This window comes from Primulina eburnea, chromosome 6 (assembly GCF_022965805.1).
Source record: "Primulina eburnea isolate SZY01 chromosome 6, ASM2296580v1, whole genome shotgun sequence".
Classification (NCBI taxonomy): Eukaryota; Viridiplantae; Streptophyta; class Magnoliopsida; order Lamiales; family Gesneriaceae; genus Primulina; species Primulina eburnea.
This window is the reverse complement of record NC_133106.1, coordinates 11,049,717-11,121,805: the sequence shown is the minus strand read 5'-3', so window position 1 is coordinate 11,121,805 and position 72,089 is coordinate 11,049,717.

The following is a 72,089-nucleotide window of genomic DNA, read 5'->3' as shown; positions in this document are numbered from 1 at the left end:
ATTAATTAGTCCCAAACATGATTAAGAACTTGATTAGCGTCCGGGTCCCCACAGATGTAATTATTGCAGACAGTCGGGACACTTCGCCAGAGTTTGTCCCCAGAAAGGTGGCCAGAGATTTCAGAGTGCAGGGTCATCAGCTTCAGTAGCTCAGCCCGAGAGACAAGCTTCGTCTGTCCATTCCTTCCAGCCCACGCCTACACAGTCCCAACCTAGAGCCAGAGGGAGTCAAACAGTGAGCCAACCTCCCCGACAACAGGCTCAGGTGTTTGCCTTGACCGAGGAGCAGGCACAGGATGCGCCAGACGACGTGATTGCAGGTAACTGTTTTCTTTGCGGTTATCCTGCATATGTGTTGATAGATACAGGTGCATCACATACATTCATATCAGAATGTTTTGTATTGTTGCATTCCTTGCCTGTCGAGTCAATGTCTACTGTAGTGTCTATTTCTTCTCCGTTGGGAAGTGGTTTGATATCTGTGACTTCAGTTAGACATTGCATACTACAATTTGAGGGGCATGAGATCGATTTAGACTGTGTTGTACTTGGTTTATCTGATTTTGATTGTATTGTTGGGATTGACATGTTGACTAAGTACAGAGCCACCGTAGACTGTTTTCACAAGATAGTCAGATTCAGACCCGAAATGACAGAAGAGTGGAAATTCTATGGTAAGGGTTCCAGATCTCGGATTCCCTTAGTATCTGCTCTGAATATGAGTAGATTGTTACAGAAAAGAGCAGAAGGATTCTTTGTTTATTATGTAGATATACAGAAATCGAGCCCGACATTGGCAGATTTTCCAGTAGTACGGGAGTTTGCAGATGTATTCCCAGACGAGATTCCAGGGTTACCTCCAGCTCGAGAGGTAGATTTTAGCATTGATCTGATTCCAGGTACCGTGCCTATTTCGAGAGCTCCGTATAGGATGGCGCCGATAGAGCTGAAAGAACTGAAAGCACAACTAGAAGATCTTCTAGCCAAGGAATATATCAGACCTAGTGTATCTCCTTGGGACGCACCAGTGCTGTTTGTGCGAAAGAAAGATGGATCGATGAGATTATGTATCGATTACCGGCAACTGAACAAGGCAACGATAAAGAACAAGTATCCTTTGCCTCGTATCGACGACTTATTTGATCAGTTGAAGGGATCTTCCATCTATTCCAAGATTGATTTGCGATCGGGATATCACCAACTCAGAGTTCGAGATATTGATATACCGAAGACAGCATTCCGGACCAGGTATGGACACTATGAGTTTGTTGTCATGTCTTTTGGATTAACGAATGCTCCAGCGGTGTTATGAGTTTGATGAATCGCATCTTTCAGAGGTACTTGGATGAGTTTGTGATTGTTTTTATTGATGATATTTTGGTGTACTCTAAGAATCTGAATGAGCATGCCAATCATTTGAGAATTGTGTTGCAAACACTGAGAAATGAAAGATTATATGCTAAGCTGTCAAAATGTGAGTTTTGGCTGAGACAGGTTGTCTTCTTGGGTCATATCATAACTGAAGACGGTATTTCTGTGGATCCGAGTAAAGTTGAAGCTGTTATCAGTTGGCCGAGACCGACTTTTGTGCCCGAGATATGCAGTTTCATGGGTCTAGCAGGGTATTATAGAAGATTCATCAAAGATTTCTCCAGCATTGCGAAACCGATTACCCAGTTGACACAGAAGAATACGCCATTTGTGTGGTCTGAAGATTGTGAGTCTAGCTTCTTAGAATTGAAGAAGAGACTGACCAGTGCACCTGTCTTGATTATTTCTTCAGGTACAGGTGATTTCGTTGTATATTGTGATGCATCTCACATTGGGTTGGGGTGTGTTCTTATGCAGCGAGGTCATGTGATTGCTTATGCCTCTAGACAGCTGAAACCACACGAGACTCGATACCCAATTCATGATCTTGAATTGGCGGCTATCGTATTTGCATTAAAGATTTGGCGTCATTATCTTTATGGCGAGAAATTTGAGATCTACTCGGATCATAAAAGCCTAAAGTACTTATTCTCTCAGTCAGAATTGAACATGAGACAGCGCAGATGGCTTGATTTGTTGAAAGACTTTGATTGCGAAATCAAATACTATCCAGGAAAGTCAAATGCAGCATCAGACGCCTTGAGTCGAAAGGTTTGTGCTTTGTCCTTGTCGACGATAGAGGTTTCGAATTTAGTTGAAGATTGCTGTTTCTCTGGATTAGCATTTGATACAGGTAGTAGACCATTTCTACTTTCTTCAATTCAAGTTGAGCCTGATTTGATTATGAGGATCAAAGAAGCACAGAAAATTGATCCAAATGTGCAGAAATCGATTGATAAGGTCAGATCAGGGCATATATCCGAATATCAGGTACATGATTTTATTCTGTATGTGAATAACCATCTTGTAGTGCCAGATGTTTCAGATTTGAAACAACAGATATTGTCAGAAGCGCACTGTAGTCGGTTCAGCATTCATCCTGGAGGCCGAAAAATGTACAATGATCTCAAGACACAATTTTGGTGGAAACAAATGAAGACAGATATCACAGAATTTGTGTCTAAGTGCTTAAACTGCCAACAGGTGAAGGCTGAGAGAAAGAAGCCCCGAGGTTTACTTCAGAGTCTTTCTATTCCAGAATGGAAATGGGATCACATTTCCATGGATTTCGTGACGAAGTTACCTCGATCATCTCGGGGCTGTGACGCGATTTGGATCATTATTGACAGATTAACCAAATCAGCGTGTTTTATTCCATATAGAATGACCTACCGACATGATCAGATGGCAGATTTATATGTCAGAGAAGTAGTCAGATTGCATGGTGTGCCAAAGTCTATCGTATCAGATCGTGATTCACGATTCACTTCACACTTTTGGTACAGCTTGCAGCAGGCTTTGGGTACGACATTACACTTGAGTACTGCATATCATCCCCAGACAGACGGACAGTCAGAGCGGACTATCCAGACTTTAGAGGACATGTTGAGAGCTGTAGTGCTAAATTTTGGCACTAGTTGGCAAGATTCACTGCCATTATGTGAATTCTCGTACAACAACAGCTACCAGACGAGTATCGAGATGGCACCGTTTGAAGCTTTGTATGGCAAGAAGTGCAGATCTCCATTGTACTGGGATGATGTATCTGAGGTACCAGAACTTGGGCTTGATATGATACGTGAGATGATTGAGAAGGTGAAGATCATTCAGAACCGAATGAAGACGGCACAGGATAGGCAAGCTGTAATGCCCGAGAATTATAGAAGTGATAAACTAAGATTATCAATCTTCATTAATGTGAGACTCGGAAGATATGAGAATGCGTGACATGCAATGAGGGAAGAAAAGATATGAGAAATTGGGTTTTTGCAAGACCGCACCCGCGCCCAGAACAAGAGTGCACCCGCGGTCATGCAATTGTGGATTTTTGCAAGAAAGGTCGAAGCATCACCGCACCCGCGGTTCCAGACAAGACCGCACCCGCGGTGGAGTGGCAGAAAGTTGGTGTTTTTGGAATACGCAAGACCGCACCCGCGGTCTGAGCTTTCGCGATATGCCAGGATAGGCATTGCACGACCGCACCCGCAGTGCATGTCATGACCGCACCCGCGGTCATGCGTGTCGCATGAAAAATGATGCCACATTTTATGATTTGCATGCAGTATATATATAGAAGAATTACACGTAAAATCCCTCAGGAATTCAGACAGAAGTCTAGATTTTGGAAAGAAAATCCTTACGCCTTTTAGATTTGCGATTGTGGAAGATCTGTCTATCAGAATTCGAATCCGAACGTAGTATCGTGCTTTCCGTGCTACGAGCTACAAAAGGACGTAAGTTTTGTTACGTTTTGAGATGTTTTGAGAATATGATGTTGCTAGAATTGCATGTGATTCAGATATGGTGTTTCTGCTACTGTAAACATTATAGAATTGAAGTCAGATTAAAGAACAGACTGTTTATGTAATTGTTATGATCTTTGAAAGATATTGACTGAGATTCTATATCAGAATTGTGTTAGTATTCAGATTATGAATTGTATTGACACAGATTAGGAGTTCCAGTATTATTTGTGATGTTCAGATTGACGGGGTTATTCAGATTGTATGGTTATTCCGTCGAAACATCTGTTGAGTTAGATTGATCAGATTCAGTATTGATTGAGATTGATCAGAATCCGTAATTATTCAGATTATATTGTAATGTCGATGACATGAATTAGATTGTGTCTTATTCAGATATTGATCAGATTGTATACTGATTTGAGTATTGATCAGAACAGATTGTGTATTGAGTTATTCACTGATACAGCGTATTCGATATTGTCATTTCAGATTGGATATGGACAGAGTTGAATACAGATCATCGTATTCGTCAGACCGGGACGACAAAGGTATATCTCATGTGATATTCGGGAAGACACAACTCAAATAAAATCCTATTTGAGTTTCCCAATAAAATCACATACTATAATTATTGTTATTTATTTTACGATATGATTATGATGTGTTTATAGATGTTCTATTCACATTCTTTGAAATGAGTATGCTTTTATTTATAGATCGATATTCATTGCATATAAGATAGGAAAGTCTTGACAGATCAGTCAGACTTCTAGACGTTCGGTGGTATCACAGCGTAGGAGAAGATCATTCTCCTATTGTAGATGTGGATATAGATCAGACCGAAGTCTAGGAATAAGACGTACCGTCACCCCGATTGGAGAGTAGGTGATAGATCGTCTTATTCACAACGGGATCCCTAGAGTTATAGTTGAGTCGAGTCTAGACATAATTTGACTAGAACTGCATGCGTTGATAGATGTGGTTTCATAGACTATGAAACCCATGTTTATTGCTTTCAGTTATGATAGCATGTTTATATGATTTGATTTAAATTGCATATTTATCTGAACTGAATTGCATGCTTATTTTAAATTGATTTCATAGATTATGAAATCTATTACTTTTGAATATAATCATGATAGCATGTTTTATGATTTAGATTGTTTATATACATGCTTACCATGTTTTATACTGGGATTTATTCTCACCGGAGTATCCGGCTGTTGTCTTGTTTTGTATGTGTGCATGACAACAGGTGGGACAAGATCGGGGTCAGAGGATGATGAGAGAAGACGAGTTTAGCGTGGTGATTCCGGACTTATTGTATAGTTGGTTTAATACCTGAAATTAGTATTTTAACCTTAGATTTAGGTTGTACAGTGTTGTACCTTTATACTGACATGTAGTTTTATACAGACATGTATATTATTAGATGCCATTACCTTCCGCACTTTATTTTAAAAAGAAATTTTTTTTTAGACCCTGTTTTATCTTAATTGATAATTAAAATCCCAAAGATGATTAAAAAGAAAGATCAGCGTCCGGGTCCCCACAACAGGTGGTATCAGAGCGATAGATCCTTTAGGAGGAGATAATTAGAGCAATAGATCTTTTAGATTGAGATAGTCAGAACTGATAGATCTTTTAGAATGAGATAGTAGAGAATGAGCGGGGTAGATTGAATTGTCTTCCTTGCATGTGATTGCTAGCATGAGATTTATGTCAATGCTGACTTGCATGATGTGTGCTAGCATGATTTATTGCTTTTCCTATTACATGTTGTTTGTTATCTGAGTTGATTGCAGCATGTAATTACTAAGCCTGAATCAGAACTGAGTCTCGATCAGAGGTATATGATCAGAGGAGGGCTGAGACAGATTGTATAGACTGTGTACTAACCGGTTTGATATTCAGATATACCGCCTCGGAGAATTCCAGAAAAGGGCAGTACTTCAGCTGAACAGGTAGATGTATCCGAAACTCGGATGAAGTAAAGTTGGCAGAACTTCAGTTATTACAGCCGCCGATTCTGAGTAGGCACCGAGACATCTGAAGATTGTCAGAACTGGGTTGATGACATAGAAATACTATTTGATCTATTGGATTGTACAGATGAACAAAGAGTTAAATTGGTATTTCATCAGCTACGAGAGGCTGCCAGAAATTGGTGGATTACAATTAAAGGAGTATTAGCACAACGTGGTACTGTGATCACTTGGGAAGTCTTCAAGACTGAATTCTATCAAAGATTTTTCTCAGTTTCATACCGAGAGGACAAAAGAACAGAATTTGAGAATTTGAGTCAAGGGCAGTTGAATATTGATGAATATATTGCTAGATTCTCTACTCTAATGCGTTTTGCTCCTCATTTAGCTGGAAATGATGAAGCTGTAGTGAATCATTTCATCAGAGGGTTGAATTCGGAGGTAGTTGCATTTATGAATCTGCAGCGACCTTACCATTTTGCGGATATCTTGAGTAGAGCGAAGAGAGCTGAGGCAAGTCTGATTAGACAATTGACACAGCTGTGTGTGAAGCAACCCCAGACACAAGCAATCCCCTCTTCGATATGAGCGCGGCAGTACGAGTGGGAAGCAAGATCTGCTGAAAACTCGTAAGAAGCCATTCAAGAAGTTGGGAAGTGGTTCCTCTAGTTCAAGTGGTTCTAGTCCAAGCCATACTGCTGTCTATTGTAGGACTTGCGGAGGGAGACATTCTTCGAGCAATGCCAAGGAGTGCTTGGTAGATGCAATATCTATAAACAGCTGGGGCACTTTGCTAGAGTCTGTCCCCAGAAAGGTTCCCGAAGATTTTAGGGAACAGAATCGAGAAACAGACCCAGAATACATTACAGTATCTTCAGAGATGTTCTGATGATTCTATGTTGGTTATATCTATAAGATTTTGATATAATTGCAACATTTGATTGATCGAATCGAATATCTGAAGAGTGTATTGAATATTCTGAGAACCGTGATGATTGTATACAGAAATTATTCAGATAAGAATCCTGTTTGAAACAGATTGTATTCAGAGTATGCGATATCTGAAGTTAGTATACCGATTGATTTTGATACAGTTGAGATTGTGATCAAGGGTTGATAAGATACCGATATCAGAAAGATCAGAAATTTCAGAAATGTCAGAATTGTCAGAGATATATTTTGTCTGATTTGGTAGATTATTTTATGCGATTGTTGCTGTGGGGACCCGGACGCTAATCAAGTTCTTAATCATCGTTGGGACTAATTAATTGTGACACCCTGACCCGTAACGATTAAAAATACAGCGGAATTTAAAATTTTATTTCAAATATGGAAGGAGTTTCAAAATACATTTCATAAAAATGTTTACAAAATAAATACATGATCATTCAAATGATATACAAAATACAAAATAATCATTCTTATGATCATGTCCCAAAATGATACAAAATAATCTTCCTTCCAACGGTGTATGCATATGACCCCCATCCACGATCACTGTCCTGGTCGGTCACTCTTATCTACATCACATGAAAATAACTGAAATGAGTATAAAAAAACTCAGCAAGTGGAACTCTACATAGCAATGATACATAGTATACTCTGTAAAACATGACTTTGAAATCATAAATACCATCAACTCTGAAACATGAATACTGTAGCAATAACTGTAGCAATAGCATATCAATAAGATAGCAATAAGATGGTATTCTCTTTTCTTTGGTTGGATTGATATCAATAGTATCTCTGCTCTGGTGCTAATATCCCTATCGATATAAACCGATAACTCTGAGGGATAAAAGCCTATGGTCGTTGATCAACTAATTGCATGCAATGCTCTGACTATGATTAATCAATCCAATAAAACATTTGAACTCTGAATAGCATTTAAAGCCGTCGTTTCACAATCTCTTATTTTCTCTTGTATTCCCTTTGAACAATAATTGAGACATCAATTGTCACCAATGAACATAGCAATATAATTAATACATAACAATGAATCAATTGAAGGGAATATCACTTTGAAACCTTTAAAACACAATACATATAACATCATGTGAGCAAAGGAATGAAATTCCACTTACAACCAATAGAACACCTCCAAACTATACTCTTGGTACACCACCTACAACAATAATCCATAAACAACACCAAAATCAACTCTATATCCAAAAATACAAGTTAAATAATCCATTAAACCAACAAAACATCGAACCTAAGTCAACTCTTAACTCACAACCTTAATAGAATCGCACCAAAAACTTACCTAAGCTTCCTAGCACCAAGGAGAACGTCGATCTCAAGTCGAAAATCCAAACAAATCCAAGAATCAAAGGTAGGAAGCAAAAGAAATGGATGAAAACCCTTGCTAGAAGAGAGAAATCTCGAAATGAAGGGGAAAAGATAAGATAAGGTATGGCCAACAACTCCAAAAAGTAACTTAAAAACTCGCCCATACCTATACTACGGGTGCGACAACACAAGGGCCGCGGGTGCGCTGAGCTCTCGGCACAACAAAATAAATCCATGCACGATGACCGCGGGTGCGGTGCTACAATTACCGCGGGTGCGGTCTCACCGCGGGTGCGGTGATGCCACGGTCTTCCAAAACCAAAATGATGAATAGTACACCGCGGGGGCACTCCTATAAGAGCGCGGGTGCACTCTTGCTACGGCAATGATCAAAAATCAACGCAACTAAAATCGATCCGAAACTCTGAAACGAACAACCAACAACTTCTAACACCTCAATAACAATAATAACCAATAATACTATAGCCCAAAACACAATTCTAAACATCTAATCACATCACCCAAATAACATACGAAACTTAAATCGTACCGTACACCGGGCTCGGCTATTACATTAATCAATTATAAAACAGGTTCTAAATTTTTTTTATATTTATTTTAAAAATGCGTAACGTAGTGAAATCAACTAATATACAACTCAGTATAAAATAAAGTACAAGTCCTGTATCGTCTACAAATCAGTAAAACTAAGGTTCAACATCTAAATATCAAGTGTCAAAACCCTATATACATCCAAGTCCGAAGTCTCCACTCTATCACGATCTCTCCTCATCTTCTGGACCCTGATCATGTCCCACCTGTTGTCATGTACACATACAGACAAGACAACAGCCAGATAACTCCGGTGAGAATAAATCCCAGTATAAATCAACGAAACATGGAATCATATAAACAAATATAAAGCATGTAATCAGGTAACAGATATATGTATCAAATCTGAACATAAACAATCATAGACTGTCGACAATGATCGTAACTCTATCATTCAGACTAGACTCAATCCTAGTCTAGGGATCCCGGTTTCCAAATGTGGTATTCCTATATCGAATTCCGTAATAGAAGGAACTCTGTTCCTATTACTCGATATAACCAAATATGGTGTTCCTATATCGAATTCCGTAATAGAAGAATTCCAACCCTATTACTCGATATAACCAAACATCCGGTGTCCTGACCTATCCGTCACGGACTGTAGCTCTATCGCTAATAACCCATCTTGAGACATCGTGCAATGTGCCCGTGGCGATCCCGCCACTGTCAGGCACTTCCGTCCCAAGATGTCTACACTATCCTGTGACATCGTGCAATGTGCCCGTGGCGATCCCACCACTATCAGGCACTTCTGTCACAAGATTTCCCGTCTGATACCTGCTATCTATAAATCAAGAGAACAAGTATTTCAATCAAATCAATGCAATATCAATGCAATAAAGTAAAGTATGTGATTTAGGTAAACTTAAGTCTAGACTGACTCAAGTCGATCTCCCAGTACCACATTGACTTATACCTTTCGTTTATAGTCTCGGTCTAAAGCAATCGAAATTCTGAACTCAAGACTGTCTCTATAAATCTGAAACGATATATCAAGAATCATAATATCAATATTTTATTCTCAATTCAACTCTGGATCTGATTAATCTGAATTAACTCAAATTAGCGGCATAACGGCACAATCTCAGTATTCCCGTCAATACCATATCACCAGATATTAATTACAAATCATAACCCATATCCATTACAATTTGTAATCAATCCATAACTCAAATCTATTCAATTCACAATCAATATAATCAGAAAATCATAATAATTCCAGAATCAGTCCCTTCTTCATTCTGACTTCGATTCTACGGTGTCTAGTATATCAAGAACACTATATATGATATATATTCAATTCCATCAACATCATAATTTCAAATGATAATAAAACTCAATGAAACTTACGTCCAATTGTAGCTCCTGACGAAGGGATCTCAAAACTATGCTCGGATTAAAAATCGGATGGCCGGATCTTGCACAACCAATTTTCTAAGATACAAGGATGTTTGAGGGATTTTATGAAGATGGAGTCTCGAATATCTTGCTGAAATGCTGAACAAAATGGGAGGAATTTCCTTTATAAACATGGTGAAGACAAGTGTCCCACTCAAATCCCATAATTGCACTTTAGTCCCTCAAATTTTCACTATTTTCAAATCGGCCCCTATTCAATCTTTTCCATTCAATTTCAATCCTAAATAAGTTCAAACATCTTGGAATATAATTCAACACTCCATAATTCTCTAATTCAATAATCTCGGTTTAAAATAATATCATTTCTATAATCTCGGACCTTACAATTCTCCCCCTCTAAGATACGATTTCGTCCTCGAAATCACAGGTAATCAAGTCAGATCTCAACACGAAACGTATACAAGAGGTAAATCAGAAAACTTATCTCAATGAATCAATTCTGAAATTTCAATCTCATATCAGATTTTGTTTTTCAGATATTCTCATTGACCTACTGACAATCTTACTGTGTTTTCAACAACAGGATAATCTTCATTCTGAATTCTCTTACTTCTACTGATTCTGATTCCAATCTGGAATAAGAATTCACTAAGTACAATGTCATAATACTTCTCCAATACTTCTGACAGAATCAATCTCGTATTACTGGCTATACAACGTCCGTATAAACCAATCTACAGCTCATCACATATCAGGACCATCAGCTATTATCAAATCTGTTTATCTCAATCAATGACATATACTGTCTTCAGCTTCAAATACCAATCGTCATCATCCGACGTTGGTTTCTTAAATCTGTCCATTCTGAACTGTCTTAATAATTATTGTCATACAAGAATTCATACAGTGACAATAATTCATAACAACTAGTGCTAACATCCAGCACTAAAGCTGTATAGTGCTAATATCCAGCACAAAGTTGTACCAAAATCTTCCAATATCTGGCTAGTACATTCTGACTGTCTGTCAATCTGTAAATAATCTAAGAGAAAGCTCATGATATACTCTATTACAAGTACCAAATCCATCAAAAGTCACAATCTGATATATATTTTTCAACATCCTGGTCAATCTGACAATTTCTTGACATCGATCTTTGTCATTTGGTTATGTTTGTACGTTATCTGGTACAAACTAATAGATATAGATCGAACAATCTGTCAATCATAATCATATCATATCATATCTGGAAAGTATCGAAGTAATCTCATTATGAAATTCATCGAATTATACTCCCCATTTCTCGTCAGAACTATACAATTTCTGTAATAAATCTTCTGATTTCTATCTTTCTGTCTTTTCTATTAGCAATTCAGACCTATCAATACAATTTCTGTCAACATTTCCATACAAATTATGTCATAGTTTATCAAATCTGTCTATATAAACTCTATCTATTCGAATACCATACATTCTCAATCATCAAATTGAAAACTGAATCCACTACGGTACATTTCTGACCCTATCTGTGATTTCAGATTCGAACTATTTGATACAAACAAATCAGTTAATAACATAAATGAAAGAAAATATACCTACCTGGTATTCGGCTCTGACTATCTATATCAAGCTTTGCTGTACAATTCTGACACATCTGACATCACAAGATAATCAGTCTCATACAAAATACACAATCACTTATCTGTTACATTCTGATCACATTCTGAACTGCTGTAACTCTCGAATTTAATTCTGATTCGGTTAGAACTGTATATACTCTCACTGGTTCACAATAATCTGCAGCGTATACGGATTCAAAACACAGTAATATTACATCAGAGACGAAATATCAATATCCTATTTAGATCTAGTGAGTTCAGTGAACTCATAAAACAATGATTTCTGGTAAATATATTCATGTCATTCTGATCAACTGTTATATCCCATCTGCAAATAAAATATGCTCCCCAAAAAATATAAGATGTCTCAAATACTGATTTAGAACAATAACAATACTCAGCAGATATAAAGCAACAGTCGAATAAAATAATCTGTCAAATCAGACAAAATACATTTCTGGCATCTCTGAAATTTCTGATATTTCTGATATCAGTATCATATCAGTCACTGATCACAATCTCAACTGTATCAGAATCAATCGGTATACTAACTGCAGGTATCACATATTCTGAATACAATCTGTTTCAAGCAGGATTCATATCTGAATAATTTCTGTATACAATAATCCTTATTCTCAGAATAATCAATACAGTCTCCCAATAGTCGATTCGATCAATCAAATGCTGCAATTATATCAAAATCTCATAGATATAACAAGCATAGAATTATCAGAAAATCTCTGAAGATACTGACACGTGCCAAAGAGAAACACTAAATCAGATGTAACTCCTGGTCAGTACTCTTCTACTGATCTTTCAATTTATTCTTTATCATTTTGTACATACAATATTATTCTGTACTGAATTCTAAAACAACAATCAGTATCTGATCTGAATTCAATTCTGAAATCTATCTTTCTGATATAAAGCAAATCTAAAATCTTATTTAGGCAAACATCTGCCAACTCGTATATCACTGGCAAATCTGCCAATGTTAAGCTCGATTTCAGTACATCTACTGAGTACATAAGGATACCATCTGTTCCTTTCTGTAACAATCGAGTCATATACGACAATATCAAAGGAATTCTAAATCTAGAATCCTTATTGCAAAATCTCTACTCATTAGCTATCTCTAATCTGAATCTTACCATGTCTGGAACAGATTCTACAATATTTCTGTCTTTCTTTACTTGATCATTATATCACCAATATCAGTAATGCAGTCAAATCAGACAATACAAGTACACCATACTCTGTCTCGATTCTCATTCTCATCTTACTGTAGTATACAATATATCACAGAAATCTCTGAGATCAATCTTTCTTTCCCCAGAAGGTACAAAGATTAATACTACAGCAATACAGACCCAACAGATAATGCATATCTCCATGCAACTCATTCCAGGATAATCTTAAGAAATGCATTAGTATATATCAATACATATGCAACATAATCATAAAAGATCAGTACCTGTCACTATGTCATCAAGTGTGCCCTGGGTCTGTTCCTCAATCACATATCCAAATGGTCCAGCCCTCTAAGATCTTCGGGGACCTCTCTGTGGACAAACCTTAGCAAAATGCCCTGGTTGTTTACAGATATTGCAACGACCAAGCACTCCTTGGCAATGTCCTGTGGGATGTCTTCCCCCGCAAGTTCTGCAGTACACTCCAGTGTAACTCGAACTAGAATCACTAGAACTAGAGGAACCACTTCCTAACTTCTTGAATGGCTTCTAGTGAGCTTTCAGCAAATCTTGCTTTCCACTCATGCTGCCACGATCAACTCGGAGAGGGGATTGCTGTGTCTGGGGTGGTATTGCACACACCCTTGTTAGTTGTCTAATCAAACTCGCCTCCGCTCTCTTCGCTCTACTCAAGACATCAGCAAAATGGTAAGGTCGTTGTATATTCATCAATGCAACTATCTCTGAGTTCAATCCTTTGATGAATTGATCCGCTACAGCTTCATCATTTCCAGCAAAATGAGGAGCAAAACGCAGTAGAGTAGAGAATTTAGCCACATATCCTTCAATTTTCAGTTGACCTTGGCTCAAATTCTCAAATTCTGCTCTTTTGTCCTCCCGGTAGGGAACAGAAAAAAAATCTTTGATAGAATTCAATTTTGAAAACTTCCCACGTGATCACAGTACCACGTTGTGCTATTACTTCTTTGATTGTAATCCACCAACTTCTGGCAGCCTCTCGTAACTGGTGAAATACCAATTTAACTCTCTGTTCATCTGTACAATCGAGTAAATCAAACAAAATTTATATATCATCAAACCCGTTCTGACAATCTTCAGATGTCTCGGTACCACTCAGAATCGGCGGCTGTAATAACTGAAATTCTCTCATCTTAGCTTCTATCTGAGTTTCTGATGCATCTGTCTGTTCAGTCGAAGTACTACCCCTTTCTGGAATTCTCCGAGGCGGTATATCTGAATATCAAACAAATCAATACCCAATCTATATAATCTGTCTCAGCCCTCCTCTGATCATATACCTCTGATTCAGACTCGGTTCTAATTCAGTCTTGGTAATTACATGATGTAATCAACTCAGATAACAAACAACATGTAATAGGGAAAGCAATAAATCATGCTAGCACACACAATGTAAGTCAACATTGAAATAATTCTCATGCTAGCAATCACATGCAAGGAAAGAAAATTCAATCAACCCCGCTCATTCTCTTCTATCTCAGTCTAAAGGATCTATCAGCTCTGACTATCTCAGCCCAAAGGATCTATCGCTCTGATACCACCTGTTGTGGGGACCCGGACGTTAATCAAGTTCTTAATCATCGTTGGGACTAATTAATCAATTATAAAACAGGGTCTAAAATTTTTTTATATTTATTTTAAAAATGCGAAACGTAGTGAAATCAACTAATATACAACTCAGTATAAAATAAAGTACAAGTCCTGTATCGTCTACAAATCAGTAAAACTAAGATTCAACATCTAAATATCAAGTGTCAAAACCCTATATACATCCAAGTCCGAAGTCTCCACTCTATCACGATCTCTCCTCATCTTCTTGACCCTGATCCTGTCCCACCTGTTGTCATGTACACATACAGACAAGACAACAGCCGGATAACTCCGGTGAGAATAAATCCCAGTATAAATCAACAAAACATGCAATCATATAAACAAATATAAAGCATGTAATCACGTAACAGATATATGTATCAAAATCTTAACATAAACAATCATAGACTGTCGACAATGATCGTAACTCTATCATTCAGACTAGACTCAATCCTAGTCTAGGGATCCCGGTTTCCAAATGTGGTATTCCTATATCGAATTCCGTAATAGAAGGAACTCTGTTCCTATTACTCGATATAACCAAATATGGTGTTCCTATATCGAATTCCGTAATAGAAGAATTCCAATCCTATTACTCGATATAACCAAACATCCGGTGTCCTGACCTATCCGTCACGGACTGTAGCTCTATCGCTAATAACCCATCTTGAGACATCGTGCAATGTGCCCGTGGCGATCCCGCCACTGTCAGGCACTTCCGTCCCAAGATGTCTACACTATCCTGTGACATCGTGCAATGTGCCCGTGGCGATCCCACCACTATCAGGCACTTCTGTCACAAGATTTCCCGTCTGATACCTGCTATCTATAAATCAAGAGAACAAGTATATCAATCAAATCAATGCAATATCAATGCAATAAATTAAAGTATGTGATTTAGGGAAACTCAAGTCTAGACTGACTCAAGTCGATCTCCCAGTACCACATTGACTTATACCTTTCGTTTATAGTCTCGGTCTAAAGCAATCGAAGTTCTGAACTCAAGACTGTCTCTGTAAATCTGAAACGATATATCAAGAATCATAATATCAATATTTTATTCTCAATTCAACTCTGGATCTGATTAATCTGAATTAACTCAAATTAGCGGCATAACGGCACAATCTCAGTATTCCCGTCAATACCATATCACCAGATATTAATTACAAATCATAACCCATATCCATTACAATTTGTAATCAATCCATAACTCAAATCTATTCAATTCCCAATCAATATAATCAGAAAATCATAATAATTCCAGAATCAGTCCCTTCTTCATTCTGACTTCGATTCTACGGTGTCTAGTATATCAAGAACACTATATATGAAATATATTCAATTCCATCAACATCATAATTTCAAATGATAATAAAACTCAATGAAACTTACGTCCAATTGTAGCTCCTGACGAGGGGATCTCAAAACTATGCTCGGATTAAAAATCGGATGGCCGGATCTTGCACAACCAATTTTCTAAGATACAAGGAAGTTTGAGGGATTTTATGAAGATGGAGTCTCGAATATCTTGCTGAAATGCTGAACAAAATGGGAGGAATTTCCTTTATAAACATGGTGAAGACAAGTGTCCCACTCAAATCTCATAATTGCACTTAGTCCCTCAAATTTTCACTATTTGCAAATCGGCCCCTATTCAATCTTTTCCATTCAATTTCAATCCTAAATAAGTTCAAACATCTTGGAATATAATTCAACACTCCATAATTCTCTAATTCAATAATCTCTGTTTAAAATAATATCATTTCTTTAATCTCGGACCTTACAGTTGCTTTATATCTGCTGAATATTATTAGTGTTCTAGATCAGTATTTGAGATATCTTATATTGTTTTGGGGAGCCTATTCTATTTGCAGATGAGATATAACAGTTGATCAGAATGACATGAAGATATTTATCAGAAATCCTTGTTTTATGAGTTCATTGAACTCACTAGATCTATATAGGATATTGATATTTCGTCTCTGATTTGATATTACTGTGTTTTGAATCCGTATATGCTACAGATTATTGTGAACCAATGATCAGAATGTTCAGAACTAGATTTCAATAATCAGAGCCGAGTAACAGATATGTGATTTTGTGTTGCGTATGAGATTGATTATCTTGTGATGTCAGAATGTGTCAGAATTGTATAACATAATTGATATCGATAGTCAGAGCCGAATACCAGGTAGGTATCTCTTCTTTAATTTATGTTATTAACTGATTTGTATATGTCAGTAGTTCGGATCTGAAATCACAGATAGTGTCAGAAACACACAGAAATGGATTCAGTTTTCAGTCTGATGATGGAGAATGTATGATATTCGAACAGATAGTTGACAGATTAAATCGGTTATAGCAGAAATTGTATTGAAATGTTGGCAGAAATTGTCCTGATATGTTTGAATTGCTAACAGAAAAGACAGTAAGATAGAAATCAGAAGATTTATAACAGAATTGTACAGTTCTAAATAGAAATGAGAGTACATTTCTATGGCTTTCGTAATGACATTACTGCCATTTCCTATAGATTGCGATATGATATGATTAAGATTAACATATTGTTCAATCTGTATCTATTAGTTTGTACCAGATAACGTACAAACATGACCAAATGACACAGATCGATGTCAGAGAAGTGGTCAGAAAGATTAGAATGCCACAAGAGAATATATCATATTGTGATTCTTGATTGATTGTGTACTGGTGATAGAGTATATCATGAGTTCTTTCTTTAGATTATTTTACAGATTGGCAGATAGTCAGAATGTATTATACAGACATTGGAAGATTGTGGTACAGCTTTAGTGCTGGATGTTAGCACTAATTGATATGACTTATTATCACTGCGTGACAATAGCTATCAGCTTATCAGATGGGTAATGAGATAGTTATAGACAAAACAGTATACAGCGAATACTACAGATTTCTTTTGAAGAAAATTCGAAAGAAGATGAAGATAATTCAGAATGGACAGACTTAGGAAACCAACGTCGGATGATGACGATTGGTATTTGAAGCTGAAGATGGTATATGTCGTTGATTGGGATAAACAGACTGGGTAACAATTACTGGCCTTGGTTTGTTATGAACTGAGATTGGTTTATACGGATGTTGTATAACCAACATGGCAAGATTGATTTGGTCAGAAGGACTGGAGAAGTATTACGACATTATACTTAGTAAATTCTTATTCCAGACTGGAATCAGATATTTAAGTTTTGGTTTAAACTCTGTTATGCATTTCTTCTGATATCTCTGAAGTGATTGTTTATGAGTTCGAGGACGAACTCAGATCTAAGAGGGGGAGAAATGTAATGCCCGAGAATTATAGAAGTGATAAACTAAGATTATCAATTTTCATTAATGTGAGACTCGGAAGATATGAAAATGCGTGACATGCAATGAGGGAAGAAAAGATATGAGAAATTGGGTTTTTTCAAGACCGCACCCGCACCCAGAACAGGAGTGCACCCACGGTCATGCAATTGTGGATTTTTGCAAGAAAGGTCGAAGCATCACCGCACCCGCGGTACCATACAAGACCGCACCCGCGGTGGAGTGGCAGAAAGTTGGTGTTTTTGGAATAGGCAAGACCGCACCCGCGGTGCTAGCCAGAGTGCACCCGCGGTGCCGACACCGCACCCGCGGTAGTGGAAAGACCGCACCCGCGGTCTGAGCTTTCGGGATATGCCAGGATAGGCATTGCACGACCGCACCCGCAGTGCATGTCATGACCGCACCCGCGGTCATGCGTGTCGCATGAAAAATGATGCTACATTTTATGATTTGCATGCAGTATATATATAGAAGAATTACACGTAAAATCCCTCAGAAATTCAGACAGAAGTCGAGATTTTGGAAAGAAAATCCTTACGCCTTTTAGATTTGCGATTGTGGAAGATCTGTCTATCAGAATTCGAATCCGAACGTAGTATCGTGCTTTCCGTGCTACGAGCTACACAAGGACGTAAGTTTTGTTACGTTTTGAGATGTTTTGAGAATATGATGTTGCTAGAATTGCATGTGATTCAGATATGGTGTTTCTGCTACTGTAAACATTATAGAATTGAAGTCAGATTAAAGAACAGACTATTTATGTAATTGTTATGATCTTTGAAAGATATTGACTGAGATTCTATATCAGAATTGTGTTAGTATTCAGATTATGAATTGTATTGACACAGATTAGGAGTTCCAGTATTATATTTGTGATGTTCAGATTGACGGGGTTATTCAGATTGTATGGTTATGCCGTCGAAACATAAGTTGAGTTAGATTGATCAGCTTCAGTATTGATTGATATTGATCAGACTCCGTAATTATTCAGATTATATTGTAATGTCGATGACATGAATTAGATTGTGTCTTATTCAGATATTGATCAGATTGTATACTGATTTGAGTATTGATCAGAACAGATTGTGTATTGAGTTAATCACTGATACAGCGTATTCGATATTGTCATTTCAGATTGGATATGGACAGAGTTGAATACAGATCATCGTCTTCGTCAGACCGGGACGACAAAGGTATATCTCATGTGATATTCGGGAAGACACAACTCAAATAAGATCCTATTTGAGTTTCCCAATAAAATCACATACTATAATTATTGTTATTTATTTTATGATATGATTATGATGTGTTTATAGATGTTCTATTCACATTCTTTGAAATGAGTATGCTTTGTTTATAGATCGATATTCATTGCATATAAGATAGGAAAGTCTTGACAGATCAGTCAGACTTCTAGACGTTCGGTGGTATCACAGCGTAGGAGAAGATCATTCTCCTATTGTAGATGTGGATATAGATCAGACCGAAGTCTAGGAATAAGACGTACCGTCACCCTGATTGGAGAGTATGTGATAGATCGTCTTATTCACAACGGGATCCCTAGAGTTATAGTTGAGTCGAGTCTAGACATAATTTGACTAGAACTGCATGCGTTGATAGATGTGGTTTCATAGACTATGAAACCCATGTTTATTGCTTTCAGTTATGATAGCATGTTTATATGATTTGATTTAAATTGCATATTTATCTGAACTGAATTGCATGCTTATTTTAAAATGATTTCATAGATTATGAAATCTATTACTTTTGAATATAATCATGATAGCATGTTTTATGATTTAGATTGTTTATATACATGCTTACCATGTTTTATACTGGGATTTATTCTCACCGGAGTATCCGGCTGTTGTCTTGTTTTGTATGTGTGCATGACAACAGGTGGGACAAGATCGGGGTCAGAGGATGATGAGAGAAGACGAGTTTAGCGTGGTGATTCCGGACTTATTGTAGAGTTGGTTTAATACCTGAAATTAGTATTTGAACCTTAGATTTAGGTTGTACAGTGTTGTACCTTTATACTGACATGTAGTTTTATACAGACATGTATATTATTAGATGCCATTACCTTCCGCACTTTATTTTAAAAAGAAATTTTTTTTTAGACCCTGTTTTATCTTAATTGATAATTAAAATCTCAAAGATGATTAAAAAGAAAGATCAGCGTCCGGGTCCCCACACAAGCCAAATACGCCAATATTAGACGTAGGTCGTTGGTATTCGAGCAAGGAGACATAGTGTTTCTAAAGATTTCTCCTTTCAGAGGCGTTGTCAGATTTGGCAAGCGTGGGAAGTTGTCTCCTAGATACATCGGTCCTTACGAGATTCTTGAGAAGATTGGCGATCGAGCCTATCGACTTTCTCTTCCTCCTTCGTTATCCGGGATACATGACGTTTTTCATGTATCGATGTTGCGTAGATATATGCCAGATATTTCTCATGTCATTCATCCTGACGAAGCCGAGCTTGATCAGACTTTGAGCTATGTCGAGCAACCGATACAGATTCTTGATCGGAAAGAAAAGAATCTCAGGACGAAGACTATTCCGCTAGTGAAAGTCCAGTGGAGTCGTCAAGGCATCGAAGAAGCGACTTGGGAAACAGAAGCAGATATGAGACAGAAACATTCCGAGTTATTTACTTGATGTAAGTGATTCTTCAGTTTTGATTATATTACTTGTCATGTATGATATGATAGATTGCCTGAGATTTCAAGGAAGAAATCATTTCTTAGAGGGGGAGAAATGTAAGGCTCAAGACTATTAGTCTTCATTGATGTGAGACTCGGAAGATATGAGAATGCATGACATGCAATGAGGGGAGAAAATACATGAGAAATTAGAGTTTTGAGTACAAGCTAGACCGCACCCGCGCCTAGAGAAGGAGTGCACCCGCGGTCATTAAATGTGAATTTGTGAAGGTGAGGCCGAGGGGACACCGCACCCGCGGTGCTAGAAGGACCGCACCTGCGGTTGATGTCCAGTAGGGTAGGAAATGTTATTCGAAGCAAGACCGCACCCGCGGTTCAAGAAACACCGCACCCGCGGTGCATGGACAGAAAGTTGGCAAATTTTACCGAAGCAACACCGCATCCGCGGTAAGAATGAGACCGCACCCGCGGTCGTTGAATTTTGGAAAATGAATGGATTGCCGAAGCATGAGCGCACCCGCGCTAAAGGAGTTACCGCACCCGCGGTCATGCGTGTTACTTGAAAAATGATAACACTTGTCCCTTTTCATGCAAGATATATATAGAGGTGGCTCTTTCCCCTTCCATTTTGAAGTGAAAAATGAGAAGAGCTTCAGAGTTCTTTTAAACTTGCATCCTAGCTTAGATTGTGAGTTTTGAACGATCCGGTCAACCGATTTTCCATCCGAGCGTAGATTTGTAATCCTTGTGCTACTATCTTCAAGGGAATGTAAGTTTCATTAAATTCCAGCATGTTTTGAATTGTTGATGCTGGGGAAACCTTGTTATGATTGTAGATACATGTTCTTATGATTTTAAGTAACGGTTATTCGCAACCGGATCGAAGAATGGATATTTTATGCTATTGCTACTATTTCCAGCATGTTTAGAGTTAAAGAAGGCAGATTTTGAGTATTATCATATGCCTATGATGATGATTATGAGTTGAGAATTAAGATGTATTGATATATGTTGAGATTTATGATTGAACGGTATTGAGAAAGTACGTCGTTACGCCGTCAAATTGTACCGAGATCAAGTATTGAATTGGATATGTGTTGATTGAGATTAGAGATTGATAGAATGTGTATCAACAATTCCATTTCAGATTTGATATTTACTGATTCGTCTTCGAGACTTCGACTACGACGAGACCACGACAAGAAAGGTATAATTCATGTGATTGTGGGGAAGATACGACTCGAATCAGATTTGATTGGAGTTTCCCAACAAAATCACATACTAGATTTATTGTTTATCTCTTTAATATGATTTGGATTTGTTTATAGATTTATATTCAAATCTCTTGATGTAATTCATGCTTTGTCTATAGATTTATATTCAAGCATTGAGATAGGAGAGTCATTGACAGATTTGTCAAAACTAGACGTTCGGTGTATCGACGCATAGGAGCAGACTTCCTCCGATTGTAGACATTCGATACAGACACGACGGAAGTCTAGGAATAAGACGTACAGTTACCCCGATTGGGAGGGTAGGTAACAGACAGTGACGTCTTATTCACCCCGGGATCCCTAGAGTAGAGTCGAGTTGAGTCAAGACATGATTTGATTTGTATTGCATGCTTATATAGATTGGTTTCATAGACTATGGAACCTATGATTTATGTTACATGCATGAGATTGTGCTTTATGATTTTACTATGCATATGCATGTATACATGTTTTATACTGGGATTTGTTCTCACCGGAGTTTCCGGCTGTTGTTATGTCTGTATGTGTGAATAACAACAGGTGGGGCAGGATCTGGGTCACGACAGAGATGAGTTCCAGATAGCGTGGTGACTACGGGCGCAGATGATGACTAGTGGCTTCTATTAGACTTGGACTACTTGTATTTTGGTATTTTTTATTAAACACTAGTTGGATTGATGTATTAGAACGAGACATGTTTGTATGTTTGTAAAATAAATAAAGACCTTATGCTTAATTATATACATTAGAATTAGTGTTAAAAAGCAAAAATTTGACCCACATTTTCTCACAGATCCATTTAATCCCAGATCGAATCGATTTAGAGCCCGGGTCCCCACAACAGGTGGTATCAGAGTAGTAGGTTCTGTAGACTAAGATAGAATAGAGTGAGCGGGGTAGATCGAGTCATCTTCCTTGCTTTTGCTGTGCTAGCATGATTTATTGTTTTCCTTATTATGTGTTGTACTGTATCTAAATTGATTTACAGCATATAATTGCCAAGACTGAATCAGAACCGATTCTTGATCAGAGGTATATGATCAGAGGAGGGCTGAGACAGCTTGTATAGACTGTGTACTAATCTGTTTGACAACTTCAGTTTGTCCATCCGTTTGAGTATGACAAGTAGTAGAAAACATCAATTTTGTGCCAAATTTAGCCCATAAAGACTTCCAATAGTAACTCAAGAATTTAACATCGCGATCAGAAACAATAGTCCTAGGCATGCCATGCAACCAAGCGACTTCTCTAAAGAACAAATCCGCAATTTTTGAAGCATCATCGGTTTTATGACAAGCTATAAAATGTGCCATCTTAGAGAATCTATCCACAACAATAAAAATAGAATCCCTCCCCTTCTTAGTCCTAGGCAAACCAAAATAAAGTCCATAGAAATTTCAATCCAAGTTCTTTTTAAGAATAGCACGCAAAAGTGTTCCCAAAGTTCTATTGACAACTTCAGTTTGTCCATCCGTTTGAGGATGAAAAATAGTAGAAAACAACAATTTTGTGCCAAGTTTAGCCCAAAAAGTATTCCAAAAGTAACTCAAGAATTTAACATCGCGATCAGAAGCAATAGTCCTAGTCATGCCATGAAACCTAACGACTTCTCTAAAGAACAAATCCGCAATGTTTGAAGCATCATTGATTTTATGACAAGCTATAAAATGTGCCATCTTAGAGAATCTATCCACAACAACAAAAATAGAATCCCTCCCCTTCTTAGTCCTAGGAAAACACAAAATAAAGTCCATAGAAATGTCAATCCAAGTTCTTTTTAAGAATAGCACGCAAAAGTGTTCCCAAAATTCTATTGACAACTTCAGTTTGTCCATCCCTTTGAGGATGACAAGTAGTAGAAAACAACAATTTTGTGCCAAGTTTAGCCCAGAAAGTCTTCCAAAATTAACTCAAGAATTTAACATAGCGACCAGAGACAATAATCCTAGGCATGCCATGCAACCTAGCGACTTCTCTAAAGAACAAATCCGAAATGTTTGAAGCATCATCGGTTTTATGACAAGCTATAAAATGTGTCATCTTAGAGAATCTGTCAACAACAATAAAAATAGAATCTCTCACCTTCTTAGTCCTAGGAAACCCAAAATAAATTCAATAGAAATGTCAATCCAAGTTCTTTTTAAGAATAGCACGCCAAAGTGTTCCCAAAGTTCTATTGACAACTTCAGTTTGTCCATCCGTTTGAGGAGTACAAGTAGTAGAAAACAACAATTTCGTGCCAAGTTTAGCCCATAAAGTATTCCAAAAGTAACTCAAGAATTTAACATCGCGATCAAAAGCAATAGTCCTAGTCATGCCATGCAACCTAACGACTTCTCTAAAGAACAAATCTGCCATGTTTGAAGCATCATCGGTTTTATGACAAGCTATAAAATGTGTCATTTTAGAGAATCTATCCACAACAACAAAAATAATATCTCTCCCTTTCTTAGTCCTAGGCAACCCCAAAATAATGTCCATAGAAATGTCAATCCAAGTTCTTTTTAAGAATAGCACGCATAAGTGTTCCCAAATTCTATTGACAACTTCAGTTGTCCATCCATTTGAGTATGACAAGTAGTAGAAAACAACAATTTTGTGCCAAGTTTAGCCCATAAAGTCTTCCAAAGGTAACTCAAGAATTTAACATCACGACCAGAAACAATAGTCATAGGCATGCCATGCAACCTAGCGACTTCTCTAAAGAAGAAATCCGCAATGTTTGAAGCATCATCGGTTTTATGACAAGCTATAAAATGTGCCATCTTAGAGAATCTATCCACAACAACGAAAATAGAATCCCTCCCTTTCTTAGTCCTAGGCAACCCCAAAATAAAGTCCATAGAAATGTCAATCCAAGTTCTTTTTAAGAATAGCACGCAAAAGTGTTCCCAAAGTTCTATTGACAACTTCAGTTTGTCCATCTGTTTGAGGATGAAAAGTAATTGAAAACAACAATTTTGTGCAATTTTAGCCTATAAAGTCTTCCAAAAGTAACTCAAGAATATAACATTGCGATCATAAACAATATTTCTAGACATGCCATGCAACTTAGAGACTTCTCTAAAGAACAAATCCGCATTTTTTGAAGCATCATCGGTTTTATGACAAGCTATAAAATGTGCCTGTTAGAGTAGGTGCCCGTCGAGCCAAGTGTTGGCCGAGTGTTCACAATGAAACTCTATGTATAAGCAATCTTTATTTTAGTAATATTTGATATTATTATTTTGGTACATCTTTATCTGTATACCCATGCTAGTTGCATAGGTAAAGCCCTTGAATATACAAATAGTAGAAATAATATGAGATGCTCATATGATGAGTATCATGAAACTCATATTTGTAATACTGTATATTCTAAACGGTTCCTAGTCGATTCAGCCGCCACTAAGAAGGATATAGGCCGCTCGAGTTAGAGACTAGTATCTGCGATGTGAGTACCATGTTTCATTGGTAGGGGACATTGTGATGTCCGAACATGCAGATAGGTGCTCCTTGTAGAGTGCACTGAACAACCCTCCATAAAGGGACTTTCCAAGTGGTTCTCACTTATCGAGTGGAAAAGTCCTGGTTTATGGTTGTACACCATTAGTCCTTATGACCCGGGACAACATTGAGACTCTATGTGCTAGCATTTCACTTTAACTTGTTTACCGACTCTTATGGGGTCATCAGGTGGCAAGGTTGGGTGTCATGTCGAAACATATAAGAGTCGATGCATTGTAGTCGGGGATTCACCGCTTACCTTCGGGTATGGATATCCTATGTGTTATCATGTGTATGTAGGTTGAAATCTCTGGCCAGAGTATGGTTGTAATTATGAAAGGGGTTTCATAGATTACACCATCGATGCAACTACGACATGACACATAGTATCGATTCATTGACAACTCTCGATAAACCAATGGTTGTCGAATCGGTCGGGATATATGAGTTGAAGGGACCGTACTGTACGCTAACCATAATTGAATGGTTCTTGCAGGCACTATCATTTGATACCTAGGGAATCATGGAAGCGATGTTGCTAGGCGTTAACATGGTTGGTTGGGTACTATCAGACTTGAGTTCTGACGTTCTTGTTATCAAGGGGTTGATATGTAAGAATGGAGCAATTGGGGTATGCTCATATAAGGACATGTTTAGTCCGAATCACATGGAGATGTGAACCCACGGCTAGTTGTATCAATGAACCATTGAGGGCCACACAAGTGCTGGCTTTCTAGAACCCGTTGAGAAGTAAAAATAGTTCAATGTGTTGAACGGCTTATAAAGGAGTTTATAAGCGTAAGGAAAATTAGAAGTATGACTTCTATAAAGGAGAAAATAGTTCAATGTGTTGAACGACTTATAAATGAGTTTATAAGTGTAAAGAAAAATAGAAGTATGACTTCTATGAGAGAAATATAAATTTTAATTTATGGAAGTGTTCCTAAATTAAAAGTTGGCCAAATGAATAATGTATTTGAAAATTGTGATTTTCATAAACATTATTATGGACTAAATTACATTAATTCAAGTGTTGAATTAATTAAACACTAGTGGACCTAGTAGAGTCTAAATAATTAAATTAATTCAAGTGTTGAATCAATTAAATCATATTGAGTCTTGTAGAGCTCAATTTAAATTAATTATTTAACTAGTGGGACTTGGGTAAATTCAAGTAATGTTTAATTAGTCTCAAATATGTTTGAGATAATTAAATTCAGTCCATGGTTTTTAATTTGTTAAAAAAAAAAACCATATAATATATGCATGCATGGGAGGTGAAGAGTTGGAGATAACTTTTTCAAATATCAAGGCTTGGCATTGGAATTCACACCAACTTTTTCCAAGTCCAAGACAAGTCTCCCTTCCCCCCATTCACTCATGCAATGGCCGAAATTCTCCTCTCAATTCTCTCCAAGTTTTCTCTCATTTTTCTTCTTCAAGTGTTGAGGAATGAAAAATACTTCTCTTTGAAAAATGCTATAATTTTTCTAGTGCAAAATTAGAGTGGCTCTAGCTAGTTGGTGGTGGGCTTAATATTTAAGCAAGGTGGGCTCAAAGGAAGCTTGAAGATTGTCTTGCCATTGAAGAGCTTAGTTGTATATCAACTAAGTTGGAGCCATCATCAATCTTTTAAGATTGATAGGTACATTTCTCTAAACACACTATGAATGTCATTTTTGTGTTTTTCTATTTGCTACACACTATCCTCATGGTGGCCGAAATTTTTGCTTAAAAATTTTAAACTTCCGTTGCGCTTCCGGTCACCGTAGCCGATCCCCTTTCAAGTGGTATCCGAGTTATGGTTACGATTTTGTGTAGCAACTACAAGATATTATATTGAGATCGATTTCTAACCGCATGAGACAACCAAAACAACAAATCGAGGGCCGATTTTTGGGGTGTTTTTGGGCAGCATGTTGCTGCCCATTTCGGGCAGCCCGAGGGGCTGCCCGAACAGCCCCTTGTTTTTAAATTAAATTAAAAAAAAATTTTTTTGTTGCCGGAATCCGGCGACGGAGCTCCGGCGACGGCGATGACGACTAGGGTTTCCAAAAGTGTTTTGGAATATCAAAGTGTCATGGGCCTTGAGTTGTTGGGTCATTGGATGGCTAACATGTTTGTGAATTTTAAATGGGCCGAAAATGTTTTTGGTGAAAAAAATGAGTTTTTGGGCCCTTAAGTTTAAAATTATAAAAGTTGCAAATATTTTCTCATGATATAAATATTTTAAGTTGGACTTTAAATATTTATAGTAAATGGTGATTTACAAGAAATTCGGTTATAAATAAATTAATTGGAAAGTAGACAAAGGTGTTTGTATACTTTATTAATTTAGTTTATAATCGTGGCGGTTAGTGATTGGATCAAGATATATAATATTGGATCAATTAATTATTGTGATAATTAATTGATGGTGTATGATATGTGATATTATGCATGAAGGATGATCAAAAGCCCAAGCCCAATTTGCTAGGTGTATGCTAGGATATTTGTGTTGTATGATTGTAATAATTATCAAATTTAAAGTGGGCTTGGTTTATGGCCCGTTCCCACCCCATGAGATGTATCCCTATTTGCCATGGATATTTATTTGTAAATATTAGTATAGTGGATGATCAAGATTGGAAGATGGTGGCCATGATGATTATGAAGATCGAAGACATGTAAATATTGGAAGCTAATGTAATTGTTGCATTGCATCCCGTGCATTTACCCTAGGATTGGACCTAGGCCCGTGTTTAGCTCACACGGTCCGTTAGTATTGGGGCGATTGATCATCCTTGTTTTGTTTACTGTTTATAATATATGCATGATATGTTATAAATAATGAGTATGTGCGTTATTATTATGATATTAACAAAGTTGCATGAATCCGGCAAACATACGATCAAACATGGCGAGCTTTCAAAATAAAATTAATGATGAGACCTTTCAAAATTAAAAACCCTCATTTTGAATAAGATTCAAAATTAATATCAAGCCCGAAAAGGGGAATCATAAATTTGTTTATAATTTCCTTGTCTTCCATCGACAATGGGTGCATGATGAACGCGACCCGTACTCGGGGCTCGGCTCATATTATTGGGGGAGCTTTGGGTGCCGGAAAGCTGTGACATCCATTGACATGGTGATGTGAACTACGTGGAACTCCCATGATTTCGGCTCATATTATTTGGGGAACTCATGGCGACCGCCCATTAAGGTTCAACATCGATGGGTAAGGCTTGACACGTGAAGATGAACGACGTCATATTATTGGGTCCTAATCAAACGTGAGACAAAAGTTTACGTAGAGGGTTGCATTGTGATGCAATTAGAAACTACCTTTTAGGAATTGTGATTGGCTGATATTATTCGGGATCATAATTCGCTAATTGGACCTTACGTACCTACTGAGGAAAGGAGTTTCCCGTTTTCACTAGAGGGTAGTGAAAGATGTCAAAACAGTGGGAGCAAATATTTATGAAGTAAAAGTCCAAACTTCATATCTTACTAAATATTTTAAAATAGTCATCAACATTTATCTGTTTTTACTTTTCAGTACAAATTGACAATGTCTTCGATTCGCAATACGATATATGTAATACTCGACAAACACATATTAACTGGACCTAATTACCTCACTTGGCTAAGAAACCTAAAAATCGTCTTGAATTCGGAAAGGGTAGCATATACACTGACTGAGTCGCCCCCTGTTGAGGCTCCGACTCAGTGCAATCCTGAGGAATTGCAGGCTTACAAGGAATGGTGTGACCATGACTTGATAGCCAAGTGTTATATGCTGACTTCTATGAATGATGAGCTGCAAAGGCGTTTTGAGGGTGCAAAGAATGCTGCTGATATTCATTTGCACCTCAAGGAGCTATTTGGTGAGCAAACACGTCCTCTTAGGCATGCTACCGTCAAGGAGCTAATCACTTTGCGCATGCGAGATGGGGCCTCGGTCCATGAGCATGGCATAAAGGTGATTGGGCTCGTGGACAAGCTCGTTGGCATGGATCTGATCATGCCTTCGGAGTTGACCACCGACGTGTTGCTTTTATCACTGCCTAGCTCATTTGATCCTTTTGTGGTGAACTTCAACATGAACAAGATGGAGCCGACCCTTGAGGAGTTGGTGAACATGCTTGTTACGTTTGAATCCGCCGTCAAGAAAGAGAAGTTGGTTCTTTATGTGGGTTCTTCATCTGGTACGAAGATTGATCCACATGGGAAGGGAAAGAAGAGTTCTTTCCAACGTCCCAAGAAGAACGTGCCCTTGATGAGGCAATCTCCGAATCCCGTTGTGGCAGCCACACCAGTTAGGGCTGACAAGACTAGTAATGTTTGTCATCACTGCAAGAAGCCTGGACATTGGAGGCGTAATTGCAAAGAATATCTTGCCCAGAAAAGTTCTGGAAATGGTATGTTCTACATTGAAGTAAACATTTCAATTAACTCTACTTCTTGGGTATTGGATACCAAATGTTGCTCACATCTCTGTAATGGGTTACAGTGATGGGAAGAAGTAGGAAGCTTAAGGGAAGGTGAGACATTCTTGAGAATGGCTATGGAGCAAGAGTTACTGCCAAGACCTTAAGAAATGATTACTTATTATTGAACAATGATTTTAAGTTAATTTTAAGAGATGTTTTGTTTGTACCATTTTGGTGAAAAACATTGTTTCCATTTCTATTGTGATAAAGATGGATATTCTTGTCTATTTAGCAAAGGTGTTTGCAACATTTACAAGAATGAATGTTTAATTGGTACTTGAGAACTTGAAAACGATCTCTATAACTTAAAATTGAAAGATATTCCATTAAATGTCCATTCAAAAGCATACACCATATGAGATATGGATGGGTAAGCCTCCTAAGTATTCTTATCTTAGAATATGGGGGTGCCCTGCTTATGAAGCAGGTAGTGGGAGATAAATTGGATAGTCGATCTATTTTATGTTACTTTGTGGGATATCCAAGGAATTAAGTTGGATATCATTTCTATCATCCCCAAGAAACAAAGTGGTTTGTTTCTAGGAATGCAACCTTTTGGAAAGGGAATTTCTATTGGATAGAAAATGGGAGATGATAGAACTCGAAGAGGTTCGAGAGACACCCACAATTATAGAACCCACACCCGAAGAGCCAAATGAGGAGATACAAGCTCCTAAAAGATCCGAGAAAGTCTCGAGACCACCTATGAGGTATGGTCAGCTTCTTGAAGAAGGCCATGATGAGTCTAACCATGGATGTGATCCATGGACCTTCAAGGAAGCGTTATCTGATGCCGATTCATCCAAATGGCTTGAAGCTATGGAATCTGAGTTGAATTCCATGCATCCGAACCAAGTGTGGGATCTTATAGATCCACCTGAGGGAACGGTTCCCATAGGGACTTGGGACGGATGGGAAGGTATTGACCTTCAAGGCGCGATTGGTGGCAAAAGGATATACTCAAATACAAGGAGTTGACTTTGAAAAAACCTTTTGACCAGTTGCAATGTTCAAGTCTATAAGGATATTGCTAGCCATAGCTGCATGGTATGACTATGAGATATGGCAGATGGATGTTAAGACAGCCTTTCTTAATGTGGATATTAAGGAAGAGATTTACATGTCTCAAACCTGGAGGGTTTACATCTATCGGAAGTGAGCATATGGTATGCAAACTTCAGAGATCTATTTATGGTCTAAAGCAGGCATCTAGGAGTTGGGACCTTAGATTCGCTAGTACAATCAAAGAGTTTGATTTAGTAAGAATCCTGAGGAACCCTGTGTATAAGAAGGTCAGTGGGAGTGTTGTGACATTCCTGGTGCTTTATGTTGATGACATTCTACTCATTGGGAATGATGTAGGAATGTTGTAATCAACTAAGATATGGTTAGAGAGTATGTTCTCGATGCAGGACTCTGGTGAACCATCTTTTGTATTGGGATACAGATCTATAGAGATAGATCGAAAAGATTGCTTGGTCTCACCCAGTCCACATACATTGATACCATCGTGAAGCGGTTCTCGATGGATAAATCCAAGGGAGGACATCTACCAATGTGTCATGGCGTGTCCCTATCCAAGTCTGTCTTTCAAGACTGATGCAGAGATAGCGGCGATGACAAAACATTCCTTATGCATCTGCGATTGGTAGCATCATGTATAGGATGATATCTACACGTCCTGACGTGGCTTTCGCACTAAGTGTAGTGAGTAGATATCAATCGAACCCTGGTCTTCCACACTGGAAAGCTGTGAAAGACATCCTCAAGTAGTTGAGAAGGACCAATAAATTGTTCTTGGTCTATGGGGTGGAGAACTTAAATTGGAAGGCTATACCGACTCTAGCTTCCAAAGCGATATCGATGACTCGAAGTCAACCTCTGGGTTTGTATTCATGCTCAATGGTGCTGCTGTCTCTTGGAAGAGTTCCAAGCAAGACAATACTGCGGATTCCAGCACAGAGGCCGAATACATTGCTGCATCAGATGCAGCAAGGGAGGCTGTTTGGATAAGGAATTTCGTCTAAGAGTTGGACGTCATTCCTAATGGAGTTGCTCATGTCCCGGTGTTGTGTGACAACACGGGAGCTTTAGCTCAAGCAAAGGAGCCAAGGTCTCATCAGAAGTCCAAACATGTATTGAGAAAGTACCACATCCTCGGAGAGATTGTGGAAAGTAGAGAAGTGTCTTTTGACATAGTCGGCTCCGCAAATAATGTTGTTGATCCACTAGCTAAGCCTTTACCTGGACTATTATTCGAGATGCATCGCGAATCAATGGGTTTGAAGCATATGGTTAGTTGGCTCTAGTGCAAGTGGGAGATTGTTAGAGTAGGTGCCCGTCGAGCCAAGTGTTGGCCGAGTGTTCACAATGAAACTCTATGTATAAGCAATCTTTATTTTAGTAATATTTGATATTATTATTTTGGCACATCTTTATCTGTATACCCATGCTAGTTGCATAGATAAAGCCCTTGAATATACAAATAGTAGAAAGAATATGAGATGCTCATATGATGAGTATCATGAAACTCATATTTGTAATACTGTATATTCTAAACGGTTCCTAGTCGATTCAGCCGCCACTAAGAAGGATATAGGCCGCTCGAGTTAGAGACTAGTATCTGCGATGTGAGTACCATGTTTCATTGGTAGGGGACATTGTGATGTCCGAACATGCAGATAGGTGCTCCTTGTAGAGTGCACTGAACAACCCTCCATAAAAGGACTTTCCAAGTGGTTCTCACTTATCGAGTGGAAAAGTCCTGGTTTATGGTTGTACACCATTAGTCCTTATGACCCGGGACAACATTGAGACTCTATGTGCTAGCATTTCACTTTAACTTGTTTACCGACTCTTATGGGGTCATCAGGTGGCAAGGTTGGGTGTCATGTCGAAACATATAGGAGTCGATGCATTGTAGTCGGGGATTCACCGCTTACCTTCGGGTATGGATATCCTATGTGTTATCATGTGTATGTAGGTTGAAATCTCTGGCCAGAGTATGGTTGTAATTATGAAAGGGGTTTCATAGATTACACCATCGATGCAACTACGACATGACACATAGTATCGATTCATTGACAACTCTCGATAAACCAATGGTTGTCGAATCGGTCGGGATATATGAGTTGAAGGGACCGTATTGTACGCTAATCATAATTGAATGGTTCTTGCAGGCACTATCATTTGATACCTAGGGAATCATGTAAGCGATGTTGCTAGGCAGTTTAACATGGTTGGTTGGGTACTATCAGACTTGAGTTCTGACGTTCTTGTTATCAAGGGGTTGATAAGTAAGAATGGAGCAATTGGGGTATGCTCATATAAGGACATGTTTAGTCCGAATCACATGGAGATGTGAACCCACGGCTAGTTGTATCAATGAACCATTGAGGGCCACACAAGTGCTGGCTTTCTAGAACCCGTTGAGAAGTAAAAATAGTTCAATGTGTTGAACGGCTTATAAAGGAGTTTATAAGCGTAAGGAAAATTAGAAGTATGACTTCTATAAAGGAGAAAATAGTTCAATGTGTTGAACGACTTATAAATGAGTTTATAAGTGTAAAGAAAAATAGAAGTATGACTTCTATGAGAGAAATATAAATTTTAATTTATGGAAGTGTTTCTAAATTAAAAGTTGGCCAAATGAATAATGTATTTGAAAATTGTGATTTTCATAAACATTATTATGGACTAAATTACATTAATTCAAGTGTTGAATTAATTAAACACTAGTGGACCTAGTAGAGTCTAAATAATTAAATTAATTCAAGTGTTGAATCAATTAAATCCTATTGAGTCTTGTAGAACTCAATTTAAATTAATTATTTAACTAGTGGGACTTGGGTAAATTCAAGTAATGTTTAATTAGTCTCAAATATGTTTGAGATAATTAAATTCAGTCCATGGTTTTTAATTTGTTAAAAAAAAAAACCATATAATATATGCATGCATGGGAGGTGAAGAGTTGGAGATAACTTTTTCAAATATCAAGGCTTGGCATTGGAATTCACACCAACTTTTTCCAAGTCCAAGACAAGTCTCCCTTCCCCCCATTCACTCATGCAATGGCCGAAATTCTCCTCTCAATTCTCTCCAAGTTTTCTCTCATTTTTCTTCTTCAAGTGTTGAGGAATGAAAAATACTTCATTTTGAAAAATGCTCTAATTTTTCTAGTGCAAAATTAGAGTGGTTCTAGCTAGTTGGTGGTGGGCTTAATATTTGAGCAAGGTGGGCTCAAAGGAAGCTTGAAGATTGTCTTGCCATTGAAGAGCTTAGTTGTATATCAACTAAGTTGGAGCCATCATCAATCTTTTAAGATTGATAGGTACATTTCTCTAAACACACTATGAATGTCATTTTTGTGTTTTTGTATTTGCTACACACTATCCTCATGGTGGCCGAAATTTTTGCTTAAAAATTTTAAATTTTAAACTTCCGTTGCGCTTCCGGTCACCATAACCGATCCCCTTTCAGTGCCATCTTAGAGAATCTATCCACAACAACGAAAATAGAATCCCTTCCTTTCTTAGTCCTAGGCAACCGCAAAATAAAGTCCATAGAAATGTCAATCCAAGTTCTTTTTAAGAATAGCAGGCAAAAGTATTCCCAAAGTTCTATTGACAACTTCAGTTTGTCCATCTGTTTGAGGATGACAAGTAGTAGAAAACAAGAATTTTGTGCTAAGTTTAACCCATAAAGTATTCCAAAAGTAACTCAAGAATTTAACATCGCGATCAGAAGCAATAGTCCTAGTCTTGCCATGCAACCTAGCGACTTCTCTAAAGAACCAATCCGCAATGTTTGAAGCATCATCGGTTTTATGACAAGCTATAAAATGTGCCATCTTAGAGAATCTATCCACAACAACAAAAATAGAATCCCTCCCCTTCTTAGTCCTAGGCAACCCCAAAATAATGTCCATAGAAATGTCAATCCAAGTTCTTTTTAAGTATAGCACGCATAAGTGTTCCCAAAGTTCTACTGACAACTTCGGTTTGTCCATCCGTTTGAGTATGACAAGTAGTAGAAAACAACAATTTTGTGCCAAGTTTAGCCCATAAAGTCTTCCAAAAGTAACTCAAGAATTTAACATCGCGACCAGAAACAATAATCCTAGGCATGCCATGCAACTTAGAGACTTCTCTAAAGAACAAATCCGCAATGTTTGAAGCATCATCGGTTTTATGACAAGCTATAAAATGTGACATCATAGAGAATCTACCCATAACAATGAAAATAGAATCCCTCCCCTTCTTAGTCCTAGGAAAACACAAAATAAAGTCCATAGAAATTTCAATCCAAGTTCTTTTTAAGAATAGCACGCAAAAGTGTTCCCAAAGTTCTATTGACAACTTCAGTTTGTCCATCCATTTGAGGATGACAAGTAGTAGAAAACAACAATTTTGTGCCAAGTTTAGCCCAGAAAGTCTTCCAAAAGTAACTCAAGAATTTAACATAACGACCAGACACAATAGTCCTAGGCATGCCATGCAACCTAGCGACTTCTCTAAAGAACAAATCCGCAATGTTTGAAGCATCATCGGTTTTATGACAAGCTATAAAATGTGTCATCTTAGAGAATCTGTCAACAACAATAAAAATAGAATCTCTCCCCTTCTTAGTCCTAGGAAACCCAAAATAAATTCCATAGAAATGTCCATCCAAGTTCTTTTTAAAAATAGCACGCAAAAGTGTTCCCAAAGTTCTATTGACAACTTCAGTTTGTCCATCCGTTTGAGGAGGACAAGTAGTAGAAAACAACAATTTTGTGCCAAGTTTAGCCCATAAAGTATTCCAAAAGTAACTCAAGAATTTAACATCGCGATCAAAAGCAATAGTCCTAGTCATGCCATGCAACCTAACGACTTCTCTAAAAAACAAATCTGCCATGTTTGAAGCCTCATCGGTTTTATGACAAGCTATGAAATGTGCCATTTTAGAGAATCTATCCACAACAACAAAAATAGAATCTCTCATTTTCTTAGTCCTATGCAACCCCAAAATAATGTCCATAGAAATGTCAATCCAAGTTCTTTTTAAGAATAGCACGCATAAGTGTTCCCAAAGTTCTATTGACAACTTCAGTTGTCCATCCGTTTGAGTATGACAAGTAGTAGAAAACAACAATTTTGTGCCAAGTTTAGCCCATAAAGTCTTCCAAAAGTAACTCAAGAATTTAACATCACGACCAGAAACAATATTCATAGGCATGCCATGCAACCTAGCGACTTCTCTAAAGAACAAATCCGCAATGTTTGAAGCATAATCGGTTTTATGAAAAGCTATAAAATGTGCCATCTTAGAGAATCTATCCACAACAACGAAAATAGAATCCCTCCCTTTCTTAGTCCTAGGCAACCCCAAAATAAAGTCCGTAGAAATGTCAATCCAAGTTCTTTTTAAGAATAGCACGCAAAAGTGTTGCCAAAGTTATATTGTGCAATTTTAGCCTATAAAGTCTTCCAAAAGTAACTCAAGAATATAACATTGCGATCATAAACAATATTTCTAGACATGCCATGCAACTTAGCGACTTCTCTAAAGAACAAATCCGCATTGTTTGAAGCATCATCTGTGACACCCTGACCCGTAACATTAAAAATACAGCGGAAATAAAATTTTCTTTTAAAATATGGAAGGAGTTTCAAAATACATTTCATAAAATTGTTTTACAAAATAATCACATGATCATTCAAATGACATACAAAATACAAAACAATCATTCTTATGATTATGTCCCAAAATGATACAAAACAATCTTCCTTCCAACGGTGTATGCATATGACTCCCATCCACGGTCACTGTCCTGGTCAGTCACCCTTATCTGCATCACATGAATAAACTGAAATGAGAATAAATCTCAGCAAGTGGAACTCTAACATAGCAATGATACATAATATACTCTGTAAAACATGACTTTGAAATCATAAATACCATCAACTCTGAAACATGAATACTGTAGCAATAACTGTAGCAATAACATATCAATAAGATAGCAATAAGATGGTATTCTCTTTTCTCTGGTTGGATTGATATCAATAGTATCTCTGCTCTGGTGCTAATATCCCTATCGATATAAACCGATAACTCTGAGGGATAAAAGCCTATGGTCGATGATCATCTAATTGCATGCAATGCTCTGACTATGATAAATCAATTCAATAAAACATTTGAACTCTGAATAGCATTTAAGGCCGTCGTTTCGCAATCTCATATTTTCTCTTGTATTCCTTTTAACAATAGTGAGATATACAATACCTCTAATAGATAATCAATGAAATCAATACATAACAATGGATCAATGGAAGGGAATATCACTTTGAAACCTTTAAAACACAATACATATAATATCATGTGAGCAAAAAGGATGAAATTCCACTTACAAACCAATAGAACACCTCAAACTTAGCTCTTGGTCACCACCTACAACAATAATCCATAAATAATACCAATATCAACTCTATATACACAAATACAAGTCAAATAATCCATTAACCAACTCAAACATCAAACCCAAGTCAACCCTTAACTCAAAACCTTAATAGAATCGCACCAAAAACTTACCTAAGCTTCCTTATACCACGGAGAACGACAATCTCAAGCCGGAATTCCAAATAACTCCAAGAATCAAAGGTAGGAAGCAATTGAAATGGATGAAAACCCTTAAGAAATGAGAGAATCTCGAAATGAAGAGGAAAGGATAAGATAAAGTATGGCCAACCACTCCCAAAAGCAACTAAATATCTCGCCCATACTTACACCGCGGGTGCGGTTACACAAGCACCGCGGGTGCGCTAGGCTCACGGCATTCCAACAAAAATCCCATGCACGATCACCGCGGGCGCGGTGCTACAATTACCGCGGGTGCGGTCTCACCGCGGGTGCGGTGCTTACACTGCCGCGGGTGTGGTGATGCCACGGCCTTTCAAAACCAAAATGATGAATAGTATACCGCGGGGGCACTCCTCTAAGAGCGCGGGTGCACTCTTGCTTCGGCAATGAACAGGACACAACCAAATAAAAATCGAACCGAAACACTGAAACGAACAACCAACAACATCTAATACCTCAAGATAACATTAACCAACAATACTATAGCCCAAAACACAATTCTAAACATCTAAATCATAACCCAAATAACAAGTAAAGCTTAAACCGTACCGTACACCGAGCTCGGCTATTACAATCTCCCCTCCTTAGAGGAATTTCGTCCGCGAAATTGAAGTCACTGCACGAACAACTCAGGATACTTCTCTCTCATCTCATCTTCCGGTTCCCACGTAGCCTCCTCGATCAAATGGTTCCTCCAAAGGACTTTAACGATGCCGATCTCTTTGTTCCTCAAAACTCTAACTGTGCGATCCAAAATCTGGACCGGAATCTCTTGGTATGTCAAATTCGGCGTCAAGTCCAATGGCTCGTGGTGAAGAACATGGGAAGGATCTGCAATATACTTCCTGAGCATCGATACGTGAAACACATTATGAACTCTGTCAAGATTGGGCGGTAGGGCTAATCTGTAGGCTCGGTCACCAACTCTGTCCAATATCTCGAATGGACCAATGAATCTCGGACTCAACTTGCCCTTCTTACCAAATCTCATCACACCCTTGAGAGGTGCTATCTTCAAAAATACATGATCGCCAACCTCGAACTGCAAAGGTCTGCGACAAACATCTGCATAGCTCTTCTGTCTGGACTGAGCAGTCTTCATCCTCTCTCTGATCACTGCAACAACATCGGCCGTCTGCTGGACCAACTCTGGTCCCAACATCTTCCTCTCACCAACCTCATCCCAAAACAAAGGCGATCTGCACTTCCTGCCATAAAGTGCCTCATATGGTGCCATCCCAACCGACGCCTGGTAGCTATTGTTGTACGTGAACTCCACAAGTGGCAATTTAGAATCCCAGCTACCAGAATAATCAATAGTACAAGCTCTGAGCATATCCTCAACAATCTGAATGACTCTCTCTGACTGACCGTCGCTCTGAGGATGATAAGCTGTACTGAACGCTAACCGCGAACCCATAGCTCTGTGCAAACTCTTCCAAAACTCGGAGGTAAATCTAGGGTCACGATCAGACGCGATCGACACAGGGACACCGTGAAGTCTAACAATCTCTGCAATGTAGTCCTCGGCGTACTGATTCATGGAGTACGTCGTCTTGACTGGGAGAAAGTGCGCTGACTTGGTCAATCGATCAACGATGACCCAAATGGAATTATAACATCTCTGAACTCTGGGAAGACCAGTCACGAAATCCATCGTAATATGCTCCCACTTCCACTGAGGAATCGGCAAAGAAAGCAATGTCCCAGCAGGTCTCTGATGCTCAATCTTCACCTGCTGACAAGTAAGGCACTGAGAAATGAACAAAGCAATATCTCTCTTCATACCTGACCACCAGTAGAGCCGACGAAGATCCTGATACATCTTCGTACTGCCTGGATGAATCGAATAAGGTACGGTATGAGCCTTTGACAGAATGTCTCGTCGAATATCATCGCCAATAGGAACACAGATACGGCCTCTGAAAGTCACCAAACCATCACCATTCGAACCAAACTCTGAATTCCCTCTCTCCTCTGCTCTAGCTCTCAACTCTGTCAACTGAACATCAGTCGCCTGCTATCTACGGATCCTGTCCGTCAAAGTAGATCGAATAACCAACGCTGAAAGACGAGCAATGGTACCTGAATCACCAGATCAATCTCCTCTCTCTGCAAATCCATCAACAATGGCCTCTGAATCAAAGAACTCAATGAAGCACTCGACTTGCGACTCAACGCATCAGCCACAACGTTCGCCTTCCCTGGGTGATAACTGATCGTCACATCATAGTCCTTGACAAGCTCTAACCACCTCCTCTGTCGCATGTTGAGCTCTTTCTACGAAAACAGATACTTCAAACTCTTGTGGTCTGTGAAGATCTCACACTTTTCGCCATACAAGTAATGTCTCCAAATCTTCAGGGCGAAAACCACAGCTGCTAGCTCCAAATCATGCGTCGGATAATTCTTCTCATAATCCTTCAACTGGCGAGAAGCATAGGCAATAACCTTACCTCGCTACATCAGCACTGCACCAAGGCCTCTCTTCGACGCATCGGTATAGACCACAAAATCCTCGGAACCACTAGGCAAAGAAAGAACAGGAGCTGTCGTCAACCTGTCCTTCAACTCCTGAAATGCACGCTGGCAATCGATGGACCACTCGAACTTCACAGTCTTCCTCGTCAGATTGGACAATGGCAGGGCAATCTTGGAAAAATCTGAAATGAAACGACGATAATAACCCGCCAAACCAAGGAAACTGCGTACCTCAGAGACAGTGGTAGGAATAGGCCAATTCTGAATCGCCTCTATCTTCAATGGATCAACAGCAATGCCATCTCTCGAAACAACATGGCCTAGGAAAGAAATCTGATCCAGCCAAAACTCACACTTCTTCAACTTGGCGAACAGCCTCTTCTCTCTCAACAACTGAAGAACCACTCTGAGATGCTCTGCATGCAGCTCTCTGGTCTTGGAATAGATCAGGATATCATCGATGAAGACAATGACGAAGCTATCCAGATAAGGCTTGAACACACGGTTCATCAAATCCATGAAGACTGAAGGGGCATTGGTCAAACCAAAAGACATGACGAGAAACTCAAAATGACCATACCTGGTCCTGAAAGCCGTCTTAGGGACATCAGACTCCCTAACCTTCAACTGATAGTAGCCAGACCGAAGATCAATCTTCGAAAACACAGTGGCACCATGGAGCTGATCAAACAAATCATCTATCCGTGGCAACGGATACTTGTTCTTGACAGTCACTTTGTTGAGCTCCTCTGTAGTCGATACACAGCCGCAAGGAACCATCTTTCTTCTTAACGAAAAGAACCGGAGCTCCCCAAGGCGAAGAACTCGGACGAATGAAACCCTTATCTAGAAGATCCTGCAACTGCGCCTTCAACTCCTTCATCTCAGTAGGAGCCATCCGGTACGGAGCCTTAGAGATAGGAACCGTACCAGGAGCTAGATCGATAACGAACTCAACATCTCTGTCCGGTGGCAAACCCGGAACATCATCCTCAAACACATCAGCAAACTCCCTCACAACATCAATATCATCAATATTCAACTTAATCAGTCTATCAACATCCACAATAGAAGCAAGAAACCCATCGCAACCTCTACACAGCAATCTCTCAGCCTCAAGACAAGAAATAAAAGGAAGGACCAGCGAAGTACCTGAGCTGGCGAGAACTCCTCCCTGGCCATCATCTGCAAAAGTCACCTTTTTAGCAACACAATCGATAACTGCACGGTAAGTCGAAAGCCAATCCATGCCAAGAATAACATCGAAGGCAACCATAGGGATAACAATCAAATCAGCGAAGACAACTCGCTCCTCAATACGAACAGGGCACGCAAAGACAATCGATGTCGGGCACAAGACATCTCCCGAAGGCAAAACAACACTAAGCTGAAGGGGAAGAACAGAAGGAACTATACCCAAAGATCTCAAAAACAATTCAGACATAAAAGAATGAGTAGCACCAGTATCAATCAAAGTAGTAGCTACTCTGCCTGAAATCAAAATAGTACTAGAGATCAAAGAAGAATCGCGATTAATACCTTCCTTGGTCATCGAAAAGATACGACCCTGTACCTTCCCTTGGCTAGCTCCTTGAGGACAATTCCTGGCAACGTGGCCTGCCGTGCCACAACGATAACAAGTATGAGTGCCAAATCTGCACTCTCCTCGATGATGCTTGCCACACTTTGGACACAGTGGCTTCTCGGGATCAAATGGAACAACTGGAACTGGCGGAGGTCTAGGACTCGACTCCATCTTGCCCTTGCCCTTGAAACGATCCCTGCCCCTCTGATTAGAACCCTGGCCTCTCTGAGCAATAGCTTGATGCCTCTCTTGCCTCTCCCTGGCGATATCCTTCTCATCCTGCTCGGCCAACAAAGCTTTGGACACGATCTCCTTGAAAGTAACAGCCTTGGACATGTTGATATCACGGCGAATCTCAGCTCTAAGGCCTCGAATGAAATGAGCGCCTTTGTCCTTGTCGTTCGAAGCAATATACGGAGCAAATAAGCAACCCTCCTCAAACTTCAGGATATACTGACCAACATCCAAGCTCCCCTGACGAAGCTCCAAGAACTCCGTAACCTTCCTCGCTCTAAGGGCATCGGGGAAATACTTGTCGTAGAACAAGTCCGTAAACTCGGACCACTTCAGTGTCGCAACAGTAACACTGACCTTCGTCGCATTCCACCAAATGCGGGCAGCCTTAACCAACATGAACACTGCACAGCTGATCCTGTCTTTGTCCTCATACTGGAGATGATCGAAGATAGCTTCAAGCGCCTTGACCCACTCGACAGCAACTAAAGGATCGGTGCTACCTGCGAATTCCGGTGGATCCATTCTCTTGAAAGCAGAAAAGACGGCATCAGTGCCAACAGCCTGAGCAACCTGACCTCTCACTTGGCCTCGACCCTGTCCTGCTCCTTGCAATCGGAGCAACTGCTGAATCTGATCGCTATGCACCTTAGCCTGCTCCTTAAGCAACTTGCCGAACTCGTCGACAACTCTCGAAGAAGAACTATCCTCACCCTCTGCCGCCTTACGCTTAGGAGGCATACTCTACAATTGCTCACAAGACACCAATCAATAGATAACAATGGATAGATGCAAGAAAACATACCCGGACAGATGAGAGTAGACGAAGTCATATGCATTGGTCCGAAGAACACCGCTCTGATACTACTAAATGTGACACCCTGACCCGTAACATTAAAAATACAGCGGAAATAAAATTTTCTTTTAAAATATGGAAGGAGTTTCAAAATACATTTCATAAAAATGTTTTACAAAATAATCACATGATCATTCAAATGACATACAAAATACAAAACAATCATTCTTATGATTATGTCCCAAAATGATACAAAACAATCTTCCTTCCAACGGTGTATGCATATGACTCCCATCCACGGTCACTGTCCTGGTCAGTCACTCTTATCTGCATCACATGAATAAACTAAAATGAGAATAAATCTCAGCAAGCGGAACTCTAACATAGCAATGATACATAATATACTCTGTAAAACATGACTTTGAAATCATAAATACCATCAACTCTGAAACATGAATACTGTAGCAATAACTGTAGCAATAACATATCAATAAGATAGCAATAAGATGGTATTCTCTTTTCTCTGGTTGGATTGATATCAATAGTATCTCTGCTCTAGTGCTAATATCCCTATCGATATAAACCGATAACTCTGAGGGATAAAAGCCTATGGTCGATGATCATCTAATTGCATGCAATGCTCTGACTATAATAAATCAATCCAATAAAACATTTGAACTCTGAATAGCATTTAAGGCCGTCGTTTCGCAATCTCATATTTTCTCTTGTATTCCCTTTTAACAATAGTGAGATATACAATACCTCCAATAGATAATCAATGAAATCAATACATAACAATGGATCAATGGAAGGGAATATCACTTTGAAACCTTTAAAACACAATACATATAATATCATGTGAGCAAAAAGGATGAAATTCCACTTACAAACCAATAGAACACCTCAAACTTAGCTCTTGGTCACCACCTACAACAATAATCCATAAATAATACCAATATCAACTCTATATCCACAAATACAAGTCAAATAATCCATTAACCAACTCAAACATCAAGCCCAAGTCAACCCTTAACTCAAACCTTAATAGAATCGCACCAAAAACTTACCTAAGCTTCCTTATACCACGGAGAACGACAATCTCAAGCCGGAATTCCAAATAACTCCAAGAATCAAAGGTAGGAAGCAATTGAAATGGATGAAAACCCTTAAGAAATGAGAGAATCTCGAAATGAAGAGGAAAGGATAAGATAAAGTATGGCCAACCACTCCCAAAAGCAACTAAATATCTCGCCCATACTTACACCGCGGGTGCGGTCACACAAGCACCGCGGGTGCGCTAGGCTCACGGCATTCCAACAAAAATCCCATGCACGATCACCGCGGGCGCGGTGCTACAATTACCGCGGGTGCGGTCTCACCGTGGGTGCGGTGCTTACACTGCCGCGGGTGCGGTGATGCCACGGCCTTTCAAAACCAAAATGATGAATAGTACACCGCGGGGGCACTCCTCTAAGAGCGCGGGTGCACTCTTGCTTCGGCAATAAACAGGACACAACCAAATAAAAATCGAACCAAAACACTGAAACGAACAACCAACAACATCTAATACCTCAAGATAACATTAACCAACAATACTATAGCCCAAAACACAATTCTAACATCTAATCATAACCCAACTAACAAGTAAAGCTTTAACCGACCGTTTTACCCAGTACACCGGGCTCGGCATTACACCATCGGTTTTATGGACAAGCTATAAAATGTGCCATCTTAGAGAATCTATCCACAACAACGAAAAATAGATTCCCTCCTTTCTTAGTCCTAGGCAACCCCAAAATAAAGTCCATAGAATGTCAATCCAAGTTCTTTTTAAGAATAGCAGGCAAAAGTGTTCCCAAAGTTCTATTGACAACTTCAGTTTGTCAATCTGTTTGAGGATGACAAGTAGTAGAAAACAACAATTTTGTGCCAAGTTAACCCATAAAGTATTCCTAAGTAACTCAAGAATTTAACATCGCGATCAGAAGCAATAGTCCTAGTCATGCCATGCAACCAAGCGACTTCTCTAAAGAACAAATCCGCAATGTTTGAAGCATCATCGGTTTTATGACAAGCTATAAAATGTGTCATCTTAGAGAATCTGTCAACAACAATAAAAATAGAATCTCTCACCTTCTTAGTCCTAGGAAACCCAAAATAAATTCCATAGAAATGTCAATCCAAGTTCTTTTTAAGAATAGCACGCAAAAGTGTTCCCAAAGTTCTATTGACAACTTCAGTTTGTCCATCCGTTTGAGGAGTACAAGTAGTAGAAAACAACAATTTCGTGCCAAGTTTAGCCCATAAAGTATTCCAAAAGTAACTCAAGAATTTAACATCGCGATCAAAAGCAATAGTCCTAGTCATGCCATGCAACCTAGCGACTTCTCTAAAGAACAAATCTGCCATGTTTGAAGCATCATCGGTTTTATGACAAGCTGTAAAATGTGCCATTTTAGAGAATCTATCCACAACAACAAAAATAAAATCTCTCCCTTTCTTAGTCCTAGGCAACCCCAAAATAATGTCCATAGAAATGTCAATCCAAGTTCTTTTTAAGAATAGCACGCATAAGTGTTCCAAAATTCTATTGACAACTTCAGTTGTCCATCCCTTTGAGTATGACAAGTAGTAGAAAACAACAATTTTGTGCCAAGTTTAGCCCATAAAGTCTTCCAAAAGTAACTCAAGAATTTAACATCACGACCAGAAACAATAGTCATAGGCATGCCATGCAACCTAGCGACTTCTCTAAAGAAGAAATCCGCAATGTTTGAAGCATCATCGGTTTTATGACAAGCTATAAAATGTGCCATCTTAGAGAATCTATCCACAACAACGAAAATAGAATCCCTCCCTTTCTTAGTCCTAGGCAACCCCAAAATAAAGTCCATAGAAATGTCAATCCAAGTTCTTTTTAAAAATAGCACGCAAAAGTGTTCCCAAAGTTCTATTGACAACTTCAGTTTGTCCATCTGTTTGAGGATGAAATGTAGTAGAAAACAACAATTTTGTGCAATTTTAGCCTATAAAGTCTTCCAAAAGTAACTCAAGAATATAACATTGCGATCATAAACAATATTTCTAGACATGCCATGCAACTTAGCGACTTCTCTAAAGAACAAATCCGCATTGTTTGAAGCATCATCGGTTTTATGACAAGCTATAAAATGTGCCATCTTAGAGAATATATCCACAACAACGAAAATAGAATCCCTTCCTTTCTTAGTCCTAGGCAACCGCAAAATAAAGTCCATAGAAATGTCAATCCAAGTTCTTTTTAAGAATAGCAGGCAAAAGTGTTCCCAAAGTTCTATTGACAACTTCAGTTTGTCCATCTGTTTGAGGATGACAAGTAGTAGAAAACAACAATTTTGTGCCAAGTTTAACCCATAAAGTATTCCAAAAGTAACTCAAGAATTTAACATCGCGATCAGAAGCAATAGTCCTAGTCATGCCATGCAACCTAGCGACTTCTCTAAAGAACCAATCCGCAATGTTTGAAGCATCATCGGTTTTATGACAAGCTATAAAATGTGCCATCTTAGAGAATCTATCCACAACAACAAAAATAGAATCCCTCCCCTTCTTAGTCCTAGGCAACCCCAAAATAATGTCCATAGAAATGTCAATCCAAGTTCTTTTTAAGTATAGCACGCATAAGTGTTCCCAAAGTTCTACTGACAACTTCGGTTTGTCCATCCGTTTGAGTTTGAGAAGTAGTAGAAAACAACAATTTTGTGCCAAGTTTAGCCCATAAAGTCTTCCAAAAGTAACTCAAGAATTCAACATCGCGACCAGAAACATTAGTTGTAACGTCCCAAAAATTTGAAGGTTCACGTAAACCACATGCATACAAATTACTAAATTTCTTTGGTATTTTATTAATTTATTTTAAAGTATTAAATGCATGTTTATTTAATTAAATTGTGTTTATTTATTTGTGTGCATTTTATGCATAATCATTGCATGGTAGAATTAAGTTCATAAAGTTTTAAAAGTTTATGCATTAGGATTTCTAGGTGCATTTCACATTCGATCGAGGAACGGAGATCGAGGAATTTTCAGAAAATTATTTTATTACACGATTAATTTTTAATAATTATTTTAAGATGTTTTTAAGTGTATTTTTCAAAAATGGGAATTATTGGGTATTTTTATCCGCACGATTTTTATTTTATCCGGTACGTAAATTTTATCAAATCGGAGGACTTTTTGAGGGTTCGACTCATATTTTCACAAACTTTTCAACACGAAATATTTTTCGGGAGTGTGTTTGGTTTTAATGGGCCTACTTTTACGCTTATTGAGCTTGATTATCTTTTTAAACTTTTAATTATTAAGTTAGGGCCCATTATCTATTATTTTATTATATAATTAACACCTTAACCTCATTTAACCTAAACCTAATTAAGTTGCAGTGGCCGCCAACCTCCCCCACTCACATTTCCTCTCACGTATTGCTGCTCCAAAGGTCTCGGTGTCACCATTTCCTTCAAGCAAGAACTCCCCCCTCTCAACCGTGTGTTGCTCGATCATTTGCACTTAAATAATCACCAAGGCACGCTTGTTACTTCTTTCTTTGCATCATGCATGTCATATTAATACTGTGTGTGCATTTCTTCACGAGATCTTTCAATCTATTCAAGAGCACGATTAATCTTTCGGGTTTGAACCATTTTATCGCATCATGTATTGCGTTGCTCACGGTTTTTTCTGCGTTTGTGCAAGGGGCTGCTGTATCGTGATGTAAGGGGGTTGTACAGGTTGTGATCAATGGATTTTATGTGCTGGAGTTGGAAGCTTGGTCGAGATCGGTGGGTTTGTGAGGGCCGATCGAATTTTTAATGGTTGTGCGAGATGGAGTGTTCGATAGTGCCTTCCATGGTTCTGGCCACACGAGGGCCTCCTCCAGCCCTGGACCAGACCCTGGTGGGTCTGAGTTGGGGTCTGGAATGGCTCGAACCGTGTCGGAGTTGATGGAGAGATCGCTTGAGTCAAGTGAAGAGGGGTGAGCCGCAGTAGGAGCTGTTGATAATTCTTGGCTCCTAGCTTTTATGAGCGTACATGGGGCTGGTTGCGATGGTTCAGTAGGCTCCTTAGGGTCTGGTCAAGGTCCGTGGTAGGCAGGTATATGGCTGGGGCGTCGGGTTAGGCTAGTGGCATGAGCTTTTGGGGAAAGGGAGTGCACGAAAGTGCCAAATAAGGGAAGGCCGATAATTTGATAAGTTTCTGGAATTAAAATATGTGATACTTTGGGTTTGGTGAATATTTTTAGGAGCATTATAGTGTTTTTAAGATATGATAAAGAGTTGGGAAAAATTCGGTTAAATTTCGAGTCGATTCGGGTTAAAACCGGGAACTCGGTCCAAGTTTTAAAACGAATCGGTTAAGTTGTGAATTTGGCTCGAGTTTACTTCCAGGAATGATTTTAAAAATATTTTGGGATAATTTAAGGAGTTTGCTAAGTTTGGGGTCAACTTTAGAGGTCCAGGGTTAAAACGAGAATTTTTGGGTTTCCAGGGGCAAAATGATCATTTTGCACTCGGGGTGAGATTTTGGTCGTGGCAGCGCCCTGAGCACAAATTCATGATATTTTGAATGTTCATGCATCATGTTTACGATTTTTACGCAATTATGATAAATACGGTGCATGCTTGGTTTAAAGGAAAAATTGCGTATATACATGCTTTTATTTAGTGATGAATATGATGACACGTTTTGAAGGAAGTGATTTAGTTGTGACTAACACGATGATACGATGATATGATTGGAGGTATCGTGAGGGAAAAGGCCCCAGAGGGAGCCCGTTTACGGGAGAAGGCCCCAGAGGGAGCCCAACGATCGTATTTCCATTGACATGATATGATAGGCCCGGGCTCAGTGGGCGGGTAATGCCGTCGCTGATGACCCTCGCCGCCGGGTACCGCGGTTACACGTAGATGGATCCATCGACTGACATGATGACATGATGATACGAAAGTCACAGCTAATGAACGGAATTCAAATTAAGATTTTAACACGTATTTTATTACACGATCTATTTTTATAAATTAAGTTAAAATATTTTTAAGTTTATTTTTCAAAAATGGGAATTTTTGGGTATTTTTACCCGTAAGATTTTATTTGTTATCGGTACGCAAATTTTATCGAATCGGGGACTTTTTAATGATTCAGCTTATATTTTTAAAATCTTTCAAGCACGAAATATTTTTCGGGAGTGCGTTTGTATTTAATGGGCCTACGTTTGAGCTTGTTGGGCTTAAAACTCTTTTAAACTTTTAATTACTTAATTAGAGCCCATTAATTATTATTTTTCTATTTAATCAGCACCTTAACCCCACTTAACCCTAAACCTAAACACACCAAACAGCCGACACCCCATTCTGAATTCAGCCCCTCGGTTTCAGAGGAGAGCACCAGCTAGAGGCCACGTTTTTGGATTGTTGTGACACACAAAAATTCCTTTGGCACCCCCACTCCACTCTTGAGCATCCACGCATCATAAGGCACGCTTGAATTCCTTTTTTTTTCTCATCTCATGCGCCAATAGTATATTGTCATGTATATGTGTGTACGTAAAATCAGGAACAATTGCATACTTGCATTTTTTTCATTTTTTAATGAAAGCATTGTAAAGCTTACTACCACATCACGTGCTCTTGATTTGTTGCAAGGGGATGCCATGTTCTTGTTGTTTAGGGGCTGTATGAAGGGGGTTGTTGCTGTAATGTAGATGGAGTCGTGAGCTGCTCTTGGGGGGGGGGGAGAGAAAGGCCGATGACTTTATGGGTTTTGGGTTGGGATTTGGTGACCAAGGTTGAGGAAGGGAGATTTACGGCCTGCGTGTTTAGGAGGACATGCTAGGGGCTGTTCGGGGCTGTGATGCAGGCCCTGGAGAGTCCAAATCGTGGACCATAGTGGCTGGTCGAGGTTGGCTCAAGCTAGATTAGGATCGAAGACTCGAGTGCTTGGGTGCGCGTGGAGGAGTTTCGGTGGGAGCTAGCGTTTGGACGTGTTGGTTGGGGTGCATGGGGCTTTAAGCTTGGTTCAAATATGTACAATAGGGTCTGGTCAAGGGCTAGGAGTGGCTGGTATTGGGCTGGTCATCGACGGTTTGGATTAGGAAGGATAAAATGCGGGTTCGAGGCACTTGGGTTCCGGTTGACGACATGCTGGATTTTTCCAGCAGCCGTCCAAGGATTCAATCGAAAGCTTTAAGGTCCCATTTTGATGGTTTTAGGGTCGTTTAGATGTGTACTAAGTATGGTAAAAAGTTGGGAATAATCGGGTTGAGTTTCAAGTCGATTCGGGTTAAAATCGGGACTCCGGTCCAAGTTTTAAAACGAATCAGTTAAGTTTTGTATTGGGCTCGATTTTACGTCTAGTAAGGCTTTTAAATATGTTTTGGGATATTTTAAGGAGTTTAGTAAGCTTTGGGTCAATTTTAGAGGTCCAGGGTTGAAACGATAATTTTTGAGTTCCAGGGGCAAAATGGTCATTTTGCACCCAGGGTGAGATTTTGGTCCTGGCAGCGTCCTGAGCACAAATTATGTTATTTTAAATGATCATGCATCACGTTTACGATTTTTACGCTATTATGATAATTATGGTGCATGCTTGGTTTAAAGGAAAAATTATGTATACGCATTCTTTTTATTAAGTGATGAATATGATGACACGTTTTGAAGGAAGTGATTTAGTTGTGACTAACACGATGACACGATGACATGTAAGGCCCGGGCTCAGTGGGCGGGTAATGTCGTCGCTGATGACCCTCGCCGCCGGGTACCGCGGTTACACGTAGATGGATCCATCGACTGACATGATGACATGATGATACGAAAGTCACAGCTAATGAACGGAATTCAAATTAAGATTTTAACACCTATATGCTGATACGATGATACATGTTATTACCATGTTTTGACAGGTAAAAGTTACGCATACGATATGATAACATGATGAGGCATGTTTTGACACGTTACCATTTTACACGACATGCTTATGTTCACGTTTTTAACCTCATGAAATGTATGTTCATTATGTTATTTTTCACTGCTGTGTGCTATGTATATGTACTTGTTATCTCTGGTACAGGTGTGTTGAGTCTTTAGACTCACTAGGCGTGTGTGATGCAGGTGAGTATTTTGATCAAGAGACTGGAGGTGATGATGACTGAATGGGCGGAGCTGGTGGCGCACGTTAACCCGAGGACCTTGTATTCTTCCGCGATAATATGATTTTATCGGAACATGTTTAAACAGTTTTTAGTTGATTGATGAATTTATTATGTTGAGGGTTTTTGACAAATTTTTATATGCTGGACGTTTTATATTTTTAAATGGTAAATTGTTTAGGTTGGTTACTCTTTTAATAGATTTTAACTGTTGTTATTTAATTCAGCAGTGGGATGATTTTTTTTTCTAAAAATGTATGTTTTCGAATTTTATAGTTTTATATGGGCATGGTTTCGGCCATAGCATAAAAAAAATGTTCAGTAGAATTTTAAAATGAGCAAGACGTTTCAGTTGGTATCAGAGCAAGGGTCCTGTATAGGGTTATGCCACCGCCAGCTTCTGCCGCTCAGTCTTCAAAGCCTCAAGTCTGTGAGCTTTACGATTTTACTGTTTAAAATGATTTATAGTTATCACATGCATTATTTCATGATTTATGCATTTTGATGAGTTACTGCTTATGCTTAACTGTTTTACGATTTAAAGTCATTAATTTCAAAACTAGATTAATTGCATGATGGGTTACGTGTTGATTGGATTGTATTTAGATATGCCTCCCAGACGTGAGCCTAGGATGGTCAGGGTGGACGATATTCCAGAGGGTGGCAGGGGTCCTCCACCACCACCACCACCGCCAGGGGACCCAGCCACCCGTGTCTTAGAGGGTATGGCCAGACTTTTGGAGCAGGTGCAGCAGGCTCCTAGGCAGCAGACTGACATCTTTGAGCAGTTCCGTAGGCTCAATCCGAAGGAGTTCGGGGGTACTACTGATCCATTTGTTGCTGAGGGATGGATTAGGTCGTTGGAGTTGCATTTTGATTATCTGGGGATGAGGGATGGCGACCGGGCCAGGTGCGCCATTTATATGCTGAGGGATGACGCGTCCTTGTGGTGGGAGGGAGCCGCACATGCTGTGGATGTGGCTACCCTCACATGGGCCAGATTCAGGGAGATGTTTTTCGGGAAGTATTTCCCAGCTGACGTCAGGGGTCGCCTGACGAGAGAGTTTATGAGCCTCAGACAGACAGATTTATCAGTGGCGGAGTTCATCCGCAAGTTTGACAGGGTCTGCCACTTTGTGCCCATGATAGCAGGGGATGCCGCCCAGAAGCTGAGGCATTTCCTGGATGGACTGAGACCCACACTCCGCCGTGACGTCATGCTGATGAGGCCGGCGAGTTATGATGAGGCTACTGCTTGCGCTTTTCAGGCAGAGCAGGCATTGCGAGACATAGATTTGGAGATGCAGCGGAAGCGGCATCAGGCTCAGTCCAGTGCACAGCCACATAAGAAGCAGTTTTCAGGGCCATCTAGACAGCAGGGGCAGCAGAAGCCCCAGGGACAGCAGAGACCACCCCAGGCACCAGGGGCTCCTAGACAGGACGGGGACCACCATGCCCACAGTGCGGCAAATATCATTACGGAAAATGCATGCGAGGCACCTACAGGTGCTTCATATGCAAACAGGAGGGGCATAAGGCTGCAGATTGCCCTCGGAACAAGGGTCCCACCACCGGCAGGGCATATGTGATGCACGCCGAGGAGGCTGAGGCGGATCCCGACTCTACGCTGATCACTGGTAACTTTTACGATTAAGTTTAATTGTTTATAATTTTATTGCCTGCAATTGTTTGATCATTATGTGATTTGACTATTGGGATCGTTAACATAGAAAGAATTAGGATGCATGTTCTACCTAGTTTGAGATCATTTTCGAATTCATGCAATTTTGAGGAGTAATTTGATGTAATTTTCGAGATTTCGTTGATTTTGGGGTTAAATTCGAATAGGAGATTAGGGTCTTGTTGCAGTTTTCGAAAATTTGAAGAGGCAAGGTACAATCTTAGAACTTTAAGGGGGTTAATTTGCAATTTTTGATTTTTCTGAGGGTGAATTTCGAATTTTAGGGAATTTTGGGTTAACTGCCGATAAGGAATCCTTATTGTTCAACAATATTAGACGTGATGGTATGATTTGTCGCAGGGAGGATATATATTGCAGGTGTAGCCACGCATGCATTGCTAGACTCAGGGGCTACGCATTCATTTATATCTGAATCTTTCGTGAAGCGACTAGGGATCATGACAGTAGCGATGGATTCAGGATTCAGGGTATCGATTCCATCCGGGGATCAGATGTTCACATCCCGTTTATTGCGGGGATTAGAGCTCAGGTTACAGCAGAAAGCAGTACGGGCAGATCTGATAGTACTACCGCTGCCAGAGTTTGATATTATACTGGGCATGGACTGGCTCTTATCTCATGGAGCAGTCATAGATTTCCGCCAGAGGTCGGTGTCTGTTAGACCTCCCAGTGGGAAGCCGTTTGTATTTGAGGCAGCTAGGCATCAGCAATTCCCGCACGTCATTTCCTGCATGTGTGCGAGGAAGCTTATTAAGAGAGGATGCCAGGCATTCTTAGCCAGCATAGTATCAGTGTCGGAACCAGTCGGTCAGAGGCTGGAGGATGTAGATGTGGTCAGCGATTTCTCGAGCGTGTTCCCTGACGATGTTTCAGGCATTCCACCAGACCGAGAGGTGGAATTCTCTATTGAGCTCATGCCAGGGACAATGCCGATATCTAAGGCACCATACCGATTAGCGCCTGCAGAGATGAAAGAGCTCAAGGATCAGATTCAGGATCTGCTGGATAAGGGTTTCGTTCGCCCTAGTTTTTCTCCATGGGGCGCGCCAGTGCTATTTATTAAGAAGAAGGATGGTAGTATGCGTCTGTGCATTGACTACCGAGAGCTAAATATCCATTACCTAGGATCGAAGACTTATTTGATCAGCTTCAGGGAGCCTCAGTGTTCTCCAAGATAGACCTTCGATCCGGATACCACCAGCTGAAGGTGAGAGCGTCAGATGTGCATAAGACAGCTTTCCGGACGCATTATGGGCACTATGAGTTCTTGGTGATGCCCTTCGGTTTGACGAATGCGCCAGCGATCTTCATGGATCTCATGAATCGCGTGTTTCAGCCATTCTTGGATCAGTTCGTCATAGTCTTCATTGACGATATCCTGATCTATTCGAAGAGCAGGAAGGAGCACAGTCATCATCTGAGGACAGTATTGCAGACTCTACAGGATAGACGACTGTATGCCAAGTTTAGCAAGTGCGAGTTCTGGCTCGACAGGGTGGCATTCTTGGGCCACATTGTATCTCAGAATGGCATAGAGGTCGACCCCAGCAAGGTAGAGGCAGTCAGAGATTGGCCAGTTCCGAAAAGCGTGACAGAGATCCGCAGTTTCTTGGGATTGGCAGGTTATTACAGGAAGTTCATCTAGGGCTTCTCTTCTATTGCAGTGCCTATGACCGCTTTGACGAAGAAGAACGCAAAGTTTGTTTGGGGACCAGATTGTCAGGAGAGCTTTGACAGACTGAAGCAGGCCTTGACCACCGCACCAGTGCTAGCTATGCCATCAGGGCAGGGAGAGTTTGTGGTGTATACAGATGCATCGAAGCTTGGTTTGGGCGCAGTTCTAATGCAGCAGGATAGAGTGATAGCTTATGCATCCAGGCAGTTGAAGATTCATGAAAAGAATTATCCGACTCATGATCTAGAGTTGGCAGCAGTGGTTTTTGCCCTGAAGATCTGGAGACACTATCTTTATGGGGAAAAGTGCAGGATTTTCACAGATCATAAAAGCCTGAAGTACTTTTTCAATCAGAAGGAACTGAATATGCGACAGAGGAGGTGGCTTGAGTTGGTTAAGGATTATGATTGTGACATTAGCTACCATCCGGGTAAGGCTAATGTAGTCGCAGACGCTCTAAGCAGGAAGCACGCAGTGATGGCCCATCTGTCAGTGCAGAGACCACTACAGGCTGAGATTCAGAAGTTTGAGCTTGCAGTTTATGCCAGAGGCGAGGCCCCGAATCTTGCAACTCTGACAGTACAGCCGACTCTGAGGGACAGAATCCGGGCAGGGCAGACTTCTGATGGGCAGCTACAGAAGTGGAGACAGAGAGACGAGATTAAAGGCCAGAGACTGTACGCAGTTGTGGATGGCATAGTCAGATATAGAGACCGTCTCTGGGTTCCTGACAGTGATTCTCTTCGAGCAGATATCCTGAGTGAGGCCCACAGCACTCCGTATTCCATTCATCCAGGGAGTACGAAGATGTATAAGGATCTGCAGTCACTGTACTGGTGGCCGGGCATGAAGAGGGATATCCTGCGGTTTGTCTCCGAGTGTTTGACATGTCAGCAGGTCAAGGCAGAGCATCAGAGACCTGCAGGGAAGCTGAGACCACTCCCTATTCCCGAGTGGAAATGGGAGAATATTACTATGGATTTCGTGACGGGCCTTCCGAGGACTACTGGAGGATACAATGCTATATGGGTGATTGTTGATCGGCTCACCAAGTCTGCTCATTTCTTACCGATCAGGAAGACATTCACCATGACTTAGTACGCAGAGCTGTACATCCGAAACATAGTCAGGCTGCATGGGATCCCGGTGTCTATCGTGTCAGACAGGGATCCGAGATTTACGTCTGCGTTCTGGAAGAGTCTTCACCAGGCTTTGGGTACGAAACTACTAGTTCAGTACCGCTTTTCATCCTCAGACAGACGGTCAGTCAGAGAGGGTGATACAGATTCTTGAGGATCTACTCCGAGCTTGCATGATCGACTTCCAGGGTATCTGGGAGCCGAAGTTACCTCTTGTGGAGTTCACGTACAACAACAGTTATCAGGCATCGATAGGTATGGCTCCATACGAGGCACTTTACGGGAGGAAGTGTAGGTCGCCAGTTTACTGGGATGAGGTAGGTGAGCGAGCAGAGTTGGGACCAGATATGGTCAGACAGACGGCAGAGTTAGTGGCCAAGATTAGGGACAGGATGAAGACTGCACAGAGCCGTCAGAAGAGTTATGCTGATCAGAGACGGCGGGATCTTGAGTTCGCAGTAGGGGATCACGTTTTTGTGAAAGTCGCACCTATGAAGGGTGTGATGAGGTTCGGGAAGAAGGGCAAGCTCAGCCCTAGATTCATCGGACCATTTGAGATCCTAGAGAGAGTTGGGACACTCGCATACAGAGTTGCATTACCGCCGAATCTGGCGGGAGTTCATAACGTATTCCACGTCTCCATGCTGCGGAAGTACATGTCAAACCCTTCACATGTGCTTAATTATGAGCCACTTCAGCTGACACCGCACCTATCTTTCGAGGAGAGACCTACGCAGATTCTGGACAGACAGGAGAAGAGACTCCGGAATAAAGTGATCCAGATGGTCAAAGTCAAGTGGTTGAACCACTCCGAGGAGGAGGCCACGTGGGAGACAGAGACCGAGATGAGGAGTCGCTATCCGGAGTTATTCGGTACGTTCTAAATTTCGAGGACGAAATTTTGTTTAAGGAGGGGAGAGTTGTAAGGTCCGGAAATTTAATTCGCGTAACCTAAGTGCATGCAATCTAGGATTTTTATTTTTTTGCACTTAAGTCCTCAAATTAATGGTTATTACAATTAGGTCCTTAAAATTCTCAATTCATACAATTAAATCCTTAAATCCCAAGTTATACATTTTTGTACTTCTAAGGATTTTCGTATTCTTCGAATCATTATTGCCTATAGGGGTGTTCATCGTTCGGTTCGGTTCGGTTTTCGGTTTTATCCGAAGTTTGAACACCCCTAATTGCCTATATAAAATCCTCACGTTAACCCGAGGACCTTGTATTCTTCCGCGATAATATGATTTTATCGGAACATGTTTAAACAGTTTTTAGTTGATTGATGAATTTATTATGTTGAGGGTTTTCGACAAATTTTTATATGCTGGACGTTTTATATTTTTAAATAGTAAATTTTTTAGGTTGGTTACTCTTTTAATAGATTTTAACTGTTGTTATTTTATTCAGCAGTGGGATGATTTTTTTTTCTAAAAATGTATGTTTTCGAATTTTATAGTTTTATATGGGCATGGTTTCGGCCATAGCATAAAAAAAATGTTCAGTAGAATTTTAAAATGAGCAAGACGTTTCAGTTGGTATCAGAGCAATGTTCCTGTATAGGGTTGTGCCACTGCCAGCTTCTGTCGCTCAGTCTTCAAGCCTCAAGTCCGTAAGTTTAAAGGTTTTAAATGTTTTTAATGTTATCATCTGCATGTTTACATGATATACGTTTCACAGTACATGTTTATTTCTCAGTATGTTTTGAGATTAGATGTTTGAAAATTTTTATGCATATTGAGATATGAGTTGAGAAATCATATGATTTTCATGCATGCTGGTTTTGTGGTAGAATTGGACATGATTAGGAATTTGGCTATTGGGCGTTAGGAAATGGTTGAAAATGATTTGACTAAATTTATTTGTGGTTAGTAGTACTCATGTTTTACTTTTTGGGTCATAAATTAATCATGAAAAATTATGAATGCTTTTGGGACATGTATATTTTCTAAGAAATTAATGATGGTACATGGTTGCTAGTTGAGTTAAATTTTGAGGATTTCATGTAAAGAATAATAATTGGAAGACTACGACGATCTTTGAAAGTATCAAATGTAAAATTTATTTAGGATGCATGCTCTAACTAGTTGGATTTAAGGATTCAATTGCATTAATTGCGAATTTTAAGGATCTAATTGTGATAACCAATAAATTGAGGACCTAAGTGCAAAATAAAATCCAAAGAGACTATTTTCTAATTTATGGAATTTTTGGACTAAATTCTGAGTTTCGAGAATTTTAGGGTTTAATGAGGCTAAGTCGAAAATTTTATGGGGACAAAAATGCAAATTTTGAAGAGCTGTAGGGCCAAATTGTAATCTTCGAGAACTTTAAGGACCAAATTGCAAATTCTAGAAATTTTGAGGATTTAATTAGAACTTTGAGGAACACTTGGGTTAAATCAATAATTTTCGAGGTTATGGGAATTATTTTGGGTTTAATAAGCTTGAAGTTATTGAACTTTAGGTACGAGAAACCTATAAAAAGGAATTAGGAACGCCAAGAACTTATGGGTATTTGTGGGATTTTCGAAATTAAGGACAAACTGGATAACTCTTCGAGAAAATTAAGAATTAATTTTGCAAATTTTTAGAAATTTGGAGACTAGCTTAGCAATAAGCGAGAATCGAATGGTTTAAATGATAGGAACTTTTGATGATTTAGATTTGAAGAAGGGGTATTTAGAACTTTGAATCATCTGAGTTATAAGGTTATAAGGAATGGTAATCAAGGGCTTCGTAGGATAAATCAATCTTGAGCTTGAAAATTTAAGTGTTAATGAAATAATGTTGTGGCAAATTAAGAATTTGAAGTGATCACAATTTAAGGTGGAATTGATCAGTTAGTTAAGTTATAATTGTAGACATTGAACTAACAAAATTTTGGGTACTTAAGTTTGATGTATCATAATTTTTAATCGTGATCTTAAGAGTCAAAATTATTAATTTGTTGGAATTTAAATTTTTCTAGAAGGTTGGGTTCGATTGATGGTCAGGCTATTTGATAGACGCATGCAAGAATTGAGGTATACACCTTGTCTTGAGGAAATTTCTGGTAAGTCATTAAGAAACTTGGGAATAAGTGAATATGTGTGTGGAAATTATGTTATCTAATACTATTTGGGTGGCGTAAGCTTGAATTTTAAGTTTATGAAATAGGTGTTCCTACGGAAAATTTAGGATGAAATAAAAACAAAAGGAACTAGTGGTGTTTGATAGAGGTCACCAATGGTCGAATGTTAAGATTTTTATCGAGTAAGAAATCTAAAATCGTGATATGGAGATTCTAGAACGTTATGGGTGTTATAAGAGAAGTTGAATTATTATACTAAGTTTATTGCTAACATGGGATAACTTATTAAGTTTTATACGCTAATACTAATTAAGCCTTAAGGATACGTAAGAAGGCGGCATTTATTCCAATGAGGAAAGTTCAAGGGTGTTGGGCCTCAACTCTATTATAATTGAGAATATAATAGTTTAATCATGTAATTAGTGCTAGAATGATTTTATTATTTAGGTAGAAAATTGATATTGTATATTTTTAGTGTTATGGATTATCACTACTCGAAATTTAAGATTTGCAATAATTTAATATTTGGGATGTACTCTTAAATAATTAAGTGACGTAAGTTTGGTGCGGTAAGACAAGATTCGATTCAAGGATCTTAGGTTAATATTATTATGAGGTTGAAGTAAGGTTTAACTTCTAAGTGTAATACCAAGGATATAGGTCGATCAGTAAATTTTGGTGCTCATGTTTCTTATGTCGAACTGCATAAATAAAAATGTAATAAGTCAATGAACATTACAGGTATAGTATAAGAAAAGTAGTATGCAATAAAGTTCGAATTGTCATTTCTAATATTGGGAAGTTTGAGAAAAGTTGAAATTCGAGGTCATAGAAAAATGGAACTAGGTCACCATGGGTCGTTATAAGTTGAGTTTCGCAAACGAGGAATTAGAAGGTAGATTTTATCGGGACCGAAGATACGTAAGGACAGTTTAACACTTATTTTATTAGAGTAGCGCAGCGGAATCGTTGATTATTAAGATATTAGAATTTAGAGTCTAAACTTTTGTTCATCGAGGATAAGAGAATTTCGGGGACGAAATTCAATTTAAGGGGGGAAGATTGTAACGTCCCAAAAATTTGAAGGTTCACGTAAACCACATGCATGCAAATTACTAAATTTCTTTGGTATTTTATTAATTTATTTTAAAGTATTAAATGCATGTTTATTTAATTAAATTGTGTTTATTTATTTGTGTGCATTTTATGCATAATCATTGCATGGTAGAATTAAGTTCAAAAGGTTTTAAAAGTTTATGCATTAGGATTTCTAGGTGCATTTCACATTCGATCGAGGAACGGAGATCGGGGAATTTTCAGAAAATTATTTTATTACACGATTAATTTTTAATAATTATTTTAAGATGTTTTTAAGTGTATTTTTCAAAAATGGGAATTATTGGGTATTTTTATCCGCACGATTTTTATTTTATCCGGTACGTAAATTTTATCAAATCGGAGGACTTTTTGAGGGTTCGACTCATATTTTCACAAACTTTCCAACACGAAATATTTTTCGGGAGTGTGTTTGGTTTTAATGGGCCTACTTTTAAGCTTATTGAGCTTGATTATCTTTTTAAACTTTTAATTATTAAGTTAGGGCCCATTATCTATTATTTTATTATATAATTAACACCTTAACCTCATTTAACCTAAACCTAATTAAGTTGCATTGGCCGCCAACCTCCCCCACTCACATTTCCTCTCACGTATTGCTGCTCCAAAGGTCTCGGTGTCACCATTTCCTTCAAGCAAGAACTCCCCCCTCTCAACCGTGTGTTGCTCGATCATTTGCACTTAAATAATCACCAAGGCACGCTTGTTACTTATTTCTTTGCATCATGCACGTCATATTAATACTGTGTGTGCATTTCTTCACGAGATCTTTCGATCTATTCAAGAGCACGATTAATCTTTCGGGTTTGAACCATTTTATCGCATCATGTATTGCGTTGCTCACGGTTTTTCTGCGTTTGTGCAAGGGGCTGCTGTATCGTGATGTAAAGGGGTTGTACAGGTTGTGATCAATGGATTTTATGTGCTGGAGTTGGAAGCTTGGTCGAGATCGGTGGGTTTGTGAGGGCCGATCGAATTTTTAATGGTTGTGCGAGATGGAGTGTTCGATAGTGCCTTCCATGGTTCTGGCCACGCGAGGGCCTCATCCAGCCCTGGACCAGACCCTGGTGGGTCTGAGTTGGGGTCTGGAATGGCTCGAACCGTGTCGGAGTTGATGGAGAGATCGCTTGAGTCAAGTGAAGAGGGGTGAGCCGCAGTAGGAGCTGTTGATAATTCTTGGCTCCTAGCTTTTATGAGCGTACATGGGCTGGTTGCGATGGTTCAGTAGGCTCCTTAGGGTCTGGTCAAGGTCCATGGTAGGCAGGTATATGGCTGGGGCGTCGGGTTAGGCTAGTGGCATGAGCTTTTGGGGAAAGGGAGTGCACGAAAGTGCCAAATAAGGGAAGGCCGATAATTTGATAAGTTTCTGGAATTAACATATGTGATATTTTGGGTTTGGTGAATATTTTTAGGAGCATTATAGTGTTTTTAAGATATGATAAAGAGTTGGGAAAAATTCGGTTAAGTTTCGAGTCGATTCGGGTTAAAACCGGGAACTCGGTCCAAGTTTTAAAACGAATCGGTTAAGTTGTGAATTTGGCTCGAGTTTACGTCCAGGAATGATTTTAAAAATATTTTGGGATAATTTAAGGAGTTTGCTAAGTTTGGGGTCAACTTTAGAGGTTCAGGGTTAAAACGAGAATTTTTGGGTTTCCAGGGGCAAAATAATCATTTTGCACTCGGGGTGAGATTTTGGTCGTGGCAGCGCCCTGAGCACAAATTCATGATATTTTGAATGTTCATGCATCATGTTTACGATTTTTACGCAATTATGATAAATACGGTGCATGCTTGGTTTAAAGGAAAAATTGCGTATATACATGCTTTTATTTAGTGATGAATATGATGACACGTTTTGAAGGAAGTGATTTAGTTGTGACTAACACGATGACACGATGATATGATTGGAGATATCGTGAGGGAAAAGTCCCCAGAGGGAGCCCGTTTACGGGAGAAGGCCCCAGAGGGAGCCCAACGATCGTATTTCCATTGACATGATATGATAGGCCCGGGCTCAGTGGGCGGGTAATGCCGTCGCTGATGACCCTCGCCGCCGGGTACCGCGGTTACACGTAGATGGATCCATCGACTGACATGATGACATGATGATACGAAAGTCACAGCTAATGAACGGAATTCAAATTAAGATTTTAACACGTATATGCTGATACGATGATACATGTTATTACCATGTTTTGACAGGTCAAAGTTACGCATACGATATGATAACATGATGAGGCATGTTTTGACACGTTACCATTTTACACGACATGCTTATGTTCACGTTTTTAACCTCATGAAATGTATGTTCATTATGTTATTTTTCACTGCTGTGTGCTATGTATATGTACTTGTTATCTCTGGTACAGGTGTGTTGAGTCTTTAGACTCACTAGGCGTGTGTGATGCAGGTGAGTATTTTGATCAAGAAACTGGAGGTGATGATGACTGAATGGGCGGAGCTGGTGGCGCACGTTAACCCGAGGACCTTGTATTCTTCCGCGATAATATGATTTTATCGGAACATGTTTAAACAGTTTTTAGTTGATTGATGAATTTATTATGTTGAGAGTTTTTGACAAATTTTTATATGCTGGACGTTTTATATTTTTAAATGGTAAATTGTTTAGGTTGGTTACTCTTTTAATAGATTTTAACTGTTGTTATTTTATTCAGCAGTAGGGATGATTTTTTTTTCTAAAAATGTATGTTTTCGAATTTTATAGTTTTATATGGGCATGGTTTCGGCCATAGCATAAAAAAAATGTTTAGTAGAATTTTAAAATGAGCAAGACGTTTCAATAGTCCTAGGCATGCCATGCAACTTAGAGACTTCTCTAAAGAACAAATCCGCAATGTTTGAAGCATCATCGGTTTTATGACAAGCTATAAAATGTGCCATCTTAGAGAATCTATCCACAACAACGAAAATAGATTCCCTCCCTTTCTTAGTCCTAGGCAACCCCAAAATAAAGTCCATAGAAATGTCAATCCAAGTTCTTTTTAAGAATAGCACGCAAAAGTGTTCCCAAAGTTCTATTGACAACTTCAGTTTGTCCATCTGTTTGAGGATGACAAGTAGTAGAAAACAACAATTTTGTGCGAAGTTTAACCCATAAAGTATTCCAAAAGTAACTCAAGAATTTAACATCGCGATCAGAAGCAATAGTCCTAGTCATGCCATGCAACCTAACGACTTCTCTAAAGAACAAATCCGCATTGTTTGAAGCATCATCGGTTTTATGACAGATTATAAAATGTGCCATCTTAGAGAATCTGTCCACAACAACGAAAATAGAATCCCTCCCTTTCTTAGTCCTAGGCAACCCCAAAATAAAGTCCATAGAAATGTCAATCCAAGTTCTTTTTAAGAATAGCATGCAAAAGTGTTCCCAAAGTTCTATTGACAACTTCAGTTTGTCCATCTGTTTGAAGATGACAAGTAGTAGAAAACAACAATTTTGTGCCAAGTTTAACCCACAAAGTATTCCAAAAGTAACTCAAGAATTTAACGTCGCGATCAGAAGCAATAGTCCTAGTCATACCATGCAACCTAGCGACTTCTCTAAATAAAAAATCCGCAATGTTTGAAGCATCATCGGTTTATGACAAGCTATAAAATGTGACATCATAGAGAATCTATCCACAACAATGAAAATAGAATCCCTCCCCTTCTTAGTCCTAGGAAAACACAAAATAAAGTCCATAGAAATGTCAATCCAAGTTCTTTTTAAGAATAGCACTCAAATGTGTTCCCAAAGTTCTATTGACAACTTCAGTTTGTCCATCCATTTGAGGATGACAAGTAGTAGAAAACAACAATTTTGTGCCAAGTTTAGCCCAGAAAGTATTCCAAAAGTAACTCAAGAATTTAACATAACGACCAGAGACAATAGTCCTAGGCATGCCATGCAACCTAGCGACTTCTCTAAAGAGCAAATCCGCAATGTTTGAAATATCATCGGTTTTATGACAAGCTATAAAATGTGTCATCTTAGAGAATCTATCAACAACAATAAAAATAGAATCTCTCCCCTTCTTAGTCCTAGGAAACCCAAAATAAATTCCATAGAAATGTCCATCCAAGTTCTTTTTAAGAATAGCACGCAAAAGTGTTCCCAAATTTCTATTGACAACTTCAGTTTGTCCATCCGTTTGAGGAGGACAAGTAGTAGAAAACAACAATTTTGTGCCAAGTTTAGCCCATAAAGTATTCCAAAAGTAACTCAAGAATTTAACATCGCGATCAAAAGCAATAGTTCTAGTCATGCCATGCAACCTAACGACTTCTCTAAAGAACAAATCTGCCATGTTTGAAGCCTCATCGGTTTTATGACAAGCTATAAAATGTGCCATTTTAGGGAATCTATCCACAACAACAAAAATAGAATCTCTCCTTTTCTTAGTCCTAGGCAACACCAAAATAATGTCCATAGGAATGTCAATCCAAGTTCTTTTTAAGAATAGCACGCATAAGTGTTCCCAAAGTTCTATTGACAACTTCAGTTGTCCATCCGTTTGAGTATGACAAGTAGTAGAAAACAACAATTTTGTGCCAAGTTTAGACCATAAAGTCTTCCAAAAGTAACTCAAGAATTTAACATCACGACCAGAAACAATAGTCATAGGCATGCCATGCAACCTAGCGACTTCTCTAAAGAACAAATCCGCAATGTTTGAAGCATCATCGGTTTTATGAAAAGCTATAAAATGTGCCATCTTAGAGAATCTGTCCACAACAACGAAAATAGAATCCCTCCCTTTCTTAGTCCTAGGCAACCCCAAAATAAAGTCCGTAGTATTGTCAATCCAAGTTCTTTTTAAGAATAGCACGCAAAAGTGTTCCCAAAGTTCTATTGACAACTTCAGTTTGTCCATCTGTTTGACGATGAAAAGTAGTAGAAAACAACAATTTTGTGCAATTTTAGCCTATAAAGTCTACCAAAAGTAACTCAAGAATATAACATTGCGATCAGAAACAATATTTCTAGACATGCCATGCAACTTAGCGACTTCTCTAAAGAACAAATCAGCATTGTTTGAAGCATCATCGGTTTTATGACAAGCTAAAAAATGTGCCATCTTAGAGAATATATCCACAACAACGAAAATAGAATCCCTTCCTTTCTTAGTCCTAGGCAACCCCAAAATAAAGTCCATAGAAATGTCAATCCAAGTTCTTTCTAAGAATAGCAAGCAAAAGTGTTCCCAAAGTTCTATTGACAACTTCAGTTTGTCAATCTGTTTGAGGATGACAAATAGTAGAAAACAACAATTTTGTGCCAAGTTTAACCCATAAAGTATTCCTAAAGTAACTCAAGAATTTAACATCGCGATCAGAAGCAATAGTCCTAGTCATGCCATGCAACCAAGCGACTTTTCTAAAGAACAAATCCGCAATGTTTGAAGCATCATCGGTTTTATGACAAGCTATAAAATGTGCCATCTTAGAGAATCTATCCACAACAACAAAAATAGAATCCCTTCCTTTCTTAGTCCTAGGCAACCCCAAAATAAAGTTCTTAGAAATGTCAATCCAAATTCTTTTTAAGAATAGCAGGCAAAAGTGTTCACAAAGTTCTATTGACAACTTCAGTTTGTCCATCTGTTTGAGGATGTGAAGTAGTAGAAAACAACAATTTTGTGCCAAGTTTAACCCATAAAGTATTCCAAAAATAACTCAAGAATTTAACATCGCGATCAGAAGCAATAGTCCTAGTCATGCCATGCAACCTAGCGACTTCTCTAAAGAACAAATCCGCAATGTTTGAAGCATCATCGGTTTTATGACAAGCTATAAAATGTGCCATCTTAGAGAATCTATCCACAACAACAAAAATAGAATCCCTCCCCTTCTTAGTCCTAGGAAACCCCAAAATAATGTCCATAGAAATGTCAATTCAAGTTCTTTTTAAGTATAGCACGCATAAGTATTCCCAAAGTTCTACTGACAACTTCGGTTTGTCCATCCGTTTGAGTATGACAAGTAGTAGAAAACAACAATTTTGTGCCAAGTTTAGCCCATAAAGTCTTCCAAAAGTAACTCAAGAATTTAACATCGCGACCAGAAACAATAGTCCTAGGCATGCCATGCAACCTAACGACTTCTCTGAAGAACAAATCCGCAATGTTTGAAGCATCATCGGTTTTATGACAAGCTATAAAATGTGTCATCTTAGAGAATCTATCCAGAACAACAAAAATAGAATCCCTCCCCTTCTTAGTCCTAGGCAACCCCAAAATATAGTCCATTGAAATGTAAATTCAAGTTCTTCTTAAGAATAGCACGCAAAAGTGTTCCCAAAGTTCTATTGACAACTTCATTTTGTCCCTCTGTTTGAGGATGACAAGTAGTAGAAAACAACAATTTTGTGCCAAGTTTAACCCATAAAGTATTCCTAAAGTAACTCAAGAATTTAACATCGCGATCAGAAGCAATAGTCCTAGTCATTGCATGCAACCTAACGACTTCTCTAAAGAACAAATCCGCATTGTTTGAAGCATCATCGGTTTTATGACAAATTATAAAATGTGTCATCTTAGAGAATCTGTCCACAACAACGAAAATAGAATCCCTCCCCTTCTTAGTCCTAGGCAACCCCAAAATAATGTCCATAGAAATGTCAATCCAAGTTCTTTTTAAGAATAGCACGCAAAAGTGTTCCCAAAGTTCTATTGACAACTTCAGTTTGTCCATCCGTTTGAGGAGGACAAGTTGTAAAAAACAACAATTTCGTGCCAAGTTTAGCCCATAAAGTATTCCAAAAGTAACTCAAGAATTTAACATCGCGATCAAAAGCAATAGTCCTAGTCATGCCATGCAACCTAACGACTTCTCTAAAGAACAAATCTGCCATGTTTGAAGCATCATCGGTTTTATGACAAGCTATAAAATGTGCCATTTTAGAGAATCTATCCACAACAACAAAAATTAAATATCTCCCTTTCTTAGTCCTAGGCAACCCCAAAATAATGTCCATAGAAATGTCAATCCAAGTTTTTTTAAGAATAGCACGCATAAGTGTTCCAAAATTCTATTGACAACTTCAGTTGTCCATCCATTTGAGTATGACAAGTAGTAGAAAACAACATTTTTTGCCAAGTTTAGCCCATAAAGTCTTCCAAAAGTAACTCAAGAATTTAACATCATGACCAGAAACAATAGTCATAGGCATGCCATGCAACCTAGCGACTTCTCTAAAGAAGAAATCCGCAATGTTTGAAGCATCATCGGTTTTATGACAAGCTATAAAATGTGCCATCTTAGAGAATCTATCCACAACAACGAAAATAGAATCCCTCCCTTTCTTAGTCCTAGGCAACCCCAAAATAAAGTCCATAGAAATGTCAATCCAAGTTCTTTTTAAAAATAGCACGCAAAAGTGTTCCCAAAGTTCTATTGACACCTTCTGTTTGTCCATCTGTTTGAGGATGAAAAGTAGTAGAAAACAACAATTTTGTGCAATTTTAGCCTATAAAGTCTTCCAAAAGTAACTCAAGAATATAACATTGCGATCATAAACAATATTTCTAGACATGCCATGCAACTTAGCGACTTCTCTAAAGAACAAATCCTCATTGTTTGAAGCATCATCGGTTTTATGACAAGCTATAAAATGTGCCATCTTAGAGAATCTATCCACAACAACGAAAATAGAATCCCTTCCTTTCTTAGTCCTAGGCAACCGCAAAATAAAGTCCATAGAAATGTCAATCCAAGTTCTTTTTAAGAATAGCACGCAAAAGTGTTCCCAAAGTTCTATTGACAACTTCAGTTTGTCCATCTGTTTGAGGATGACAAGTAGTAGAAAACAACAATTTTGTGCCAAATTTAGCCCATAAAGTCTTCCAATTGTAACTCAAGAATTTAACATCGCGATCAGAAACAATATTCCTAGGCATGCCATGCAACCTAGCGACTTCTCTAAGAACAAATCCGCAATGTTTGAAGCATCATCGGTTTTATGACAAGATATAAAATGTGCCATCTTAGAGAATCTATCCACAACAACAAAATAGAATCCCTCCCCTTCGTAGTCCTAGGCAACCCAAAATAAAGTCCATAGAAATGTCAATCCAAGTTCTTTTTAAAAATAGCACGCAAAAGTGTTCCCAAAGTTCTATTGACAACTTCAGTTTGTCCATCTGTTTGAAGATGACAAGTAGTAGAAAACAACAATTTTGTGCCAAATTTAGCCCATAAAGTTTTCCAATAGTAACTCAAGAATTTAACATCGCGATCAGAAACAATATTCCTAGACATGCCATGCAACCTAGCGACTTCTATAAAGAACAAATCCGCAATGTTTGAAGCATCATCGGTTTTATGACAAGATATAAAATGTGCCATCTTAGAGAATCTATCCACAACAACAAAAATAGAATCCCTCCTCTTCTTATTCCTTGGCAAACACAAAATAAAGGCCATAGAATGGTCAATCCAAGTTCTTTTTAAGAATAGCACGCAAAAGTGTTCCCAAAGTTCTATTGACAACTTCAGTTTGTCCCTCTGTTTGAGGATGACAAGTAGTAGAAAACAACAATTTTGTGTCAAGTTTAGCCCATAAAGTATTTCAAAAGTAACTCAAGAATTTAACATCGCGATCAGAAGCATTAGTCCTAGTCATGCCATGCAACCTAACGACTTCTGATGCGAATCCTCGTACGAATGAGAAGCCAACACGATTATTGAAATCGCACCCTCAACTCGATAACAACCAAGGATCGATTGTGTTGTCCCGATCATTTGAAACAAGTAACGATTTGTGATATTCACCTCTAAGCGATTAACACTTAGCAACAAACATCAACGATAAGAACAATTGAATTTCAAACGAACCTTCAAAGATCTTGTTTTGACAATCCGAGGAAAAACAATAGACAAACGCCACAAAGATGAAAATCTTTGATAAGTTTGATTTGGTTTTCTTCTTGTGAAGAACAAAGCTAAAAGTTTGAAATTTGGGAGAAACTCCTCAAAATATTTTAATCAATCTTCAATAATAATTTTCGTTCATAATCCTTACAAGCATTAAATAGACAATAAAATACAAGAAAAACAACATAAAGTAATGTAAAAAGTCATAAGAACTTGTCTAGCAAATTTGACACGGCACTGCGCGCGGTGGCGCATGAACTGGCGCAGCCGCGCGCATGGTTCTGCACCCGGACAGCACGGGGCGCGCGGTAGCGCCACTTCTGGCGCGGGCGCGCGCACTGGTGCGCGCAGGCGCGGGCGCTGTTCTGCTCTGCACTAGCGCGCGCTTCTGCACTGCTTCTGGCGTGCGCACAGTTCTGCCCATCTGCGCTAGCGCGTGCTGCTGCTTCTGCACATCTGCGCTAGCGCGTGCTGCTGCACTGCTTCTCTCGGGCCATTTTGCACTCATATGCTTAGTTGTTCGGGATTCCTTCATTATACTATTTGTTGAATTCCACCACTTGCTTGGATATGCTTGATTAATCATTATTGAGCTTGAAGATCCGAAACAACGACGCTCCCTAAATCTCCTTCCAATCATTTGAACACGGTGCCCAGTCAGATTCATATCATACTCCCCTTCTTCAAAAAGATTTGTCCTCAAATCTTGTCTACCTGCACAAAAACAAAGCAAGTTAGTAATAACAAGGATGATATTATCAACATGCTTACCTTTAAGCTCAAGATTGTAGACGCTATTATTTACTCGCTCCATCAGCACTGGAAACCCCAACTTCACGGTCGCCTTTCCTATGTATTCATCAACTTTACCAAATACCAAATAAAAATTGACACCAAATGATAAAATACCATTAAGTATCACAAAAATTAAGTTCCTCCCTTTCTTAGACCTAGTTAACACACAAATGATATTCATACACGTGTACGACCATAGCTAACTAGGAATAAGATATAACTGATGCACGACATATGAATTGTTAGAGTAGATGTCCTGCAAGCCAACGGTTGGCTAGAGAATTTATTGACTCAAGTGAAATAAACAATCTTTATTTTAATATAATTTAACTTCATATGGTCTTGTTATACTCTATCTATATACCCATGCAATCATCATAGATAAAGTCCTTGATTATGCTTTAATACAAATGAATCGTAATTCGATGTTGAAACTCATTTGTAAGCACTGCATATTCTAACTTCATTCCTAGTCGATTCAGCCACCTAAAACATGGATAAAGGTCGCTTGAGCTCGAGACTAGCATCTGTGATGTTGTGTACTGCGTTTCTTGGTAAGGGCGAGGAGATGTCCAAACATGCAGATAGGTAGTCATATGATGATTATACCGAACAACCCTCCCTCGGACTTTCCAAGTGGTTATCATTCATCGAGAGGATAAGTCCGTGGTTATGATTGTACACCATTAGTCCTTACGACCCGGGACAACACCGAGGCTCTATATGTTAGGGCTGTGCTTTGACTCATTTACCGGCTCCAGAAGAGTCATCAGGTGGCGAGATTGGGTACAGTTACGACACATAATGGAGCCAGTGCATTGTAGTTGGGGATTCACCGCTCACCTACGGGTGTGGATATCCTATGTGATCTAATGAAATAATAGTGCATGGAATCTCTGGCCAGAGTACGAGGTGTACGTTGGAGAAGGAGTTCTCCAATAGTACACGCGATGCCACTATTATAATTATCACATAGTTTCGAATTAATATGCAACCCTCGATGAACCAATGGTTGCAGATTCGATCGGGATATATGAGATGAAGGGACCGTACTGTACGTTAATCATAATCGACTGGTTCTTGCAGACACTATCAGTGATACCTAGGGGATCATGGGGCGATGCTGCTAGATGCTCTTACCATGATCCGATGGGTGCAATCAAAAATGAGTTCTGACATTCTTGATCAAGGTGCTGATGAAAAGAATGGGACTAAATAGGGTAAGCCCGAATAAAGGATTATGTCTTGAATCACAAAGAGTTGTGAACCCACGGCTAACTGTATCCCAGAACCATTGAGGGTCACACAAGCACTGGATCGTTTGTTCCCGTTGAGAGAATAAATTCAAGAAGTTGAATTTATATTATGATATAGTAAATTCAAGTAGTTGAATTTATGATAATTAAATTTTGAGAAAATAAATTCAAGGAGTTGAATTTATGAGATAGAAAATTCAAGAAGTTGAATTTATGAATTTATGAAATTTGAAAATTTAATTTTTAAACTCAATAGTTGAGTTTATTAAATTTTGGAGGTGATAAATTCAAGGAGTTGAATTTATAATTTAAATATTAAATTCAAATGTTGAATTTTTAAGGGATTTAAATTAAATGTAATGGGTATATGTATAATGGGCTTGTAGGAGTACAAGACCAACATACATATTATTAAAGTTCTTAATTGGACTTTAAAAGATTAATTAATTAATTAATTAATTAATTCATCAAACTAGTTGGACTAGAATAATTAATTGATTAAGTCCATTAAGTATTTAATTTAATTGATGGGCCCTAAGCTTTTATATATATATATATATATATATATATATATATATATATATATATATATATATATATATATATATATATATATATATATATATATATATTTATTAGGCTTAAGGTTACATAAAATTGATTGTCATTTTTTGGAAAACCCTAGCCTCCATCCTTGTGATCTTCGAAAATCACAACTTTATTCATACAAATATTTAGTTTACTTAATTAATGAGATTAATTAAGTAAATCATGATTAAAGAAATAAAAAGGATTTCTTTATTCCACTTTGAATATGATTTTCGAGACATTCTCTCCAAGATTTTAGAAAAAGGTTTCGGACATTCCTAAAAGGTGCTCTCGAAATTTCTTCTCAAAACAAGAAAAATTCGGCTTATTGTGTTGAGTCGATTTCTTCTCCGTGTTCTCTCTCTACGCAAAATATCTTCTAATATTTCTAGTGCAATTTGGAAGAGGATCAAACAATTCAGTCGTGGACCTGATTAGACGAAACGAAAGGAGTCTCTTGAAGAAAGTTCGTAGGGATTAATCAAGAGCCAGATCTGTTATACCGGATCGGTTGGTGTCCAGTGATTAATTCACCAAAGGTATAACGATTCTAACACCCTATGAATGTTTTTTTATTTAAATCATACGAGCGCCCAGAGCTGATACGAATCTTTGTACGAATAAATAGCAAACACGATTATAACACAATCGCACCCTCTATTTAATTACGATAATAAGACTCGTATGTTTTCCCGATCTTTGAGACAAGTAATTGATAGGTGTGATAATCGCCTCTAGATCACGCGGTCTAGCAACAATTGATCAACGATGGAAACAATCTCGTTCAAGAGAACCTCCAAAGAACCCGTCCTTGGCAACCATCGTGATGTTCGATTGACAAACGTCACAAAAGATAAATCTTTTGATAAGTTTGATTTTGAAACACCGAAGTGTATAAAAGCTTTCGCTTTCGGTTGAGAGAAAATCTCGCAATTTGATATCAAATCAATAATGAACAAAAGTTAAAAGTTTACATGGTATTCTAGCTTATATATAGGTAACAAAACCCTAAATATAAAAGATTGCACATTTAAAGATATAAAATCTACTTGCCAAAATAATTAAAACTCTAACCAAAATAATTAAAACTCTAATTTAAGAAAAATATTCTCTCCAATTCGTAAAGGACACGGACCCCATCTAGGCCTCCGGGTGAGGGTCCGTGTAGGCTCTGTAAATCTCAATCTCGAATGTATGAGACACGGACCCCGTGTACAGGTCCGTGTAC